General features: G+C 47.3%; 1 protein-coding gene across 1 annotated transcript; it reads right to left on the minus strand.

Moving 5' to 3' along the window:
* Positions 1 to 14934: 14934 nt before the first annotated feature.
* STC2 (stanniocalcin 2) lies at positions 14935 to 27399 on the minus strand. Its single transcript, XM_048320182.1, has 4 exons — positions 27058 to 27399; positions 24774 to 24916; positions 22126 to 22337; positions 14935 to 18614 (listed from the first exon to the last, which is right to left on the minus strand). Exons 1-4 carry the CDS (start codon positions 27206 to 27208, stop codon positions 18227 to 18229), a joined length of 894 nt encoding a protein of 297 aa, XP_048176139.1. The 5' UTR covers positions 27209 to 27399; the 3' UTR covers positions 14935 to 18226.
* Positions 27400 to 70828: the final 43429 nt, after the last annotated feature.

The raw sequence follows: 70828 nt of genomic DNA on the forward strand, positions 1-70828 counted from the left end.
CTGCTTTGGGACACCCCATCCTTGGAGTGGCTTCACTTTTATCAGTCGTGGTGGGACATTTTTCTGCTGGGAAAGGCTGTCCTTGGGAACAGAAGCTGCTACCTCATCAGAAAGCTGTGAGGTGGGCCCTCACTTGATTAACTCAGACTTGATGTGAGCGCGGGGGCAATTCCACGACCAAAACACCAACGCATCCTGTCAAACCCATCCCTTTCTCCTTCCTGCCATCCAAGGCTCGAGATAAGCAGCAGTGAGATGTCTGTCTGGCTGATGGAACCAGCAGTTTCTGGTTTAATCCATGCTGGGCTACAGCACAAGTGTCTACCAAGGATCACAGAGTATTATGTTTTATACAATACTTGCTGGTGGGTAAATTTAGAGTTGACAAGTCCCTTCCACAATTGGAGGACTCAAGGACAGTCCTATCAGGTGGCAACTGGCTGGGGGAGTATTTATAATCCATTTGCTGACTGGAATTAATATGAATCTGTCATCCCTTGTGCCACTTGGGAAACCACGTAAGGGAGGGCTGATGGTGCCAATAGCTGTGGGAGATCTTTTCTGGCAATAGCTGGACGTGTTTTTCCCAACTGATTTCAGAAAAAGTTGTCACTGAGATAAAGCACTGTCTGGATCCTCTGTTTTCTGAGCCCTGCAGACTTGGGGAAACGGGACATTTGACACGGGCGGTAGATTGTGGTGTGGGGGCAGCCAAGGCACAGCTGGCGTGTCCGAGGAGCTGACAGCTGTCTGGGGAGCAAACTCAGAGCTTCTGTCAGTGCAGAGCAGCATCTCCTGCTCCTGGCTGAGTTCAGCAGGTAATGCTCCCTGTTATCTGTGCCCACATACAGGGAACTGGGACTTCCTCTGTTCCAATCAGGTGAAACACAGCCTGGGCAGCTTCTTCCAAGGAAGGGACATCCTTGGCTCCTTTCTTTTCAGCTGGAGCTACACATTCCCCCAGTTTCCCTTACCTGTTTGATATGAATGCCTTGATAGAGTTCCTTACCTCGACCATTTGATTTTTGTGTGTGTTAAAAACAGCTGTGAGCGTTATCCACGGGAATTCCCTACAACGCTGTGCTCCTACAAACACCCAAGTGCTTCTGTTCAGCAGCCGCTGCTGGGCTGGAGCTGCGGCTCCTTGGGAGCAGTGGAAGCTCTGTATCGAGGTCTCCTGACAAAGAACATCCTTTGGCTTTGCAGCTGGGGGAGCCTGGGTTAATGTTTGTGCTCCAACATCCCCAGCACTCGTCCTCCTCTGATGGAAAAGCTGTTCCAGGATGTGGAGCAAATCCCAGCCTGATGTACCTGCGGGTGGTGCTTAGACCTTCTACGTTAGTAGGTGTAAGAAATGACAATAAGAGTTGGGACTGTTATAGCTGAAAGGAATTTTATAAAGTAATAATTTCTCACGGGTTTTGATGTTTATTTTTGCACTTCATTGTATTCACAAAGGCAGAGAGACTCCCTCCTTCTTTTCCTCTACTCAGACACAAACCTCCTTTCCTTGGAAGTGTGGTTTAGCCACATTTTATCTCCGAGCAATAAAAGCCAATTTATTTTTAATCCATTGATAACACACTCCAAGACCAGCCACCCAAATTTTGGACATGGAAAGAGGAGACCTTTAAGAAAAAAGTTTTATTCAGTGAGAGTTTCCTGGAGACTTTTCTGAGGAATAACAGGAGGCTGGTGGCATTCCCTAGGGATCTGTGTGGTGTCCTCTGCCTGATCCTCTGGTGACCCTGGAGAGCCCAGCTCCCCCTCCTCGTGCTGATGCTCTCCCCAGGCCGTGGCTGTGCAGCTCCTTGCCCATCCCAGATGGACACAGCCAGGTTTCAGAGCTCAGTCACGAGGGACATTTGGAAAAAAGATCAGAAATCTGGCCTGAAGTTTCCAAGCAGAGAATTAGGTTTCATTTCCTATTTTCTGCCCTCAGACTGGGCGGAACTGGGACTGGAGGCAGGGCAGGTCACTGGAGGAGCCCTTTTGTTCCCCTGCCTGTGTCTCCAAGGCTCTGTGTGTGCACTGGTGCCTGAGCTCAGGCACTACAGCTTAGTTCTTAAAAGTTTCAGATGTCTCTTCTAAAATGAACGCAGGCAGAATTGTTCTTCCTTTAGGATAGTCTTTCTAGACTCCCACACCCTCCTGAAATGGGAAGTTTTGCCCCTGGGACCTCTTAGCTTCTTGCAGAGAGGTTTTACTCCGTTTTTAAAGAAAATTTAATTGACTGTGATTGTGCCTGCTATATCTGAGGAGTATCTTGCATCTTACAGTTCCAAATGGAAATTCCTAGGAGTTTTAAATGAGACTTCAGACAGGTTTGATGTGCTCAGGGCAGGTTAAATAACTGGGGATAATATCCAGAATTTACCATTTGGCCTGAGACTGCAGGGAAAGGGATGCAAATCTCTCTAGTTTGGCACATTACATGCACAGAGAGAAAATTGTGCTGTAACCCACAGCTTGCTTCACACCAGATCTTTTCCCTGTCTGAATCTGAATCCAAGCCCACGCACATTTCAGATGAGAACTATATTCTGCATCCCTAAATCACACGAACTGCTGGAAGCTGGCACAGGTTTGTCCCCAAACAGAAACCAGAGAAAAGGCTTCCTTCCAGAAAATCTGTTGCCAGATGGTCATTTTGAGCAGAAGGAAAAGAAGAAAATGTTAAATACTGCTCTGCTTTGAAGAGTGGTTTCGTAAATGCAGCTTCATGCACAGTGATGTTATTGACTGCTCTTCCCAAAGTAGTGTCAAAAGGTGGATGTGTGTAAATTATCTAAGTGTCTGTTCCCTGAAATTCATGGAAAAGACAAATTTAAAACTTGGGACTCTTAAATTCTTTTGTATTGCATCTCCTTTTTATTCTTTTCCTCTGCACAAACCCCATTTCCGTGCACCACTCGCTACTGACCATTTCATAGGCCCTGCTGTTCATCTTGGCTTTTTTCCAAGTATTTATTTCTCCTGGTGTTTTTTTCCTGGCATCACAGACAGGTCTGTAATTGCCTGGTTGCTCTCGTTCCCGGCTTTGGAGGACAGACACTGCCTTTGCCCTTTGCCTGCCTGCTGTATCTCACCTGTCCCTCACAAGTTCACTAATGGCCGAGATAACCAGCTCCATGAGTATCCAAGGATAAAATTCCTCTGGGACAGCTGATTAGGAAATATCCCTCTCTCCAGCTGGTTCTGTCCCCACTCAGAATTGAACTGTCCCTGCTGTTGTGGTCACTGTCGATGCTTTAGGTGAGGAGAGGAGCCAAGGCAGGGATTGTTTGTTCCCCTGTGTTTGTTCCCCTGCAGCTGCTGATCCTCTTCCCTGCTCTTTGCAAGGCTGGGAGCAAAGAGGGATTAAACCACCTTCAGAGGAGCCAGATGGAAAATCAGCAGTGTTCAAATACTGATTAATCAGATTTTATAAAAACAATCAAGCTGTTTTTCCCTGTGTCTGAGCCCCGTTACCCCTGTGAGGGAGGGTTCTGAGCAGGGCCCAGGCTCGGCTCTGTGGGGCCCAGCAATGGCACCAGAGGGACGGGCAGAGACTGATCCCAGGGAGTTCCACCTGGATATGAGGAAAAAGCCTTTTCCTGTGCAGCGAATGAGCCATGAACAGAGCCCAGAGAGGCTGTGGAGTCTCGTCCCTGGGGATATTTCAGAGCTGCCTGCACACATCCTGTGCCCTGTGCTCTGGGATGGCCCTGCTGGAGCAGGGAGGTGGCACCAGTGACCCACTGTGGTCCCTGCCAGCCTGACCCATCCTGGGATTTTGGGATCCCTGCGGCTGCAGCAGCTGCGATGCTTCCCCAGCCCCTTTCTCTTTCCATGAGCAGCGCAAGGTTGCCTTCAAGTGAAAGCAGAAAGGAACTGCAGGGAGGGAGGGATGAGGACTGTGGATATCTGCAATGACTGAAGCAGGTCTGCGAGCTGCGCTCTCAGCTGCAGCTCTGGAGCTCGGAGGACAAGAGAGTTTGTGAATAAAAAAGACACAGGAACAAAACCCCACCCCAAGAATTTGATAAAATGTCCATAGCTTTGGTAATCCCGACCAGAATCCGTGGCCTGCACAGCTCCTGAGTTCAGAGAATTTATACCTCTTTCCCACTGCTGCACAGAGATCCCTGAGCTGTGGCTTTGTGGGAAAAGTTGGTGCTGCCAAAAGGAGTCGAAGCTTTGGCTTTGAGGGTCAATACTTGACATGGTGGCTGTTCACAGCCTCCTCTGTTTTTTCTTTAGTAGAAATAAGTTTTGTGTGTACCCACTCTGCCTGACACCAAGGGGCAGATTCTCCCTGAGTGTGCAGAAGGACAAGCTTTATCCCTCCCAGCAACCTGTTCTGCTCTTCTTTTAATGGAGAATTAAAAAACCTGATGTCTTACTGACAGGTAATTTTAGTCCATTTGGCTTTTTTTTCTCCTAAAAAAAAATGCAACTAACTTCAGAACCAATGGCCTGAGTGTAACACTGCTGAAAACAGCCTTCTTAAATTTTATTTTCTTTTACTAGAATAGCTCTTGAAATAATATCTCAGAGTTTACTTATCGTTAATATCAAGTTTCAGAGCTCATTGTCCATTTTTTGGAGGTTCTAAATTAATACTATTCCTATTTTAAGTCCTTGCACCTCCTCTGCTGTTACTCTCAGAGTTATACAGGAAATCTGGATACTGACAGGAGAAAGCCAAGCTCCTCTCCAGAAATGATGAGCCCTAACTAGGACTGTCATCAAACAAATTGAAAACCTGCAGCAAACACCTCCAGGTGCTCTGTGCCCTCTCCCCATCCTTGTTGCTTTAAGCAGTTGGGAGGTAGAAGAGTGTGAAGGGTCTTTTGTCCCTCCTGTTGCTCTAAATCCCCGTGGGAGAGAGTGTGGGAATTCTGGGAGCGGGGAACAACATGTTAGAGGTTATTGGGGCCATATTTGACTTTTTAGGCTCTGGACAGGTCACATTTGTTTCCTTCCTGTCGTGGCTGTGCAGGGGAGGTTGGTGGCTGCTGGAGGGCTGCGCTGGGAACAAACTCAAGAAGAGAATTTAGCAGATAATTTGGCTTTAGCTGGGTGCAAAACAGCCTAATGCTGTTTTTCCGTAGGTGGAAAAGGGGCTGTGAGGGCAGAGGAGTTTAACAGTAAAATACCGAATCCCACAAACTATTCCCGAGGTCGGTTGTGCTGGGGTTTTTCTGGGATGCCAGATGCCGTAACTCCCCTTCCCTGAGCCAAACCTTCCATCCGTCGCTGTTTTGCTCCTGGCTGTAAGCGCAGGTCCTTCGGGTCCCCCCCTCCGCGCTGCTGCCTGCCAGGAAGGTGTTTTCCTCCCTCTTGCTGAAGATGGTGCTGCAGAATAGGGAATTGTGGCTCTGGGAGAGGCGTGTGGGTGGGCACTGCTGTGGGGGACAGGACCTCCCCTCCCAAACCTGTCCCCATGGCTCTGAGGGGTGCGGGAGCTGCTGGCAGCACGGGGGGACCCCCTGGCGAACCCCGGGAGAGCTGAGGGTTGGATCTGTCCTTCCTTCCCAGGGAAATCTGACTCAGTGGTGATGCTTCCACCTCCTGCTCCACACATGTGGGGCTGTCAGGGCACAATGGGTGCAAATCCCTTCCCCACCTTTGCCGTGTTGCTGTGCCTTTTCTGCACCGAGCGCAGGAGTGAAGGCAGCTTTGGTTTGAGCGTGGGGCTGCTCCACATCCAAGGGATTCACTGGCATTATCACGCTTTAAATCAAGATATTCGCGTTTTGAATCCCAGTCCTGTCCCAGACTGATGTGGGATGCAGTTATTTCCTTGCAGGAATCCTGGTTCACAGTTTGCAGTCAGATTTCCTGGCTGATGTGCTCTAGGGAATCTCGTGGCAGCAGTTTAGGATGTGACTGCCCCCAGATCCCCCCGCCTTGTGTTCTTTGGGACAGGACAAGCTGCACTTGCAGGTCTCCAGTCTGAAAACTTGTGGGGTTTTTTTGTGGGGGACAAGCTGACCTTTGCCAATGGCTTCAGCTGATGTACCAAACTCCTCCCGAGAGGGAAGCGTGGGTCCCACGGGGCAGGTTTTGCTTCAGGAGTGGTGACCCTCAGCAAAATCCTGTAGGGATCCTAACCTGGCCTGCTCTGTCTGACCAGAGAATGTCAGTCTGAGCCCTAAATACAGCCCTTGCACTGCATTTGTTCTGGGTTTTCCATACCTGTACACATTTACTTTGTTCTACTTATCAAGTGTTTATTCAGATTTTTAGGAGGATGATTTATTCCATAAGAAAATGATGCGTGGCATTTTTTTTGTTTGTTTGTTTTCCATTTATTTATTTTATTTTTTTTGGCAAGACTTGGTTTTCTTTTGTGATTTATCACGAGATTTATCAGGGCTGAAATGGGAATTCAGAAAAGAAGTCATGAGAAGGAATTATTATCTAAATTAAACTGTCTGATGTGTCAACTACAGATAAAAAATAAAGTGTATAAAGGCCTGTTCTGTGTATAAAGCTGTCTTGTTGAGGTTATTTTTAAGTAGGGAGTGAAATGAAGTATTTTTGCTGGTCAAGGTCTTCACAGTTTTAGTAACAGCAGAATATATTTTGGACTTTTTCATGGCTAGAAATGGAAAATAAACTTTCCTGCTTTTCGATTCATTAATTAACACCTGAATGATAATGTACCCCAATCAAACCAATTGAATAAATCAGAATGGACAATTCTGATTGGTTTTTTCCCTACTTGGAGTAAAAGTTACTTTCCTCAAAACTTGAGTTTTTTGGCTTGTTCAAGTCATGGTCTGTGGCTTCCACCATTTCAGCAGTTTGACTTCCCTTTATAACATTGTCATCATGTATAATTTGTGCAATTTTCCTCTGTAGTGCAAAGGATTGCAAGAGATGATGGTATAATTTTGATTCTATTTCTGATATAATTTTAAATTCAAGTAGGCGAAATGAAAAAAACCCCAACATTTAATAATTCAATGTACATCTCCACCAAGAGCCCCCACTGGCTGCCTGTGGATAACCCAGCAGGTATTTTCAGGCTGGCACCAGTTTTGTTGGCATTGACGTTGGCTGGGGAGGATTTCTGATTTTCTACCCTCACCCTCGTGGCATTTATTCCTGAAGCACACAGCTCTAAAAGTTGTAGTGAGGGGTTTGGACTTTTTCCATCTGAGCCTAAAGGATTCTGCTTCCAAATACTTCTGGAGGTGTTTTCCCAGTGCCCAGGGCTGCAGCCTGGCATGAGGAGACCTGGAGCACCAGGCACTGCTCTGTGTTAATTTTGCAAATTCAGGAGTCCTGCTTGAAACCACCAATCTCCAGGAGGTCCTGGGCCATACCTGGAGCCCTAGGTGGGTGTCTTGGAAAACAAAACACATATCAGCTGGCTCCTGACACCTGTATTTTGGCAACAAACCCCTTCCATCCCTCGCTAGGCTTGTGCTACATGGTTTTGGGCAAGTCACTTCTCACTGCTCCTTTCATCCTCGTTTCCAGCGTCACCTCCTTGGCCCAGGGAGTCTTGTACCGTGTATTTACCTGGCTGTGAGGAGGAAGACCAAGGGTAATAATCATGTGGGCCAGACCCACCTGCCAGCTGCAGCAGGTCTGACAGGTCCAGCTGGCCAAGCACGGGCTCAGCACGTTCCCTCCTGGTGTGTGCCGGGCACAGCTCGGGCACCATGCGGGGCAATGCCCACAGCTCCTTCCTGCTTGAAGCTGGGGCCGCCCAAAATCTGGAAATTGGGTAGGACAAGGGATCAGAAAATTGGTGGATGGGTGCAGGAATAGCAGGATGTGGTGGTAGTGGACACAAAGTTATCAGTGTCCTGGCTTTCCCTTCTGCTCTTCCAAGCTGGACTTGGCTCTTGGGGCAGTTTTTAGGGACCAGAGCATCCTCCCCTCTGCACCATGCTGTGTGCACAGGCTAAGCCTCATTAGCAGCTCGTTATTAATCAGTGGAGAGGTAATGTCTCCGGAGTAATTCCTTTACTCCCTGTGCCTTCCACATAATCCCGGTCCCTCCTTGCAGAGGATGGATGTCCTCAGGGAAGGGTCGAGCTGAGTTTGCCTCTTGAAATACACCCACAGTGAGCAATTTCTGCCGTCAGCTCCACTCTCTTGAAACCCCTGTAAGAGGCAATTGTGGAGCAGCTGAGAGTCCCCATTTGCCTTTTCATCTTTCCATATCTTCTCTGTTCCTCCCCTTTCTGTCTTGTCTGTTCTTACACTTTCCTTTCCACTTGCTCCTTTCCTCTGCCTTCCTTTCTTCCTCATTTTTTCCTCTCTCCTTTCTACCCCCTTCTCTTCCTCTCTCTCTCACTGCTGGATATTCTGAGCAGTGACAGCAGCTGCTGGGAGCTGGAATCCAGGGAGATAACAGCACTGCCATGAGAATCAGCCTGCTCAGCTACAATTAGCCCTGCTGGTATCTTTCACCTGGGCAGAGCTGCCTTATCATCACCACTTCTTGGAAAATGAAGGGTCACAGATACCGATCGCAGATAGCACGACTCTGGCATTTCCCTCTGGTTTTCACGTTGCTGGAATCCCTTTCTGGCTCCCTTCTCCCCACAATTAGCTTTGCATCCCTCTGGTTCAGCTGTGCTGCTGTCAGATGGAAAGCAGGCACCGAAGCTTCCCAGCGCTGCACGGCTGGAACAGAGACCCCGGGAAAGTTCACCTGGTGTGGGTGACACCACATCCAGGAAATCCTGTAAGGTCCTGGAGTTCAAAGCCAGAAATAAAATAACACATCAGTGCTCTGGGGCCCCCTTCTGCTAAATCGTTGCCCTGTCTTTGGAAACTATTGAAGGGCACGAGGCAGAAGCAGCTGGGGTTGTTCCTGTGGGGTTGATCCAATCCCACCCTGCTCCTGGCTGATTGTGCAGTTCCTCATGAGGGATGTGGAGATGTGGGCAAATGCTCCCACAGTTTTTTTCCCTACCCTGGATGGGCTTTAGCGTCTGTTTCTAAAGCCTGAAGACAGTGGGGTTGTCCTTCCTGGCCCATGTTTTGGTGGCAATTTCACCTATTTGATAAAGAGAATCCAGAGCCAGCTTTGTGCTTTTGTGCTGTTGTTTTGTGGGTTGTAAGATTGCAATCAGAATAATTTTTGATTTATCCCAATAGCAGACTGGGGGCACCACCCCTCCTGTGACATCAGTGTGGCCTTGCCAGTGCCACAGGAGAGTCCCTGGGTCTGGCCCTGCTGTTTTTCTGCCAGAGGAGTAAACTGTGACTGTGGGGGTGTGTGTCCTCCAGCATATGAGAGCAGGGGTTGTGCAAGCCTCACTACGGATGCAGCTGCACCTGTGGCACTGCAGTGGCAGCCAGGGCCTCGTGCAGGGTTGGGGCATCTCCTGGACTGAGCTGACCAGAGCCTTTCATGTGCCGTCCCTCCAGCGACCTGTGCGTCACCGCAGTGTTACTGCTTCAGCTGCCAGGCACACGCCGTGCCTGCTCCAGAGAGCCACCGCCCTGGAAAAGCCCTGGAAAAGCCCTCCTTTTTCTGCTGGTGTGGCTCCAAAGCGAGCCCTCAGTGGCAGCACCTGGTTTTGTGGCCCCTGAAAAGTTTTCAGTTCGCTCATTTTCTCGTCCCAGAGAGAATTGCTAAGATTGGAGGATACTCGTGGTTTTCTTACGAAGATAAGGATGGGTGTTGCACTGGGGACTTTGTTTTTCCTATAAAGTCAGGGCTTCCCATTTCATCCTCTGCCCTCTCTGTCCTGCCTGTGCCTCGTGCTGGTAGACAACACGATCCTCCTGTGAGCTGCCCACAACCCTTTGTCCTGACAGAAGAAAACATAGGTGGATCGCCAGCGGAATGTGAATCCAATAAATTGCAACATTTGGATGTTTATCTGACCTTTGGTGTTTACAAGGCTGGCAGGCCGTGGCACGAGAGAGGGTTTGACCAACTTGCTCGTCAGTTGGACTGAAATGCTGTTCTTGTCTCTGGTCAGTCTGTCAATGCCCTAAGAACAGCTTGTTCCAAGCTCCTAAATGAGTTTATTGCTGAAATGGCATCATCACGTGTTCTCACTACCGTCCCTGCTCCTTTCTCACTCCACCCTTTCAGGTTTTTGATTTCCATGCTGTTGCTCAGAATAATTGCTATCTTTTCCCCCAAAATGGTATCATCCTGCTACCATTTTCCTTGGAGGAGTACAGCTGTCTTTTCTCCTTTGAAGAGAGGACCTGACCTTTTTTCCAGGCTGTGCTAAAGCTGTGATATGTGACCAGCAGAAGGAAAGTGTACGATGGCCAGAATCAAGCAATAGGGTACATAATGTCATAAACCCTAGGAAACTTTACTGTAGATTTTTAAGAGCAGTTTTCAAGCCTTATCTTTGTCGTACTTAAAGCGTTGTACAGTTCTGGATTCTGTGGAAAGGCACTATGGATTTCCTGCTTTTCCATGGTTTGCAAATGGGCTGTGCTTAGTGAGTGCTGCATGACAAGCCCGTGCCTCAGATCAGGCATTTCTGAATGTGGGAAGTTTGAGAACAGATTATTTTCAGCCTCATCTGTTTGCTGGTTTTGACAAGACTGTCCCTGATAAGCCTATGGAGTCAGGAAACCTCCAGTGATTAGGCAAAAGCCTAATCCTAATGTCCCGCTATTATCAATAAGATGTTTTATCAGAGGTTTTGATGACCCCAAGATTGGGCCTTTAAATATTATCCCATTCTCCTTCCCCAGCCCTGGGTGGTTGGATGTGGCCAGCTTTCCCCAGTCCATGTCCCACACAGAGCCACAGAACACATCTCCTTTTCCAGGAATCTGCAGAGTCGGCTGCTGCTGCCATGGGCTGCCGGGACCCTCAGGAGCCCTTCCTTGCTGCAGAGCATTTCCAGCCTCCCTGGGCATCCTCTGCCCCCTCTAAGCCATCCTGGCTGCTTTAAATCTCTCTTTCTGTACAGGCTAAAACGCTTTTAATGAGCTTCTGCAGACTCATCATCAGTTAGTGGGCAGCTTTTGGGTCAGCAAGTGTAGGTGGGAGAAAACCACGTAATTCCTGTCGCTGCTGTTGCAAAGCATCTTGTACAGGGAGTTAATGCTGAGTGCCCAGGCAGGCACTATTTCATTTTCTGCATGGGGAGACAAAGGGCAATGTTTCCTTCTGTCAGTGGAATCTTTTTTTGGCCACGGTTCTCTCCTGTGATACACGGATCAGTAGCTCCAAGGTTGGGGCTTGCTGACAGCCAGGAGCTACTGCAATCATAAATAATAATAATATTTTACAGAAGGCTTCAAGCATGTGCACTGCATCCCTCTGCAAACTGATTTTGTAGTGACTTGGTTTCATGTCAGTTTAGCAAAATGCTGAATGTGCATAGTTCCTCTTCATTTTATCTTAAAATAGGACATCTAAATAAGGAGCTCTGTAGGCCTTTCCCAGTCTCTCCTGGCTGTCAGCTTTCACTGAGCTTCCCCACACCTCCCACTGCATTTTTCTCCAGGGTAGGAAGAGACTCTGCAATGTAAGTGGGATTATTCATGGGTGACAAATGTAGCCCGGTGTGACTGTGGGATATAGAGAAGCAGCTACAAACTGCAGAAAATTTGAGAAATGGAAGCGTGGTTTTTGAAGGGATTTCGTGCCGTAACGGCTCAGATAGCAGAGGGCTGATCCTGTGCTGTGTTAAAATGCAGCCTGCTTTTAGCTTTTCCATGACCTGCTGTTTCCAGTGACACCGGGGAAGCTGGTGCTGCCTGTGCCACGGGGGCACTTTGTTCCTGCACTGTGTCAGCCAAGCCAGCCCTGGTTTCAACCCTGCTGAGGTTCCTCTTGCAGAACCACGTCAGGGCTGGTGTCTGTGGTGTCACCAGAGCCGCTGAGATGCATGGCAGAGTATCCAGCACTTCCCCTGGGGCACTTTCTTCCAGCAGCATACCTTAAAAAAGCCTCCATCCACACGGAGAACCTCACAGCAGACTCTCCAAAGAATGACTTCTTACTTGAAAAGAATTTCTAAATAAACTCCAAGCCACGTTTTTATAGGGAAGGATGGTATTTGCAGAAAAGGTCAAGGCTGTAACAGGCAGTATTCTTGGAGATAGGAATTCTCAGCCCCTGCAGCTTCCCATAATTTGACATGTCTTTCAACTCTCGAGTCCCCATTTCACATTCGCAATCAAGAAAGGTTTTCCTTTCAAAATGCAATGCTCCACTGCCTGGCAGGTTCTTCCCATACAGAAAACGTACAGGAGCAAAAATGGTTAGGATTTCACTAATTACAAGGTTATGCTTGGCCCCAACCCTGTGCCAGGACCTGTTGGTGCTGGTGCTGCAGGAAAGACCTGGGAAAGGCTTTGGGAGGCATCGGTGGAACTCCTGCCTCTGGGGGTCTCCAGCTGCCCCCCCTGGCATCCTCTCTCCACAATTCAGTTTTGGCTGGGCACAGAGCAGCTGCCCAGGGTGGCTCAGGCTTTGCTCAAGGCTGGAGATGTGCTGAACTTGTCCCTGGGGGAACAGGCAGCAATTTGTGCCTCGAGCAGGTGTGAGAGAAGCCTTTCCTGCGAGAGTCTCCGAGGGAAGCATGGAAACACGAACATAACTAGCAGTGAAAACTGAGTGGGATTTGTGTTTCTGGTGAGATGTCAGGAAATAGCTTTAAAAATGCTCTGCTGAGAGGCTTCCCAGCAGGCTTTTAACTATTCCCTCACCTGGGAAGATCGCTGGGATGAATTCCTCAGGCGTGACGCAGCATGGAGCTGCTCTGGAGCTGCCTTGGCTCTCCTGGCATCTCCAGGCAAGGGAGGAGAGCGAAGGGCAGTACCTGGGAACCTGGGAAGAGCAGGCAGGAGCGCTGGCAGCAGCTCTGACTCAGCTCACCGTGTGGGCTGACATATGTAAATTGCCATATACATTTGTAAATGTTTTGGTATGCCTGAGCAAGCCAGTATCTGGGATTAATTTTGTTCTTTTGGGAGGCAAGACAGGGAGCCCGTGAAGAGGATAAGTCCAAGTGGACCACAAGCATGAACCCTGGTGGGGTTTGTTCAGCTGGCTGAGACCTGTGTGTGGATGTGCATTTGCAGTTTGAATTTTCTGGATTTGGTTTCCCTCGCCTCACTTGTAAAGTGACTCGGAGGAGCAAATTGAACTAAGATCACTCCAGCCTTGAAGCAGCCTTGCATGCTGGTATCAAACATATTTTAGTGGGTTGTGCAATGCAGAATCCTTGCTCTGCAGTCTGTTTTAGTGTTTCTTTTTCTCCCTGTGCTTCTGCACTTTTTAATGTCAGCACTCTGTGACTGACTGTGCTATTTTGTGAGACGTGATGCCCTAAGGGCAGCTGGGGGTCATTTCTCCATCACTAACGTTTGCCACTTTTGGCTACAGAATGCAGGCTCACCGTTTTACACGTTAGGAGATGAAAAATAACTTTTTTGGTTGAAATTGTGGGGAGGATGGTAGAGGCAGAATGCAGCTACCTCAGCTGCACCACAGCCATGGTGAGGAGCAGCTCCTGCAAAAAAAAATGCACTGGGTTGTGAATGCCAGTGAAGGGTCCAGCACAAGTTATTCCTTGGCTGTAGCCTGAGTGCAGGTTGGTCTGAGCTCACATCCCACCACACTCTGTGACAGCTCTGCAGGCAGGATGCACTCTCCTGTTGGTGTTTGACAGTCCATGACAGGATTATAAAGAGCTGCTGCACCTACAGGCAAAGAAATGCTACAGGTCCTACATTGCTGCAAATCATATTCAGGCTAGTGAAGCCCATCTCGTCCAAAGGCTTCAACTGGATTAGTTATTTTTAAACCCCACAGAAGGAGTGTTAAAAATGTGCTTTTTCATGCAAGCAGCCTTAAAAAAAAAAAAAAAAAAAAAAATCCGTGCTTTATGTTCTGAGGTGATTTTTCATAAGTTCCCCATCCCTTTGCTGCCTACACCCCGACACTGTATGAAAATGACTTTGGAGACAACACAAAGGGCTGTTTCTGCAGCTTGCTTTTTGTAAACCTTGGGATTTTGCTTTTCTCCTTTGCTGAAACTCCAGTAAACATCTAAGATTTTGGTATCTGATTTAAGAGAGAATTACAGCTCCTATGATATCCCTGTACAGAGCCATGGGCTGGTACTTATTGATTATGAATAGCTGGCAGTGGGGGGTGAAAATGGATGTCCTCTGGTTTTAAGGTAAAATCTTGAAGGGATAACTCTTGCTGTGTCACATGAACTGAGGCTCTCATACATGCAGGACAAATCTTTATCAGCACTTGCAGCTTGTAGAAAGGGTTGCTGCTGTATTTGTTGATGGGTCTGGCTGGAATCCAGCGCTTGGGGCTTTGGGGGCTGCCAACACCTTGCCCACAGGCAGGTGCTGTGGTCAGCCACAGATCCCCTCCCTGGCTCCTACAGGATGCACTTATGGATGCTGGGCTGTGCCTAAAGCCAGCCTGGCTGAGCGCAGTGTGCCAGCTCCCGAGGGGCTTTGGAATCCAGGATCGTCAGGGCAGCGAGGAGAAACCCCAGCAGCTGCATCCTCTGCTCCTTCCCTAGCCTGAACCTGCTGGTTTAAAGCCATGAGGTGGCTCTGACAAGCTGCAGGGATCCCAGTCCATGGCTCCTGCTAAGGGAAAACCTCTCGAAGGAGCTTTGTCTGAGCTTGAGAAGGGCACGAGCTTCTGCTCCCTGTTTTTCGCCCTCGAGCTGGTTCTGCATCTCCCTTTCTGCCTCAAACCCAGCCTCCAGGTCCCACATCAGCAGCCAGCGAGGTCTCCCTCTCCTGGGGAATGACACTCCAGGGCTGAGGTCTGCGCCCTGCTCTAGAAGAAGGGTTGGCTCTGTCCCCATGTCCTGTCCCTGCCCGGCTGTGGGGGACGAGCAGACAAATCACCTCTGCCCCCCTTGGCTGCAGCTGCTGGCTCAGCTTCAGAGGGCTTTTCCTACCCCCTTATCTCCCAGCAGCTGAAATTCCAGCTAAACAAAACCCAGCCACAGACTTATTCAAAACATTTATTAGTGTTTAAGGAAAATAATAGTGTGTGAAAGGTACAGAGCTTTGTCTAAAGCCATATGCATTTTCTTTATTTACAAGCTTATTTGGCTGCAAACTCTACACGAGATAAAACCAGTATGTTTTTCTCCCAGAGATTCGGAATTAAGGACAGTTTGTCTTTTATTTATTTCTTCCTTTTATTTTTTTTTTCCTCCTTTTAGTTCAGCACTGTAAGTTAGGACAGCATTTTCCAGGGTTTACTGCTATCTTTTTTCCTGTAGGCGTTTTGCTTCTCTCGCAGTATTTTCACTCCAGAACAAGGCTCATTCCAGATGCAAAGCATAAAGGAAACATTCATACCTTGGCTTTTAAGCTAAACCTCCTTCATGAACAGCAAGTTCATAAGGAATGTTAATTAAAGCATCATACAGTATCTAAATGGACTTTTTTTTTTTTCTCTCCTTTTTTGTTTTATAAAGAATTAAGGCTATGTAGATGTCACAATAAAATAATCTCAGGTAAAACGCACCCTTATCTGTTAGATATGAAAGAAAGGTTTAACAATAAATAAATGATTTATGCTGTCAATAACATTATGGAACTGTATAAAACTATATTTACGCAGCTTTAAACATAAAAAAACCCATACTAGTGGCATGAATATATACAACACAGGTCATGACATACGTTTAAATTATCATAGCCAGCAGTGTTCTTTTTTTAAACGGGGACACTATAATAAATAGAAATGTAAAATATTTACAATAATAGCATATGTGGAATCAGTAGATGAACACATAAAATCTTCACACACAGAGGAAAAAAAAAAAATGATGCCTTATACAAAAAATCCCTCCCACCCACAGCTTGTCCACCCCCCCTCCCCAATTTTCATTGACTAAACAAGGGGAATACACAATTTTCCCCACAGAACCAAAGAATACAAATAAAACTGTATGCATGCTGAGGTGATATGTTGACTGAGACATTCAAAGATGTAGATCTCTGTTTGGTTCCCATTGATGAATCAAGACCTCTAATGACAGAGGGATCTTATTTTAGTTCAATGCAAGAACATTGGTAGCAAGTTGTTGTTTCTGGTTTGTGTTTGCTTTTTTTTTTTTTTTTTTTTTTTTTTTTTTTTTTTTTTTTTTAAATTTTTTATTGTTTGTTTTTGTGCTAAAATGCTTGGATTGTCTTTTTGGTTTGAGCTTGTTCTTCGTGGTGGTTCTGTGCCACCAAGGGGGAGAGGACACTTGCAGGGAACCCACGGAGGCACACACCAGAAGCCTTCTTAGGGTACCACCAGCAGGTTTTTGGAGCAGAGGAGGTGGCCAAGAGAGTCAGACCCAAACCAAGCTGCTGTGGGACAGCCTGGGTGCCCCAGGGCTGGCAGAGCTGTCACCAGCCCCATGGGGCAGATGCCACACTCACTGCACCATCTCCATGGTCTTTGCTGCTACAGCACCTGGCCTGGTCCCAGCTCTTCCCACTGAAACCAAACGAAAATGTCATGACAGAACTCAGCTAAAATCAGGTGGGATCAAGGCCATGTCTTTAAGCAAAGACCTGGTGATCACGGAGACACCTTTGCAACTCAACTGTCCCCTCTTGCCTCCTACGTGGCTGCTATTTAAAGCAGTGCCTCCAAGTTCTGCGGGTGGATCCCTGCATTAAACCCTGACTGGAGCTATTAGGAGCCGTGCTCACTTAGCAGGAACTGAAATCCGAGTTGGAAATTGTAGCCAAATTCCAACACCCTCTCCTGTTTATGCAGCTCCTTCCCACCATGCAGCAAGACGTACGTTAGTTCACTGGGTACGTTCTGTCTCTGCTGAACCTCCTTCCTGCCCCCACAGCTTTCCTCCCAAACTTTCTAAATGAGAAGGCTCTAATCCCTGGTGTGATTTCCACTTTCTAAGAAAAACTCCCTTTTTTCTCTAGAGGAAGCTGAGAGCTCACCCTCCTGTCCCTGTGGGTGCTGTAGCCTCCACTTCCAGTACAATATCTGGGAATAAAGGATTGCAGAGCTGCAACCTGAGAATTACAATTGCATAGGGGGTAGGAGAGATATGGCCAAACAACCTCGTTCACACTTGAAACTGCTTAAAGACAATAAGCTCTTGACACTCTTCACCTTTACTAACTCGCTCTGTGGAGATTGGTCGTCGTCACCTGCACAAGAATTAAAAAACCCAAGTCAATCCCCTCTCCTTGTCTTTGGCATTTGGATAAACCAAGCTATAGGCAGGTTAGAGTGGGGCTCCACATCCCAGCAAACCACACCACACCTGCTAAGGAGAGACAGGCTTCTGATGGGCCTTCAGTGCAGCCCTAATAACTAAATATATGGGGATATATAGGGTCCTTTGCTGTCTGAGCCCACACCTGCCCCTTTAGGCTTGGGCTGTAAGGGTGGAAGACCTGTATCGCTGAGGGGGCAGATGGAAGCAGAGAATATGCACAGGGTTTTCAGAGGTCCACGAGAATACTTCTGGGGGTCCTTCACCCTGTGCAAGTCTTAACAGTCACGTTGCCTTGTCTGGAAGCTGATTACCTGCCTGGGAAGTGACTGGATATGGTTCTGTGATCAGCAAGTGTCAAGTGATGCAGTGGTTAAAAAACTAACAGGGGGCACTTAAAACCAGGCAGCGTCACCCAGGTGGGAACAATGGCTCAGAAGTTACTTCAGAGAAAGTGGTGGAGCTCCAGACCACACGGTTCCTGTGCCAGAGACGGGGCAGCTACTTCATTAGAGAGCTTCACATAGAGAGCCCTGAGCTCTGGCGTTCCCAGCCACAGGCAGAAACCAAATCCCCCTGGAATTTAGCCATCTGCTGTAAGGCTGTGCCCTAAACCTTTGGAGGTGCTAAGCCACAAGCAGCCACATGCAGTCTGGCAGAGCCCGCTTGGAACCTTCTCCCCTGCCAAGGAGACCAAGGGAAAAAAACAAAACAAAACAAACCCCAAAACCAAACCCCAAACCCAACCCAACAACCCCCAAACAAGATCCTAAATTTCAGATGATGTCCGTTTCATAAAAAAGGGGGAAAGAATTTAGCTGGAGACATTTTGCCACCCGAGTGTCGAGTTTGCTGGATCGATAACCCATTGCCACTGCTCTCCCTTTGCTACTATATACACACTGATGCCGAGGTCCATAGATATCTTGCAATGCCCTGTGCTTGACCTCTGAATGGGAAATGCTTTGGAATGTCCATAGACGGGAGGATGGAACTCAAGGGAGGAGGTTTCTGGGGGAGGGCGGGGGGGAAGGGGGAGCTGGTGCCTTTTTTCACCTCCGGATGTCAGAGAAGTCGGACAGTTCGTCTGCCCGGTCCAGGATCCCGTGGGCCCCTTTGGGACTGTGGCCCCCAGCTTTGACCCGGGCGTTGGAGTGGCCCTTGGTACCTCTCTCTCCCTTGGCTGCTCGTGAGCTCTCCCTGTGCTCGGGCTCGGCGTGGGCCACCATGTCCCCACGGCCAGCACCGGCCCTGCTGCCTTCCCCCGCCTTCTTCTCGGCTCCCAGGACGGCGTCTCCGTGCACGGCCGAGGTGCAGAAGCTCAGGATGGAGCAGAGACTTCCCCAGTTCTGTTCACACTGGGCCTGGACGCTCCTCGTTATTGCCTTTTTCACCTCCTCGCCACAGGTGAGCAGGATGTTCACTAGGTCAACGTAAGGCCTGGAGGTAAAGGGAACAGTGAGAGGAGAGTCAAAAACCATCCAAGGGAATCAGTGAAGAATCTGCCTCAGCCTCCCTGGGCACAGCAAATCCAGTGGTGTGAGCCCCTGGCACCCCCTGACTCAGCAGCAATTCTGCACCATGTCAGTTATGTAAAATCCCATCTTCTGATCAGCTATTTCGCTGCAGGAAATGCACAGTGGCATCCTGTCAAAGCCTCTCTGGATTCATCGTGCTTGCTCTCCCCCTGGAGATAGTCTGGGACAACTGGTATGTTCACCAGAGGAACAGATGAGGTCTTGCTTGGCAAGTGAAAGAGCCATCTCACAATTTCTGTCTCCAACTCTTTCCATACCCTTCCATCTTTAATACTCAGGACACTTGCTTCTGTCCAGAGCCATCAGCTTCACCAAACAGGCTCTGGGTGAATGGTAGGTACAGAGCCTTCGCCAGCCACCAGTCTGCAAGAGGGAGGCATTTTCTCACCTCTACAAAAGCAATAAATACTCAGCTAGAGATTCTCTGGCTTTCCTCATCATTTCTGGAGCACTGGGTGTTGATCTCCATCACAGGCAAGATCCTATCTGGACTCAGGATCTGCCTGAACAGAGCTCAGACACATGGAATCCACTTCGGTGGCACTTTTTCTTCCCACACCAAGTTTTATTTCTTCATTTCCTTACAGAGCTTTCAGCATCTTTTCCCAGTCAAACAAGGCCTCGAAATATGCCCTGGCTCAATCCCCTCTGTGCTTCCCACCTACCCCTGAGTGTCCCCAAGGCACCAGCAGCTCGAGCACGGCACTTGGGCTTCTCAGGCACAGGTCACCGAGTGCAGCAATTTTAAAATAGTTGTGGTCACAAGTTTTGTGGGTCAATATTGATGTTGTCTATTGACACAACTGCTCAGCTGCTTGCAGGCCCAGAAGGACGTGCTTAAAAATCTTCCACAGCAGGAACCATCCACAGCACAAGTGGAAAAGTGCCCGGGGGGTCAGCAGTCATGGCTGTGTGGGGTGGGTGGTGGGGATGGACCTCCTGGGCACCCCATCCACCAGCTCTGGTGGCTGTGGACAAGCTTAAATCTCTTCTTATTAACTTAAGTCAGAAGAAATGAGGAAAAGCAACAGATTATGAACAGTGCCTGACTTTACCCAACTGCTTAAACTCATTTTGAATCGCTAATCTTGGAGAGCCACCTATTCCCCTATCTCAAAGTATCAACAATCCATAGTTGGATTGTTCCTGCTGCTCAAAAAAAAAAAAAAAAAACCAACAAAAAAGTTACTTGGAATGCAGCAGGGACCAATCTGCCAAGGCCTGTCACCACTTCCACCATAGCAAATCAGCCTGACCCCCACAGCTGACTCAGGAGGAGGCTTTGCCGCCTGACCGTGTTCCGAACACTCATCGGGAGAGAACAGTCAGAACAAAACAGAGAACAAGCCTGAGAGCTGCCACTTGCTTCTCTGCTCTTAGGTTTTTGTTCTAAATGTAAAGTAGGAGATAAGAGAGAGCTGAGCACGTTGCATACAAAGTGGTCCAGCAAAAGGGTATAAAACGCCCCCCCCCCCCCCCCCCCCCCAAAGAAATGAGTTCTTAAAATTGGGCAAAACCTTTGCAGAAATCTTTGTAAGAAAAAAGGTTGCTGGTATGACTAAAAAGTGGCTCAGCTGCCAAATATTTCAGGTATTCAGAGCCTGCCAGAGCCCTGTGCATTAATACCAGCCCATTTCTCCTTGCCTGTTTTACTTTCTGCATTTCAGCTGGCCTGACCAGAGTACCTGAACTGAGCACAAGGCTGCAAGTCAGCAGACGTGATTTTATTTCCAGCTCTGCCACACTTGCCTATTGATCTCGAACAAGTTCCTTAGTTCAAGAGCTTCAGAGATGGCCTCTAAATTTAGGGGAGGGGAGGAGGCTGGCTGGTTCTATTTGGGGAGTCCCGCATAGGAGAGCCGAGCTCCCACTCTGGGAGATGCTGGAGCGTAGGAAGCGCTAAATGAGATCATGCAAATTATAGGTGTTCAGCTGAATGACCCTCTCTTCTCAACCAACAACCCCCAGTTCAGTTCCCCAGAAATAAGCAGCTGCTTCTGAGCATTCCTGCTTGAGCCCGTTCATAAAATAAGGGATAACTCATTCCTCTTTGGACAGGTTTTTGGCTCACACAGTTCTTTTCATCCCCAATGATGGGGGGGGGGGTTAATTGGTGCCAAGTACCCAATTTATAGCTGCTGACACAGCCCAGGCAGTGCCCAGAGAGGTGCTGCTGGGCAGGATGGAGCCTTGCTGCCCTTCTCCCCCAGCCGGCAGGATGCTGCCCATGGCCCTGGGCACAGCAGCTCTGCCCCCAGCCATGCCTTTGATCCCAGCCTCAGGAATGTCCAGGGAAAGGGCCTTGCTTTCAGGCCACCATGTCCAGCTTGAACAAACCACAGCATAGGATTTATGTGACTAAACTGGCACTGAAGCATCTCTCTGTGACTGCAGCTGAAGTATTGGGGGGGGGGGGGGGGGGTTGGTTTTCAGCACTAAGGCAATCAGAGCACAGCTCCTTTGGATAGTGAGGAAAATAAATGCAAGGCTAAAATTCCCAAAGAAGTGATTCTGTAAAAAAATTTGTCTGTCATGACTGCTGGGATTTGGAGTTTCTGTGCTAATATCAAGGCACAGAGGTGTGGTAGGAAGATGCTCTAAGGTTAAGCCTGATGCCAGGCTTTGGCTCAGCCTTCTTGTTTCAGGAGTGAGACGTTCACCTGCAAGAAAAACAGGCTCTGATTTTTGCATCTGTGCACAAAGAGTCAGTACAAACAGCTTGTGCTTGGTTTGTTGCTGTCATGTAGCAGCTTTGATCAATTCCAAGTAGGATTTGTGCCTGCCATTCCTTGGAGGACAGCTGTGCTCCCAGTCAGGGGAATGAAGTCCTCAAAAATCTGACTTGTGCCTTCATTTTGTACAACCCCATGTTTTATTAAAAAGCATCTGAGATTAATAAAGAGTAAGATGAATGGGAGATTACCTGGGGGACTGCAGCTCTTTCAGGGACAATTAACTACAAGACATTTCAAAGTATGTATTTAAAGAAGAAATTATCATCTTGCTGACAACTTTGCATAAACCTTCTTTCCCCTTCTCTAGCTGTCACCTCTAACAGGATACTGGGGCCAAAATGATGCCTTTGAGCTCAGAAAGCAAAAAAACCATTGAGAGATGCCTGTGGAAGTGGCAGACACTGAGGGAGTATTTGCCAGAGCACCAAGGGGACTGGCAGATCCAACTTCAACCCATTTCACCTCCTTCCACACATCTCACCCTTTGTACATCTCACCCTTTGTACACAAACTTCAAGGGGCCCTGCAAAGAAAGCTTTACCTTGGTGTTGTACATGAGAAAACAAGAGGTGCTTAAGGCCAGAAGGAGGTGAAACAGCTCTTGGGCAGATGCACAGCCCACTGGCACTCCTGGAAGGAGCTCCCACGCTCTGACTGCACCAGCACGGAGGCACTTACTCATGCTGCAGCAGGTCTTTGAAGTGAATCATCTCCACAATGACCTGGACGTTCTCCTTGGCAGCAGAGCAGAGGTCATGCTTCAGGTAGCACTCCCGCTGTAACTGGAACACCATCTCTTTAATGGCAGGGCACTTACGGCTGATGCAGCTGAATTTATGCCTCAAGGCATGAGCCTTACACTTCAGAGCATCTTTAATGAAGGATTTTCCCTGAGAAGGAAAGAAATGGAGTAGGTCTGTATTTTTGTCCATTAAGCACAGCAGCTGATTTATGCCCAGCCAGCTGCTTCTCTGCAGGACAATGTCAAGGGTTATTACAGTGCTAAGGGTATCACTTAATGGCTTTCCCCTTCTTCTCTGTTTCTCTGCCCTTAAAGACCATGCCACGTTACCCAGCTTTGCTATCCCAGTAGACCTGAAACACCCAGAGCTTCCTCACTGGTACTTTGAGGTTTCCTCTGCCCCAACAGCTGAACGCCCAACGAGGGAAAGAGCAAAAGTGAGCACCTTGAAGTAATTCAGTGCTGGAGTTACTGGGTTAATTTGCTTCCAGGGTGGCAGAACAACAGGTTCACACAAAGGAAGGGCATCCTCCCGTGGCTGAGCTCCTCAGGACCACAAGCAGGTACCCATTCAGTAACTGTAGGGTTTATTTTTTTCACTTTAAAAGTAGTTTACAAACTCAGAGACACGATCTATATGCACCTGCCCTATTCCCCATCCATCAGTATTTTCTTCCTCAGAGAGGGACTCAAATCAGCATTAATAATAATAATCATAATCTTACAGCGTCTTCATGCCTGTTGCAAGAAATTCTAAGTAAGATTAGGAAAATCAAATCAAGAAGCTAAAAAATAAGGTGGAGGAAAGCTGTTTTAGCAGCATCTCTTTAACCACTGTTTGGGATTCCTTCACTCAGTTGCTTGGTGGGCATCAAACCCATCCCTTCCTTTCCTCTTTTATCGGATTCTGGAGCTGCAGCTCTGCTCAGACTCCCTTTACTTTGCTGAGCAATAGGCCCATGGAAGCTCCCTGCACTGCCTCCACCTTTTCATCAGCCTCAGATTCTTCTACACAGGTGCTCCACAAAGACCAAATCCTTGCTCCCCTTTATCCCAAGGGTGCACAGGCCCAGCTCCACTGACACTAAATGAGATTCACCCAGACCTGCAAGCAGATGTTGTCCCCAAATTGTTTCAAGCCAGAAATGTTTCGTGCTGATCAAAGAGCTGCTTCAGTCGTCATCCCTATTTCCCAAACTAAAGGCACTCTCTTGCCCTTCCCTTCAGGAACAAACAAAACACAGCACAGTAGGCAAACAGGGATGAAAAAGAGAATTCTTATATAAACCCAAACTGACAAATTCTCAGGTTTCAGAGCAGAGAAGAGAAAATGGCCAATGTTAGTCTTGTCATTTAATGCAGCTTGAAATCACTGGAGATGATACAGAGAGGAGCTGTGAAAAGCCATGTCACAGCAGAGGCTGAAGTCACCTTCATGTTAAACAAAGCTCCAGGGGTTTCAATCTTTGCCTGGACGTGAAACAGGCTGGATTTGATGAGCTGTATCTGGGGATCTGGCACCCATGGCTACTCTCAGCCTCCACAAGCACCATTCCCTGCCTTCCCAACTTTCCTTCTCTACTTCTTTGGTCAACTCTCTTCGCAGGCAGAAATATTGCGCAAAAATAAACGAGTGTTTTCTGGAAGCCACTTGGAAATGAAGTCGAAGGTTTTCAGATACCCACAAAAGCAGCGAGTCCCATTTTAATGAGTAACCAGGCCCTTCCTACATCCTTGAGCGTTTGAACCTAAAGCTCCAGCCCTTCAAAAGTGCTCCCTACTGGGCAGTCCCACCACCCCTCATGGGACAGGCTGGATCCTGAGGGCAGCTCTACTTTGTGCCACGCTTTTGGCAGTGCCATGTAGCTGGTGCTTTCAGTCAAGTTATTCTGTAAACTGCCTGGTCAAGCCAAATGCCGCTGGCCCGTCAGAATGTTCCCTTCCCTCCACACTGAAATGGGAGAGGAGGTTTACAAGACATAATAACAGGATGTCTCAATGATGCATAAATGGTCTGGGGAGAAAATGAAGGAGACAAACTTAATAGCACATACCATGGAAGTAACGTATTTTAACTTCAGTGCTCGAACCGAGGCTTGTTTGAGTACAGCAGCTTTAGGGGGTTGTGTGGGCTGGTTGAGTGCAAGTCTTGAGGGCCAACTTTAGTAAACTGCCTGTTGGGAAATCCTGAGATAATTCTAAATGAATTGGGAGCCCAAGCTGCATCTCAGAGCCGGCTTTGAACAAACATGGTGTAGAGGCTTCAGCCACCCAGTGTTTCTTAAAACCATGTTTGGCTCCATGAAGTGCTCTGCTGGAGTTATCCTGGGTACAGTAGGTGGAAGGGATCCAGGGAGCTGCAGCCTGTCTCCTGGGACAGGTTGCACACCGCTGCTTTATTACTGCCCTGAGGTCCTGATTCTGGACCTTCCAACAGAAAAATTCCTCCTAGTGAATTAGTAAATCACAGCTAAAGTAGACTCGCTCTGGGAATTTTTTTGTGCAAAGAGGTGTTAAGGAACTGCAGTACGTGCCATGTGTGTGTCAGAAGCAAGCAGACAGGTAGGACATTTCCCCGTGTTACCTGGGCATCGAATTTTCCAGCGTTGTGCAGGAATGTCATGCAGATCTCGTGTAAGCCTCGGATCTCGCAAGAATTGTTCTCAAAGCATTCAAACACTCCGCATCCCACATCGCCAGCATTTACCAGGCAGTGCTGGATTTCAGCTAAAACGAGCATTGGTTAGAGTTAATTTGAAGAACTCTTCATGGAAAAACTGGTGGTGGGTAGGGGGGAGAGAGTTGTTTTGCTACCAGCATCAGTTTGAGAGAAAAATGCGTGACAATGGTTAATTGTACCCGCAGCGTGCCCGTTTTTTGCAGGAATTAGGCCAAAACTTGGGTGTATTACGTTATGAAAGTGATATCCAAGAAGTAAATGCCAAATCCACTATGCTTACGTCAAGCTATTTCACTTGAGAACTGTCTCATGCTCTTGAATTCCTCAGGAGCAAAGGACAGGCATGAGTTTTGCTCTCTGGCTTGTGCAAAGCCCCCCCAGAAAATTCAAGTGCTAAAACGAGAAGCCCAGGACCCAGCCAGCCGAAATTTTTCATTTTTGGTACTTTGAGCAAGTTTCTGGCCATTCAGCACAATGTTTTTTACAGACCACCGGGTTTTGCCTGTCAGGATGTCTGTCAAGTTAATGGTAAAACTCCCACTGATACATAAAGTCCTTTGCACCAAGTGTTGGACAAAAATGCAACTGTGTGCTCAGCTATGCACAAATCAATAGATTTATATTTACATATGTAGTACATAAAAGAGATGTACTGGAGCTAGCTGTTGCACATGTGTTTATTCTGCTCTTTCAGATGTTATGTAATACTGCAAAAAATGCTGTCTAATACTCACTTTCAAAAAAAAAAACAACCCAAAAAAACCGAAAAAACAACCCCACCAACCCAAAAATCTAATTCTTAACATGACAGCATCTGGTCCTTTAAAAAAAAATGGATGTAGTAGTACTGCCAGAGGGAAGGTGGTTGCTGAAAAAGCCTGGGGATAAAGTTAAACAGGGGCAGCTTTTAGACCAGAACTGAGGATGCTAAGAATTCCTGTACTCTGTGCCCTGTGGTACCTTTAATTAAAGTTCGCCCTTGGGAGCCAGCCTAATCCCCCTCGAACCGCAGCGTGTTTCAGCCATCCCCAGCCTCCCCCTCTGCCATGCGGTCCATTTGCAAGTCTTTACAGCAACTTTCGGTCTAATTTCCACCCGCTGCAAGGCACAGAGAGGAGCCGCGGATGTAAATGCGGAGCCTGCCGGAGTTCTCACGACCCCCCCATCAGCTCAAACCCAAATCACTGCCGCCGCACTTTTTTTTCCCCCTTCTACCCGCCCTGAAAGCGCATCTGGGGGTGGCACAGGGGAGCCCCGGGGTGGGATCCAGGGATTGTCTGAGCCACAGGCGGAAAGCTGCGCAAACACACCCGCACGGGGGGGGGGGGAGAAAAGGGGCACTGGAGCCCTTTGTGGAGCGCTGCGGAGCGCGGAGCCGGGCGCTTTCGGGGCCGGGAGCGCGGCTGTGGTGCTTGTGTTGGCATCCGGATGCAAACCCTTTGCCGGATCACATGTCCTGGCTCCAGCGTGCTGAGAACTGCACAGTGCCGTGATTCACATGTGGCAGTCCCTAATGGGCATTCGTGCATTCCTGCTCGTGTGTGTTTAAACACGTCTCGCAGCACGGAGAGTGTTAAAAAAAAAAAAAAAGAAAAAAAGGGAAAAGGGAGAAAAGGAGGAGGGGGGGGATGAAGGAGGGGGGGAAGGGAAGCGTCTGGATCCCGCGCTCTCTCTTTGCACGGCTGGGAAGCGATCCAGCGAAGTGCACGCCCCAGCTCTCTCTTCCTAGGCAGATAATACCCGGGGGAGGGAGCGCGGGGGGCGGGAGAGGAGGAGAGAAACCCCCGGCCCGTTGCATCATTGCACGGCTCCCTCCGGAGGGGGCAGAGCACCGGTCATCCCTCGGCCCTCCCGGCTGCCCCCGGCCCTCGACCCGGTTCCAAGCGCTGCGCCGAGAAACTTTCTCCTCCCCGGGCTCGCAGCATCTCCGCGGGGCTCCGGCCACCCCGGGGCCGCGGCGAGCCCGGCGTGGGGCCGCGGCTGTGCACGGGCAACACGTGCTTGGCAGAGCCGGGCTTTAAAGGTAATTAGCAGCGAGCTCCGATTTCCTGCGATGATTTACGCCTGGCAGTCGGACACCGAAATAAAACGCCTGTCATAACTCAACGCGGCTGCAGCAGCAGAAGCAGTAGCAGCAGCGAGGGGAGGGGGTACACGCAGAGGCCAGCCCGGTGCCCCCCCGCCGTACCTGTGTTCTGCAGGGACAGGCGCCCCTTCTGCTGCGGGGTCCTGTCCTGCGGCCCCTCCGGCGGGTGCGTGGCCTCAGTGCCCGCGGCCGCCCGGGCGCTGGCCAGCAGCAGGGCCAGGGCCACCAGCTTTCCGCCGAGCTCCGCGCACATGGTCGCGCCTTCCCCCCGCCGCCGCCGCCGCCGCGTCCTCCCCCGCGGGGTGCCGCACCCGGGCCCAGCGCGCTGCTCGCCGCGGCCCCGCGAACCGCATGTGCCCGGCGCGGCGGCGAGCGCGGAGTGGCGGCGGCGGTGCCGGAGGGAGCCTCAAATATCCCCGCCGAGCCCCGGTGTCACTCGCATGAGGGAGCCGAGCAGGTGTCGCTCCGCGCCGCGGCCAATGGCAGCCGCCGCCCCGCTCCGCCCGCCCGCCGGGGGCCGGCCCTGCCCCGCCGGCAGGTTGCAGCCGCCCGCCCCCCGCCCCGCCCGCGCCGCGCCGGGGGATGGGGGTGCGGGGGGCAGCGGGCACCCGCCGGGGCGGGGGGGGGGAGAGATAGGGAAAAAAAAATTGTGTTAAAAAAAGAGGTGAAAAAGCGGGATTTTGACACGCTTTGGAGGGAGGAGGCAGAGAGCGGGCGGTCCCCCCACCCCCTCCGCGGGCAACTTCGGGGTGCTCCAGCCGCTGCTGGCCTTGTGCGGGGAGCAGCGGGGTGCCCGTGCCGGGAGCCGGCTGCCAGTGCCGGCCGTCCTGCGGCACTGCCGCCTCATGGCAAGACTTGATCTAAAAGAAAAAAAAAAAAAAAAAATCCGTCTCCGAAGCAGCTATTGCAATGACTTTCTTGGAAACCCTCCACTCCCTCTTTTTTTTTCCCCCACCCTGGGATTTTGTACCATTTGCTGCGAGGGGATTTGGGCCAAATACATCACTTGAGAGGGGGGAGAGTGATACCCTGGGTGCAGAGCCGGATGGGCGAACAGGGACGGGCGCTGCTTTCCCGGGGGGAGAACCCCCCTAGACCTCCGCCACCGTGGGAAGAGCATCACCCTTGCAACCCCCCCAGCCAGCTCTGGCTGCTGCCTTTTGTCCGGTAGCTGAAGCGGGGTGGGGGGGACACACACACACACAACCCAGGACGACGTAGGAAAATCCGTAGCAGGTGATGAGAAGTGCCGCGCTGGCTGGGGAGGGGCGAGCGTGTCTCCCCTTGCCCTGCCGTAATGCACATCAGATGTTTCATCAGACCCCGCAGGCCCCATGCGGTCCTGCGCCCCCCTCCCTTGCAGCCCCCGAGCCCCCGGCAGTGCCGGGACGCGCTGTGCCGTGCCGGGGGCGGGGGTCCCGCCGGGGGGGGCGCAGCCAGGAATGTCTCCAGCTGCTGCTGCCGCCCGCTTCCTCACAGCTGTCAAAATGCACTTGAGGAAATCCACTCACACCTCCCCGAGCAAGGGTCTCCTCGGCGGGACGTGACACCGCGCCGCAGGACCATGGCTCCACGGCTACGCACCAGCAGGCACGTCCTGACACCCCCTCGCAGCCCCCAGCCAGCCCCGCTCGCCTCGGCCTTCCCTGGTTTTGTCTCAGGCCCGCGGGTTTGTGTGCTGGGGCTGAGCCGTGAGAAGTTTTATTCGATTTTTTTTTTTTTTTTTTTATCCTTCCGGAGGGTTTGACATCGCAACGTCTTTTTAAGGTTGAAATTCTTAACGGTGGTGCCAAGCTCGTGTGGAAATTCCCTTTTATCAGCATGCTGCTGCCTTCGGAACTGCAACTTGCAGCTTTCCTCTAAGGAGTTGGCTGTGCCAGCGCAGATGTCTGCAAAGCCCCCGTGCCCCTGGGATGGGCTCTGCCCTTTCTGACAGCAGGGCTGTTAAAGGAATAGGTTTTTCTTCTTCATTCAAGGTTAACCTCACCCGGAGTGCCTGGCCCTTCTTTTGTCCTTGTGCTCTTACTATTTATACTGCTGAAGAGTTTTGCTATTTAATTACCTTTGCTAGGTCTAACTTAGTTCGAGTGTTCAAAGAGCAGGGGCTGAATGAGCTGAACTCGGGCAGGAGAATTTAGGGGATGGCAGTTTTTCTCTGTTGTAGGAGGTGACAGCCAGTGCACTGCTCCTAAACAGCGAGTTTGTATTATATATAAAATATTTTTTTTCCTGGTGCCTCACAAATGACGCTTTCTCCTAATGCCTTTTCCCTGCTGCTTTCGGTCTGATGCCCTCCTGCAGCCATTCCTCATCAATCTTTCTGCCTCTTTTTAAAGTTAAAATTTTTGGATGGGTTTTGCCCTTTTGACTTTTGAATTCTGTGCACTCTCCATCCTCCAGACCCCAAGTTCCTTCCTCTGGTTGATTTCTGTAGTCAGGTCTCATAACTTCTTAGACTGTGTCCTTCGAACCCTGCAGCCCTGGCTGCCCTGGTGGGCTGCTCCTCCCTTTCAGCCCATATTGTATTAATCGCTCCAATCAAGGTTATTTTAACATCTTTTCCTTACCAAAACCGTGCCTAAAATAGCCCCTCCTCGTGTCACTTTGGGGAAGAAATCTGCCGGCTGTCAGCACGTTGAGCATTTCCCATCTCCTCCTGCTCAGCACGCAGAGCTGGGCGGCGGGTGGCACTCAGAGCTGCGGGATTTTTTCCCTGCTTTCCTTTCTCGAGGTCACTCCTCAGGGTGCTCCTGGGATTAGAGGACCTGGTCCCATCTCCAGCCCTTCCTTAGGCAGGCAGGGAGCTGTGGCTGCACTTTAAAGGTGAGTGCTGTGAGGGAGAGCGCGCGTGATCCACAAGTCATGCTCCAGCAAATCTGGCGTCTCTTGGAGCGTGGTGTAACTCGCTCCCTGGCAGCATGATCAACTGCCAGTCGGAGCGCCAGGTAATTTTATAGAATACTTACCAATTCCAGTGATTTAGGGGCTGGTTTCCAGGATGCTTGGGATGCCTGGATCCCAAAGGCACTGAGCCTGCAGCTTTGCTCCATCTTGCGTGGCCACAGGAGCCTGACCGCAGGATGGTTGTGAGGTGTTTGAGGACGTATTTGAGCAGTAACACTCAGGAGAGGATCATGACTCCCTCCAGAAGTTCTGAACACCTGTTGGCTTTCAGAAATACTCTCTGAGCTCCCTTCACTTAACATACACTTTTAAGAGTGTTTCATAATTCGATTAAGGCTTCATACGATCAAGCAGTGGCACGAGCATTTTGCAACTGCCTTGAAATGGGAAGCATTTAATTGTTTGGCGTCTTTAGGGAGATGAGCTGCCCTCATGACTATTAAGAGGGCTGTGTCCCTGCAAGGCTGTTGCAGGCAGATGAAGGCTAAGGAATGCTGTGCAAGAGGCTACAGCATACGGGGAGAGAGCGAGCACACCCAGTTCTGAAGGACGGAGAGGCCGATGACTTCAAAAAGGAAGAGGATGCTGTGGGGAAGGTGTGCCAAGGTCTGGATTCTGGGTTTTCTATCTGTGACTAAACACATTTCACAGCAGAGGTAGAGTAAGCTGTGCTCTGCAGCCCCAGCAGCGCAGTGGGATTTCATCAGACTTGAGGAAATAAGCAAGACAGGGGAATTTAGTGTTGCCTCTTCTCCTGGGTAATTTTCCCACCTCGGGGCTTAGTGCAAGGTGCTGACTTGCAAATGACACATCATTACGAAGCCAGCCCAGAGCTGCAAAGCCCTGCTGGGAAAGTGGTCAGGAGAGCGGAGGAAGCTGCCTCTTGGACTTGGTTCCTCCTGGTGTGGGACCTGCTCTGGGAACATGTTGATTTAATTCCCACAAGTTGGTTCTCGGATGGTGCGAATAAAGCTGCTGACAGTGACTGAAATGGGATTCGACACTGGAGAACCTGTTAGGCTCAGTAAATGTAGGTCTGTTGGGAGGCTTCAAAGGGTTGTATTTTAAGCCACTTTTCCCCTCTCATCATCAATTTTGAACTTCTGGTAACTAGTTTTTATGAGGAACGAGCAGAAGTTGACAATAAAGTCACAGAAAATGAAATGCATGAAAAGTCAGAGCTAATTATATTAAAAATGATACAGACCACCTCTTCGTGGTTGCTTGTGTAAAAATCATGTCTTTGAGAAATGTTCTCAATGAGTAATGCACCAGGTTTAAAGCTGATCTGGCTTCTTTGATAAAATATGAACTATTGGAAAGATTTATAAGAGTCAGAAATGCTGCCGAATATTTCAGTATTTAGAGCAGCAGGAAACCACTCTGAGATATTTTTAAAACAGGTATTTACTCAAGTAATTGGTTACTTTTAATGTGGAATAAGAAAACCTGGTGCAGCTATATTGGACTTGACATAAAAGACAGGTATGTAATTTGTGAGCAAAACAGGGTGGAATGTACACATTGTACCTGGGGAGGTATTTCAAGAAAGACAACTCCTTGAGACGAAAAGCCAAAGCAACCGACACGCCGGGTAGCATGCCAGGATTGCTTATTCCTCAGTTAATCAGCTGTGTAATGAGTGTCCAGAAACAATCCCTTCTGCCCAGGTAGTTTAAATTTCAAACCTCGTCAGCTTTGTGGCCGTCATAAAATGGATTACATGGAAGTTGGACGAAAAACACATGTTTCTGAGAACGTTTTGGTTCAAATAATAATAATTAAAAAAAAATGCGGCAATGCCTGTGCCAACAATTTACTACAGAATATCTGAACCAGATGCTGTTAAACTATAATTCCAAACAATTTGCCAGGATTATGTATTTACTTTATTCTTTAAGTCAAACTAAAGATATGCCTGTTTTCTATTACTGGTGGATATAAACAAAAATGTGATGTGATTATGGCTCATATAAGGCAGATAATGCCCAACAGTCAGGATTTCTGGGACTACTGCACAAGCTAAAGAAAAACTGGAAGTTCTGTTGGTAATTATGTGTGACAGGGTCATCAAAATGGGGCTGTTCAGATTGAGACATATCAGACTGCAGTCTGCTTAGTCACCACAGAAGAGCTTTGGCCAAAACTCATCCATTTCTCCCTTTTTCTCACGGTAGTACATTTTTTTTCCACCCTGAGAGAACAGGGAAGAGATCTGTAAGACGTGGAGAGTTACATTCTTAGCTAAAATAATCCATGGAAGGGACTCCTGGTAGGAGATACTTGTAGGCAATCTCCAGTTTGCCAGTTCTCATCCAGACGAGCTGCTCTGTGATGGTTGAAATGACAGACCCTGATGTCAGAATCAGCATCTTGCAAGGATAGAGTGAGTTTTAGCAGGAGTTTTCATGACATTGCATGTCATTCAGGTTATGAAGGCTTCTAGCTGGCACTCCCGCAAGCTGAAACAATCTTTACCTACTGTCAAGAGGCTCTTAGAAAACCTCAAATAATTTCCTCGAGTGAAGTGGCTACCTCAGGCAGCTGCAGCCTGACACAGAGAAGTGCTGGACATCCTGTAACACCCGTATTCTCAGGTTGGCTCCGAATTAGCAGGGAGAAAAATAGATCAGAACAAAATGGGGTTTCAAGAAGCAGCTTTGATTCAGAGAAATGTTCAGCGAGGTCACCAAAACCGAATCCCCCTGAGTGCTGTAAAGAAAAGAAGGATCTGCAAAAGATTTGCAGTGGAGTCTCTGGTTTCTTCCAGACCACAGCCTGCTGGGACACAGCTCTGGCTCCCAACCTGGGGCTGCAGTGTGGGATCCTGCTTGGAGGAGCATGGAGACTCCTCACAGCTCTTCTGCAGAAATTCTGTTTGGGTTTGGGAGAGAGCAAAAAAGAGTTCTCTGGGTCCCACACCTGAGGGCCACGTGGTACATAAAGCATCCTCTTTGTTTCATGTGATTCGAGGTTAACACGGGCTCAGTTACGGGCAGGGTCAAATCCAGAGGTGAGCTGGGTTCCACCTGTAACACAGGATGGTTTTGAGATTTTGAACCCACCAAATCCTGAAACAGTAGCTACAGGGGAAATGAGAATTACCACTATGACATTGATGCCAAAGCCCAGTGCAAATGATTTCATCAAGTGTCCCAGCTGACATGTTTATCAGACACACCCAGTTTTTGTGTGTTTACAGTGCAGTTACGTGAGGCAGAAGTTAAAGATGGGCAAGGGTTGCTAGTCCCTTCTCCTTTGCAGTGCCAGATCCTCCCAGTGTTCTGGTTCCTCCATTCCTCCTCCTCCTCACCTCCTGAAGGAGCCACAAGTGATACTTGCAGTCAAAGCGGATGCTGACAACAGAAAAAAACCCTACCTTGGCATTCCTGGCCTTCCAATTCACACGAAGCCTACCAGCTTGTGGCCAGACCAAAAGAAAAACGCTCCAGCCCGTTGTGGTAGGACTATCAGAAACCCAGGTCAGGTAACGGGACTGTAATTCCATGGGGCTCGCCAAGAAGGAAACGTGCCAATGTAATTAGAATGGTAATTATAGCACCGGAGTCACCGCCCACAGAGCGCGACTGCACGGAGCAGCGATTCCACAATCAGAGTACAAACAATGCAACGCTCTGGACCTGCCCTGCCTTCCAGTCCTGGCTCTCAGCTGGATTGACCTGGGATCCACAGTGGATCTGCTTCTCCTGGGAATGGCCGTGCAGAAGCCAACAGCCAGTGATGAAATTAAGGGTCAGTTTTTGTTTTCATGTTGAACCCAACAAATTCAGTGCAGGGCTGCAGGGCTGCTAAGTGCAGTGAGAGAGAAAATCATCTCTGCAGTCCTACCTTGGGCTCTCACTGGGCTTCCATACCCACATTTCACTTTTTATGTATAGATGGTCTTACCAGTGCTTTGGGACTTCTCAGTTGGATCAGACAAGAATTAACCCAGAGGTCCAGCTGTTCCTATGGCCTGGTAGGACGTCTCTTTTCACTCCTATGGGATCTGGGCAGATGCTCTGACACACAGCACAGCCTGCTAACCAGGTTGGCTAAGAGGTATTGCATCCGTGACCTACATGACACAGTTTATGCGTTTGTATGCTTCCTGCGGAATAATGAGTACTGTGAGTTGAAATTCACATTAAAAAACAACATGCTTTTAAGTAAATAGTTACTCGTCAATTTATCACTAAAAAGACTCTCCAAATCTTAACAGCCAGACTTTGAAAAATCAGGGCTCAGTGTGGTGAGCAGAGTCACGGAGCCATGGCCCTGTTCCAGCTACCAATACTGGAACAGGCAACTTTAAAAATACAAATTAAGGTCCTGCTGCTGTCATGGAACCTACTGGGACCACCTGGATGCAGGAACCTGCCTGAACCTCTCTTTTTTCAGGGCTAATGCTGATACCTGCTTTCAAATTAATGTAGTTCTTAACCCATCACAAACTTGCAGTAACTTTGCCACCACGATGTTCCTCTCGCCTGCATCTCCCCTATCTGTGATTATTTAACATGTTTTTACGAGGAGTAGTTAAGATTACATTCTGCTTGTGGTGGAAGCCTTTTGTTTTGTGGGGCTGTGGGGACGGGAGCCCTGTCCTGGTGTTTGTACCTTGCCATGTGCTCGCTCTGGGGAAGCTGTGCCCGGCGTATCCACAAATGTTCCCTCCTGCTTCCAGCGGGATCCCACGCCAAGAAAAACACATTCCTTGAAGAGATAGGTAATTGCTTGAGACTTTGTCTAATGTTAGAGCAGGACCAATAGACTATTTGAAGCAGTTTAGTATTCATAATAATACGTGGTTCAGAGCTGACTAAAAGGCTATAATTCTTTTGAGGGGTTCCTGTGACATCATAAACCACCAGAGCTTAGCCAGTCAGCAGAAAGCAAAGACTGGATTATAGCTGGGCTCTTCAGCATGGGGCCGTACATGGCAGTTTCTCATGTCTGCAAAGGGATTATTTCAGAAGGTTTTTTCCTCCTTATTCCAGATGACTTTATAACCCAAAATGGAAGAATTGCTGGATGCTGTTTTCTGTGCGAAAACCCCTCAGAGTTAATATTCGCTATTTTCTCTGTCCTGGTGTAATCAGATTTTAATCTGGAAACGTGTCCAGGAGTGCAATTCAATCTTTTCACCCTCTAAATAAGCTGTGGTGCTGCAGTGCAGCTCTAACAGCACATCTGGCTGGTGCACGTATAGCCCCTCATGAAATTGCTCTCCCATCTCCCCAAGAGTTTTACCTGTCCATGTACCAATCCTGGGCCCTGTATTTACTGAAATATATTCTGGATATGAGTTTAGTGGGTCCTTTCCTGGAGCTATTTCAGCTACACCCGTTTTCATGGTCAGTAGTGGGTTCCATGTGCCAAGCATGCCTTGATTTTTGGTTGATGTCATATTGCATTTAGAAGTAGCTGGGGACCGTTTCAAAATAGAGATCTGTTTACATAAATATTTATATGTAATTTTCTGATAGCCTCGGGAAACCAAGTCAGTGAGGAAATAAATAGGCATGGAAAAAATCATGAGGGCATTGTTTATGAATATAGACAGATGATAATAACAAGCAGAACAAATTCATCGGAGAGGGAGAACTGACATGATGGATGCTAGCTTTAACACCAAGTACTAAACTTTCTGTACATCTTGTTTCAGAATTTCTATTTCTTGAAAATCCGCAGGAATAAATTAGTGTGTGGGTGAGAGGTTCAGACAGAACTGACTTGAGGGTGGAATGTGCAGAACAAGACCACAGACAGGGTGTCCATGGTGTTCTGCTGCCTCCCGGGACTCCTCTCTGCCTTTTCCAGTCTCTGTGTTGAGTCAACTGTCTGTTCTGGTAACTGGTGGTTCTTTGGCCAAGGTAAAAACTGCCCGTGCTTTTGTGTCTTCTGGGTGCTTTGCTGGGTGCCCTGGGAGCCTCTGCTGAGGTTCTTCTGTGCCTGTAATATCCCCAGCAGGAAGGTTGGGGTGGCTCTCCCCAGTGGCCTGTGTCACACGAGGTGTTTCATCCCAGGTGGAAAACAGGCTCGGATGTGGAGCAGACCCTGCTCCGAGGGGAGGGGAACACAGGTCCCTGTGGTGAGTGGCTGGTGACAGGGCTCCGTGTCAACCTGTGTCACCCTTGGGTGATGGAGAATGGGCACAGCAGGCTCGACTGCCAAAATCTTTTGGGGAAACTTTTCAGGGCACAGACTTGAGCCCAGTACAAACTGCACTGAGGCCAACCTCAGCTTGGATGGCACCGGGCTTGGGTTGCCAGGAGGGTTTTCAATAATAACAGCAGCCGTCCGAAGCAGTGACACAGTAATACTCATTTATATGATTTATGGGAACACTGTACGTAATGATTCCAGCATATACAAGCAGGACTGAACTCCTTTTTAGCCTCCTGAATAGAGGCAGTTGTGTAATACCCACAGGAGCTTAGTACTTGAAGGAATATCCGGCACTGCCTGTGGCTGGAGGAGCTGTTTACATCCATCATTTCAGCTGACCCCATTAGGAGTTTTTGAAAGCAGCAAAAGAAATTTCCCTGCTGTTGGACCTAGGAGAGCAGGTAGCCTGCTATCTTCCTGAGATTTCCATGTTCTTCTGCCCACTTGTGTGGCGTGGTCAGTCAGGGGGATGCAGTTTGTGTTTGGGTCTGGATTATCAGTGAGCATAGAGCTGGTATTGTCTTTGCTGGGCCCATCGTTGTGGGCAGACTGGCTGACTACAGTGGCTTGAGTCCTGAGATCATACCAGCAATTCTTCTTCCACAGCCAGTCTCCCATTATAGGCTGCTGGAACACACTGGGGTATTTCCAAGTTCTTTTTTTGAGTCTGTCTAGCAGGGTTATGGAGTTCCCTCAGCGTTTGCCTCTCTTTCAGTGAACATCTCTGGCAGGTTTAATGTACTAAGCAGGACCAAATCTTTGGGTTTGTATTTGCTAAGAAGTAGGCTGTTTAATTCCCTCATTGCTGGGTAGGATTTGTTAGGTATGGAAAGCTTGGGGTACCCCTTGCAGAGCCCTCCTGACACAGGGAACCCTCGGAGGAGTGTGGATACATATCTGTGTCCACACACATTCCTCCCTGTGTGCCTGGAAAGCAGAGCTCAGCACAGATGTCCTCAGCTGGCTAAAGAGCACTGAGGAGAAATTCAAAGTGCCCTTGTGACAGTGATTCACAAGAACAAGTCCAGGGAATATTCTGTCTGTCAACAGACTTAAAAAGAGAGCAGGATCTGGGTTGGTGATTCGAGATCAGCTTCGTTTTGCAGTCCTTTGAATTCAGATACATGAGAAAGGATTGTTTTAGGCAATTTTGATTGAATGTTCTTTTTTCCAGCCAAAGGTCCCTGTTAATTGGCTAACATAAGAGTTCTGTGCCTCTTCTGTGAAGTTTTGAACAAACCTGTACAATTTTTTTGGAGCCTACAAATAACTCTTGTGCCAAATTGTCTCCTGAAACAATCAGATGATTAAATCTCCTGCCAGGAGGCTATGATTTCTCTCAAATTGATGTCTAGTCTCTGCAAATTTCATCTTTTGTCTCATTAAAATTATTTGGAGTCTGTTATTCTCCTACCAAAAGTTCACTCTGTGTTTTAAGGGCAGAAATAACATAACCTGTGTGAGGATGTTTTCATTTCTCAAACCTTGGGTTAGGCTGTGTGTCATTCTCTGACGTATCTCTTGAACATTTATGGCTTTGCATGACGTTCAGTAAAGCAGGTTATCACTGTTTTCCTTTGATACTTGGGTGCTGTTTTAGTCTGATGGCACCATATTTAAACTATGAACATATTTCACTTTGTGTCCTATCCTGAGCGTCTGCTGCAGGGGTAAAAGTGGATTTATTTGTGAATGAAGGCTTCAACAGACAATCATTGTGCCCAAATGTCTCTTGGCACCTCGTTCTGCTGCAGTTGGGTCTGCTGAGGGCAGTTCAGGCAGTTCAGAGCTGCCTCTGGCTGTGCTCCAGAATGTGATTTTCTCTTTCCTCGCCATCTGACCAGCACGATGATGACAGAGCTTCTGGAGGGCTCACTCTGGTTTTAGTGCAGCCTCATTTTGGATGAGGGCTGGCTCCCAAATTCTTCACTTCTGGAGAAATAACTGGCCTTTCATGAGAGCCACATTACACCTTTCTCTTCCTTCTGCTGCTACATCTGCCAGCCTTTACCTCACCGAGCTGTTTCAGAGCCAGCCTCTTCTCCTGTGACACCAGGCACGCTGACCTCTGTCCCTGTGGTCTGACTTTCCACCAGACACTACCTGATTATGTCATTTTTTCTGCAGAACATGGTCTTTGGACCAGCATGAACTGGTCCAGCAGGAGCAGCTGATTCCCACCAGTCTGTAGAAATGGCACAAACATGTGGAGGATCATGAATGGGTTCCATGAACTGGACTCACCACAGTTTTTCTCAGAGTCCACATGAGGAGCAATTCATCTTTGTCACCCTGGAGGGACAGTGAGGAAACCATGAGTTGCTCCCAGAGTCAGCATTGTTCTTACTCCCACTCACTGGAAATGTCCAGTTAACAGAGAGATGAACCCCCTCCAAACCAGCTCCTTTCTCAGTTAATTTAACTACAGTCCACCATGGTAAAACAACAGGTAGCTGAGGTGAAAGGTCACTCAGAGCCCCACAGCCCTGCACACAGCAGTCATTTTATTGCCATATCTGTATGATTTATTATTATACAGACATGAGCTTGACTAAGAGCTGGATTTCTCCTGATGTGGCTGATAATTATAGTTTGTTTAGTTCTTGCAGTTCCCATGTACTTGAGCCGTGCACGTTTTCCATGGGGCAGAGTTATTCCTTATCAGCAGTGTGGTTTCCAGGCTGTCACTGTCCTACCTTTGATGGCAGCTGAGTGGCCAGGGTTTTGCCTGGGCCTTGGGGACAGTTGGGGATGGGGGCTCTGCTGCTTCAGCAACTTCTGGTATCCCCAGTGTGGTTTTCCTACACTTGGGCAATCCTGTCACTGGTGACCTTTGCCTCTGCACTGCCTAGAAATGGCATCTGGCCTCAAACCCCTGTGGGAAACACAAGGTCTTCTCTGAGCTATGGGACACCCACCACAAGCTCGCACTTGGGCCTCCTCCAGTTTTCAGCCAGCTCACTCACAATCCTTTTTGGAAGGGCTTTATCCTACAGAGAGGGTAGGAATGGAAATTGCACACAGATGGGAGCTAACAGCTGGTGCTTTAACAAGACCCCTCTTTCTGCTTCCCTGGGGGAGTCTGGCTGATTTACGTTCATTCCCTACCTTCATTTTCTGCACCAATGTCGATTTTGGAGTTCCTTTGGTCAGTTGTTTGTGGCCTGACTTTGCACAGAAGCTTTTTTAGTGGAGCCCTGCTATGAACAGGCATCTTTTCCGATATGAGTTTTGCATTCTGCTCAGTGCAAGCTGCTTCCCAAACCCATTGCTGGGCTGAAGTGCTCAGCTAGGCCATCCCAAACCAGTCTCCTCACTGCATGTTATGTGCCAGGTCCATCTCCTCCCTCTGTCTGGCCTTTCCAGCAGTTTTCATTGTAGCTGTCTGCAAAACTCCAGTCTGTGAAGGCAACAGGAAAAAATAAATAGAGGAAAAGAAATTTTACTAATAGCCAACGCTAAGGCATTTTGGTCTAAAGACCTAAACTCCTTCATGTTTATTCAATGAATATTGCAGTGGCTTCTCGACAGGCCTCCAGTCCACACAGCCCCCATCTGCTGTGCTTTTTCAGACTTCAGTTCATCTGCTCCCTCCTGCACGTCTTCAGCAGTGGAATAACTTTTTCCTAGCTGAAAGCCTTTGCCAGCTGTGCTAGCACTTGCTTATAAACTTGCTTACAGAGATTTCACAATTCCAGCAGGCAGGACTTTACTCTTAGCCCCTGCTTAAAGTGCAGGCTGAAATCCCAAACTTGGCCCTTTCTGAGAAGTCATTTCTTTCCCTCTGCAGTCACACTGCAGGGAATGCTCATTCCCCAGTTCCTCATGTAAACCAGGGCAGTCTTCTATGAATTGCAGCTAAAAACCAAAAAGTAGACTGTGTGCTTTGCAGTGAAATAAAAATAAGTTTCTCACAACACTTTTCCACCTTATTTAAAGAGAGTAATTTTGTAGTGATTTAAAGTTTGGGGTTGAGTGTATTATGTTGGGCAAAGTTTGATAATAGGTGCTGGTGTTATTCAGCTGATCCTGACTGATCATCACCCCAGAGTAGACATTTACTTGCTTATCATGGTTTTCAAACATTTTGCTTTGAAGGCTCTGAGACAAGAAACTGGCAAAGTCCTTCAGGTAGTGCTTGCACAGGCTGGGTTTGTCTTCCCAGGGCAACCCTGAATCACAGAACGGGTTGGGCTGTAAGGGACCTTAAAGATCACCCAGTGCCACCCCCTGCCATGGGCAGGGACACCTTCCACTGTCCCAGGTTGCTCCAAGCCCCGTCCAACCTGGCCTTGGACACTGCCAGGGATCCAGGGGCAGCCACAGCTTCTCTGGGCACCCTATGCCAGGACCTCCCCACGCTCACAGGGAAGAATTTCTTCCTAAGATCCAATCTAACCTTGCTTTTTGTCAGTTTGAAGCCATTCCCCCTTGTCCTGTCGCTCCATCCCTTGTAAAGAGTCTCTCCATCTTTCCTGTGGGCTCTCTTCAGGTACTGGAAGGTCACCCCAAAGCTTCCCTTCTCCAGGCTGAACAATCCCAAACCTGTCAGCCTTTCTTCACAGGAGATCACTGAAGTGCTGTTAAAGAGCTGCCTCGGGCCCAAACGGAGAACTCTGTCAGGAGCAGATGCAGCACAGCCACCATCTGCCGAGGAGAGCGTGCTGGAGGGAGGCAGCACATCCCTGCTCCCCCCCGCTGCTCGGACAGTCCCCCAAGCCCAGCCAGTGCAGGAGAGGACGTGCCACAGCCTCCCTGGGAGCAGGGCTGGCTCTGGAGCAGCATCTGTGAGAGCAGCTCATTGTGCTGCACAAACTCAGCTGCCCACCTGCTGCTCCACCTGCACGGCTCCCGCCTCTGCCAAGCGCTGGGGCGGGGGATGCAGAGCAAGAACCTCCCTGCGGGGCAGCCCTGTCCCTGCAGCTTCTGCAGATGTGCTAAACCGTGAAATCACGGAGAGCAGTAGATTTGGGGGGGTTAGGGATGGGGAAGGATAGAGAGGGAGAGAGGCTTCATTCAGTTCTCTGCAACACCTATTTTGTGTTCTGTCTCTGCCACTCCAGCCTTGGGCTGATGTTTTTCCAGATTGAAGGGAAAATGTACAGGTTTGCTTCTGCTCTTACAGCCCTGAGTGTACAAAAATGGAAAATTATCTTCGATTCAGACTCCTGCTTTTTTTTTTTTTCTGTGAGCTTATTTCCAGGATCAGGTTCTCTTGCCCACTCATTCATTTGGATCTTCAACCCAGCAGGAATCAGTGCCCTAATGATTAATATCAAATCTTTCCCTCTCTCTCGTTACTTTTTAGCTTTTTATTTTAAGCTGAGAGTTCTGGTTTTTCTGTGCACTATTTGCACAAGGATTTTGTTGTTTTAAGCTTGATTTTCCAGGCGAGATAGTGTTTATTGCTGTGTTGGTGTTGTGACTGTAAAGGAACAGTACGTTTTCATCCCTGGTGTTCCTTCCCTGAGCAGATCAATCCCAGTGAGGTCTTACTCAGCAAAATTATGGGAGTTTTACTAAACATTTGCTCAGAAAATACATTCTGTGGTTAGATACACTGGATATGACCGCACTTCAACAGCACGGTCAGAGCTGACCTGGGATTTAGGGTTGTGGGGTTGATGTAGAGCAAAGGCTTCTTGCTGCTTTATTTTCAAAAGCTGGATAAAGTACAGGGGTAAAAATAAAATCATGCTTAAAAATATATGAAATTTAAGAAGAAAAGGCAAAAGTTATTCAGATTTCAATTCTGTGAAGCTCGACGGTGTCCTTTTGAGCACCCAATGGCAAAGAAACAAACCCCTGTGATTCTCAGGCTGTTTAAAAGAGCAGGAGACAGAGAGCCAGTCCTTCCTGAGGCTCTGCCAAAGCCTCAAGTGGAGGCAGACGCTGATGTCAGAAAGCTGCTGGGATTGTCTTGTTTGCTACGTGATTGACAATCCCTGTGACACCATCCCTGTGCCCAGCACCGCTCTGTTGGAGTTTTCCACTGGCTTTGGTGAGAACTGGCTGAAGTCCTGCATTTGTCTGATGTGTTAATGTGTTAACTGTGTCAAAAACTTTGTGACACCCTTGCCTATTGTGCAGCTGATGATCTATGGGATGATAACTGTATCTGAGGAGGACAGACGACCACAGGAATTTCTCTCGGTGTCTGTTGCATTGTTATTAAAGACAGAACTATCTGTGGCCCTGACAGTGCAATTGCATTATAACAACAGTAGATTTTCCAGGGAGTTAAATTTTGGATTGCCACTTAATCACCAAACCAATGAAGTGCTGTTTGACTGAATGGAGAACATTTTGCCTTTGACTGCGTGGTTATTATTTTTAAGTGCCACACAATTTGCTGTTATTATTTTCGGTGGAGAATGAAAAACAAGTCCCTGGTTTGAGTCCAAGCTTTAGATAAAGACCATCGCAACAGAAACTGAGGGAGGAAAGCCCAACATATCCTCTCTGACATTCCTGTCATCAAGGGGTTTGTTGTTAACGGTTGTGTGTGTGTAACTGGATGGCTTAAACATTTAATTTGCATTATAATATTTAATGAATATTATCTAGAAGTGGAATCTCTGTGTTTTCAACAGCTGCACTCCCTAAAAACCCTTGTAGCAACCACGGCTGAACCCCAAGGTCCTTTCCTGACTCTGCCTCCTGATCACACCAAGCTCCAGTGGATTTAAGTGGGAGTTTTGCTTGAGGAAAAGGGTGAAACCTGGGATTCAGAGCAGGATGTTCTGTGAAAGGACATTCACCCATAACCTATATTGCCTAGACTTGGCAGTATTTTTTTATCTTGTATATCTGACACTCTCACTGCTTACGTAAGAAAATAGTTTGTACTGTCAACAGCTCTGTTTAACCTTTAATAATAAAATTAGTAACTCAAACCAAGAGGCCCAAGTCCTGAGGCCCATATTTGGGTAAAGTTTCCACTGAAGCCAATGGTAGTTTTGCCAGGGACAGGTCTGGAAAAGCCCTGAATTTTGAACTCACAATCTACCCCAGCAAGCTTTTTTCGGTAGCCTCTGTTTCTGCTCTCCAAAGAGCAACTGGGACTACAGTGGCAGGGAGAGGAAACGTTAGAGGAACCTTCCTGTACTTTCCATTTAATGACTTTATTGGACGAGACATCTGATGATACCAGGTTTTTCTAATTCCCATTTTTATAAGCGATCTAATGCGCGGAAACGTCAGTTCTGGGCATATGTTCCTGTCCCTGGAGTCTTGTTCAGACATTAGAGGAACATTTTCTGACTCAAAAGATAAACACTTCTGCTCGAGTTCAGGGACGGAAATTGTTTTCATCGCAGCAGGTGTTGCCCATTAGTTCTACTAGAACTGAAACCCTAAGCTGGGCTTTAAGGGAGATGCATAATCGAGCTCTTACATCATTGTGAGATGTACCGTACTTGAACCTTTTGCTTGCTGAGACTGTATTTCCTCCAAGAAACATCCTGTTTTGCAATCCCCCAAATTCCCCATGTGCCATACAGCATTAGGGATTTCATCACCTCCTGGGCACACAGGCTGTGCTTTCTGCACAAGACCCGTAGGGAGGGAGAGACAGAGAGCCAGACAAGTCAGAGGTTTCCATATTTCCTGATGGGACCATGTGATCCATGAAAGATGGCTTTATTTTCACTCCCCCCTCCTTCACTTCACGCTGTTTCCATTCTAGACCTGCTGGAGGCTGCTGATTGCATCATGTCAAGGAAAGGATCGTGCTCTCCTCAGTCCTGCTCAGTTGTTCCAGGTCCCATCTTGCTTTTAATGACCTTGGCTGATTTATTTCTGCCCTTCACTGTGTCATGTTTGAGATCACGATATATTTCTTAGCAGTTTTTCATTTCACGCTGTCATTGTAAATCTTCGTTTATAACTTCAGGACCTAATTTGATTCATCTAAATCCACTGGGGATTGTTACTCTGGGTTTAAACAGAGGTTTGCCAGACCTCAGCAGGCTCTGACTTCCCTGAGTGGCTCCATCTGGGCACCCACCTGTGCTGGCAGGTCCTGAGCTGTGCTTAAGCTCAGCCCCTGGGGGTGTGGGGCTGTTGTGCTGAGCCCCATGTCTGGACCTTTGGGCTTGGTTTGGATTTCTCTGGAGTGAGGCTGACCCAGTAGCTGTGGCTACTGGACCTGCTGACCTCTTGCCCAGGTATTGGGGGCTGTATCTCTTTAGCTGGGGATGCTGCCCGGCTCTCATCCTTGGCCTGCTTGCCTGTCCCTTGCAAAGCATGTTTCCATGGTTGTGGGAAGCAGGGTCTGGCCTTCAGTGGCTGCAAACCCTTTCAAGAGTGTTTGCCCTAAGGACTACTCACTTGTTATATTTTGCACGGAGATGTGAGACCTGTGTTACAGCTCTGCTGCCCTTTCACAGGTTGTGCCCTGACTGCAGTGCTCATTGTTGAACAAAAATGTTCCACTTTTCTAATTACTTTTCAATTATATTGGCCTGTCTAATACACAGAGAGAAATGGGCTGGAGGGTTTTTTTTCCCCTAAGCAATTTTGTTTGCTTGTGTTTGGTCTTTTCCATATAACAAAAGAAGGGTATAATTATAGAATCATGAATGTTGGAAAAGACCTCCAATATCATCGAGTCCAGCCTGTGCCCCATCCCCACCCTGTCCCCAGCCCAGAGCACTGAGTGCCACCTCCAGCCCTTCCTTGGGCACCTCCAGGGATGGGCACTCCAAACCTCCCTGGGCAGCCCCTGCCAAGGCCTGAGCACCCTTTCCACGGGGAAATTCCTGCTGCTGTCCACCCTGAGCCTGCCCTGGCCCAGCCTGAGGCCGTTCCCTCTCCTCCTGTCCCTGTTCCCTGCCAGCAGAGCCCGACCCCCCCGGCTGCCCCCTCCTGTCAGGGACTTGTGCAGAGCCACAAGGTCCCCCCTGAGCCTCCTTTGCTCCAGGCTGAGCCCCTTTCCCAGCTCCCTCAGCCGCTCCTGGGGCTCCAGCCCCTTCCCAGCTCCCTTCCCTGCCCTGGCCACACTCCAGCCCCTCAGTGTCCCCCTGAACTGAAGGTCCCTGAACTGGACACAGCACTCGAGGCCTCAGCAGTGCCCAGCACAGGGGACAGTCACTGCCCTGCTCCTGCTGCCACACTATTTTTGGGACAGAACGATATTGAGAGCCACTGATTCCCTGGGTTATCACTGCTTGGCCACCTATAAAAATGTAGTTAAAATGGCCCTGACTCCGTAGAGCACAAAGCAGTGCTTGACAGAAAAGATTATCCCAGGAGTTTCCTGCGGAAGCTCATCCGGGCTGGAATCAGCTCTCAGAGCTAAAATGCCTTAGGATCTAGCAGAGGTGTGGAGGGTAGAGAGGAGCAAAGGAGGGAAGATCTCGACATGCCCATCCTAAAAGGGCGTCCCCTCAGTGCTCCAGCAGCTGTCCCGTGCCGCAGGATGGATCCAGCCCGGGAGCAGCTGGAGCCCGGAGCAGCACTTTTCCCTCATCCCACTAGAGGGTGGGTGCTGGTTGGACAAGCCAGGCTTGGGCTGGAGCTCTGCCCGCTTGGCAAGGGCGCAGCGGGAGCGAAGCATTAATTTATCACCTAACGAGGGTGGCGGGGCTGCCAGGACTGGCAGTTGGTACCTCACAAAATACTCAGCTTGGGGATGGATGCAGGAGTTTTCCTTCTCTGCTTCAGGCTCTGGCATCAGGAGATGCTCGGAGTATTAATAATATATAAATTGAGAGAGCCAAATGTTGGGGGTTTTTTTTTAACTATTTTTAGTGGCTTAAACCAAATGTGTCTATACTTCGTTTCTAAATTAGTTTGGGAGTATTTCATGTTGGCATGTTCTACCAGGCACAGCATTTCAAAAGTACTTGTTTCAGAAATGGAAAAAAAGAAAAGAAATAGATCAGATCATATTTTCTTTGGGGTTAATATTTGCAAAATCAGGTTTTTTGTGACAAAAAGACATACAAATAAAGCAGTCCCCTGATCACACCCTCCACTTTGGAAATGAAGCCTGGTTTGTGGTTTATAACAAATCTCAGTTTAGAAAGGATATGTATAGCCCTCAATACCATCTCATCAACTTCCCTGAACTCCACTTCAGGTACAAGATATTATTTCAGGTGTTTTAATTTTTTCACCTGATCTATTTGTTTGCCTTGTGGGAACTGAGAATGCAATCTCTGTTCAGGATTGAGCCAAATAATGTTGTAGCTGAACTGTATAAATCACGTCCAAGACAAGATAGAACAAATGTAGAAAAGAATAAAAGTTTATAAAGTTTGGAGGGAGAGAATTTATCTACGAAGAAATTGAATGGGCCAACATGAATTTGGTGTTGAGTAGGCAAGGAAAGAGATTAGAGCCCTGATAAACAGGGTAAGGTTAAAAAAATAATCCTCTGCAACTGCTTCTGTGAGAAAAGATATTAATTTAGGTAAGAACAATATTTTTGACACAAAACTGAATTAATTTCTGAAGTCAAAGACTTGATCTTAAGAAGAGGATGTTCAGTTCTATTAATCAAGCTAAAATAAAGAGAGAAGAGGAAAGGAGAGTCCTCTGACTTGGACATATGTTGCTTTATGACAGCTCCTGCCAGTCTTTCCTCTCTGGGATAACATATTGCACACTTGTATGGAAAAGGGGGAGTTTTTCCCTGGGTCAAGGGCAAAGTATTGCACAACCAGCCCAGGTGCCTCGCAGGCATCATGAATCCATCTTTAATCTCCCATTCCAACATCAGTGTTGGCCTCTGCTGGAGACAGGGGGAAGATGGATCACTGAGTCTGTTCTGGCGTGATAGTTCCTATGTTTTGTTCCATAGAAAGGGCTGTGATCAACAAAAGCACTGCCAGCGTAGGTCACTTGCCAGTTTATGAGCAATGGGATTGTTCCGCTGGTTTGTGCAGCCCCGGTTGTTTTTGCTGTTATTGAAATGTGACGTTGGCTGACAGCTCTGTGGGATCTCACATATGGAGGCTCTGCTCTGCAGGGATGGGAGAAACTGGACAAATTGTAGAGGGTTTTCACATATGGGGCCAATTCATGCCTGATGAACCCCTGTGGAAGCTGTTGGCGCTGCACCAGCCGAGAGGCTGACCCGTCAGATCCACTGATTCATTGTGGTGCTGCTGTCATGATTAAAACACTCGAAATTTTCCCCCTAATGGGGGACCACGCTGAGTTTCAGCATGTCCTGCTCTGCTGCCCGCCTGTTTCTGTTGTTGTTACATCTTCTGGGGTTGTTTGTGTTTGTTTAAAAGGAGCGCAGTGAACTAAGCTGGTGGTTGAAGCGGCAAATGTGGCTTAGTGGGATTATAAAGACATTTGACGTTCTTTGCCACCTTCTTAAATGTGTGACGTGAGTGGGTATGAGAACAGGCAGTGTGGATAAAGAGGAATCAGATGACAGAAATGAGACCAGAGTGGTAGAAAGCAGAGGAGATGGGAAAACCACTGGGATTTATTTGTTCAAGGATGGTCCCAATCCATCCTGCGTCCAAGTGGCTGAGAAGAAGGGATATGTGTGTCTGGAGAAGGTGGTACCCTAAGAAGATGATCAGGGATGGAAGGGAAAGGAACACAGAGGGATTTGTGGAACTGGAACAAGAATCCCCAGATGTTTCAGCTGGGTAAAAAGATCTGTATGTGAGCAAGGGCGAGGGAAGCTTTCCCAGTGTGCTGGGCACGATTAAATGCGGCCTGGTGGATTTGATGGCCTGTGTTTGCAGCGTGTTAGAAGAGCTGATGAGGGCCTGGATGCAAAGATACAACTGTTGGGCTGTTTTTACAACAATTTATGGCCATGGTTTAGAAGGCAAGGGAGAGAAGATGTCAGGATGAGTGATTTAGTAAAACCAAGCTCAAGTCTTTTGTTACACACAGGCTCTCAGGGCATAATGTGTGGCTTGCTTCCACTGCTTGCAGTGTGCCGTGGAGGAGGGGACTGGAAGAGGAAAAGTAAAACTCCATGAAAATTCAAGTGTGAAGCTTGAAAAGAGTAGCAGGGCCATAGGCCCTCAATGAGAAAGCAGAGGCGTTGCATCTGAATAACGTAAGATGCTCCAGAATGGGCTGAAAGGGTGAATAATAATCTAATAACTGAAAAAAGAATTGTGTGGGTTATTTTTATTTTTAAGAGAGCTGGTAGTAATCCTAATTCCAACTAGGAATACCAGAGGAGGCAGCCTGGGAAGGGATGTGGGCAGCGGAAGGAGAGTGGCTCAGGGTGGTGGACAGAACTGGAGAAACCTTCCTTTGAAGGCAGTGAGGGCCTGCAGAATAATGAGTCCCACCCCTCCTTTCACTGTGTTTATGTACCTGTCCTGGCTGGTTTGTGTGCTGCAAACTTTGGGTGGTGGGAGCCACAGATTACAAAAAGGGATGAGGAATTAATTGTGGGCCCTGGGCTGTGACTGTCCCTAAGGTGCCACCATCTAGTGCTTGCCCTGGAGCTTCTCCAAACCTTTTCTAACTGGACAGGGACAAACATGAAGATGTGTAAGCAGATCACATCATCTGTCCAAGCTGTAAGAGAACTCATTCTTTTGTGCTTAGATTTTAGCAAATTGGAGTCAATAGCAGCTGCTCTCTCCCCAGGCTTAAGATCACATGTAAATTTGGAATCAGAGAATCCCAGAATGGTTTGGGCTGGAAGGAACCTTTAAGAAAACTTGGTTCCCATGGGCAATGACACCTCCCACTATCCCAGGTTGCTCCAAGCCCCATCCAACCTTGTTTGAGGCAGAAGCTGGTGAGGTTTTAGCTTGGAATCCAAAAAAGGGACATGAGGGTGAGCCAGGGATGACACTGAAGTGGTGTTTGTCCAGTTTGTAGATGCACCATGAGAGAAGTGAAGAGTCAGGAGGGCAGATAGGTGGGCATCTGGAGGACACAGTGGTGAGATGGAGGTCAAAGGAAGATGCAGAGATGAAAAGAGGCTAAAATTGAGGGTGAGGTTTAAAGTCAAAGGTTGTGGTCACTGTTAGAAGTTGAAGGTGATGGCTATTGAGCTGTTCAGTATCAACACCTTCCCCTCTTGAGTTCTCCTCACTCTTTTATGGTTTTTTTAATGTGGTTCAGAGTCTTAGACCCTGTTTCACACCCCTTCCACTGAGCACAGCCTTTCCCAGGCAAGCAGGGATGGGAATTACTTGGACTGGAGCACTCCAGCCCCCAAACAAGCAGAAAATGCACCTCCCTACCAGCCCTACCAGTGCTGCTCCAAAGGTCAGAATTATTCCTATAAAACCACTGATGTTACACTTAGGGATGGATTTTGCCACTGTATTTGAGGCTATGTGCAAGCTGGGCATCTTAAAAACTAGTGTTAAAATAAAAATGTGTTGTTGCCTTCCCCATCTTGCTTGTGTAATCTGCCTGCAGAATGTCTGAGCCATCTTTTCTCAATCTGGAGGTAGTTTTGGTTTCACGGAGATGGTTTTTGACGGGCCATCTCCGTCAGCCACTCTGTTTTGGAGCTGTAAAAATAAGAAAAATAATAATTTTGCTCCCTGAAAGCCAAATCATCAAACCACAATACAGATCTGACAGCTGTCCAGGCAACTGAAAACAATCAGTCATAAAATGCCTTTAAATCAGCAAATAGAGAACCAAAGAAATATCCAGTGAGATTAATCACTGTCAGTTGTTCCAAGATTCTATAACAAAGGGGCAGGAGGAGGAATTAGTCTTGCAGACTTTATACCCCCCTTTTTTTCTTTCTTTTTTTTTTTTTTCAAAGCAAAACAGTTATCCAAGTCAGTAAAAATGAGGTAATTATATTGCAAAATTCTTTGGATGAGAACGAGACTTAATTCTAAAATCTGAAGCTCTGTTTACCCACAGCAGAAAATTGCTGGAAATCGGGTGAATAGCAGCTTGCATGTTTATTTTTCCTAGAAGAAAACAATTGACTCTTCAGAATTCGTTTGGAAGTGACTGAAAACAGATGGCAGTGGAGATGATTTGCTACCCAGAAGCATCAGGGTGGTTATGGATTCCTGGGGGCTCCTGCCTTGTTTGTCTGCCTTGGGCTTAAACAAATACAAACTGCACTGGGAAGCAAAAGGAGCTTTTCAGGAGTTCTCAATCACTGGTCCCTCGTACTGAGAGAATGGGAATGCAGCTTTGTTCTTCCTTCTGCTGGGATCATTAGTTACTTTGGTGTGTGCTAGGGGCTAGGCAGAGCTGGCACTACCTTCCCCAAATCCTGAAAAATTCACATTTTTATTCTACGCCCGGGGAAAAAAGGTGTGCAGAATTTCCAGACAGAAGCCTGACAGAGGGAGGTCCCCTCAGTGGTGTTTGAGGGGTTGATGTTCCCGGTGACTCTCTAGCAGAGTTAATTTGTCCTTCAGTAACTCCAGGTGTTTGTGATTGTAATTCAGGACTCTACCAATAATGGAAAAAGATCTCCCTCTGTTGTGTGTGCAGAAGCTCTGAGTGGATGTCCCAGTGGTTTTGGGGATCCCCTGTGCAATGGGGGGAAATAAGGAAGATGTTATGGAGGTTGGTTTTCTTTATCAGGATGAAGCTGGGTTATTCAGTGTTTGAATAAATCACCTTTTCCTCTGATGCTTTTTCAGTGTTAATACATCAAGGATTTGCACTCTCTTTCCAAGCCAACAAGTAAAGGCATTAAATGGTAATTATGCTGTGTTTCCTCTAGCCAGAACACCCAAACCAGGCTTACTATTTTCCTATTAGCCACTGAGAACAGAGATATAATTACCCTTTTTCTATATCCTATATATATACACTGTACAAGACATGGATTTCCATGTATTTTATGCATTAGTCTTCATAATTTCTGTGTGAGTTGCTGCCTGGTTTTTACTGTTGTGCCAATAGCATTGACAGAACCAGGTACTGCTTCAATTAACTGTGCAGCCTGAGGACACCCATGGCAATACTTTGACTGATCCAGAGGAGTATTTAAGCAAATGTTTAATGATTTCAGATTGTCTGGGTTAGCAGTGTCCTGTGTTTAAAGGTGAGCTCTTAGATCCCTGCTTTGGTGGATCAGGGAGCAGGCGCACATTTTCACAGCGCTTTTTTATTTTTACAAATTTAAGCGATGCTGTGGGGAGATTCCAGAGGAAACTCCCATTTTCAGGTCAGACCTGTAGCGTTGCAAACTGCCTGGGGTCTGAAGGTGGAGCTGTCCCTTTTTTGTCACTCTTTTCATCCTTGGTTTCAAAGATGAGGATGGCCCAGGTTGGCTGCCCGTGCTGCAGCCTCTGGGGCGGCTCAGGCTTTCAAGGTTTGCTGATACAAGGTTAATTAGTGTAAAGTTTGACCCCTTGCCCCCCACTTTCTCTGAAGTCACAGCTAAGCCCTTGTGCCTTTTTATTTACCTTGCATCTTATCTCTTTTTGTTCTCCTCTCCCCAGGAGCCCAGTTCTCTCCTCGTGGCTTGAGTCTCTCACCCTTTTTCCTTCTCCTGTTGTCACGCTGAGCCTCTGGAGTTCTTTTTGCTGAAGAAAGGCCGGAGTGAAAAGTCCCCACAGCCCAGCTCTCGCATAATCTGATCTGAGCTTAATCCAATTTGTCTTGGCAGGGAGTTTTATGGCTGGGATGGGCAGCCTCAGAAAGCAAACCTGTGCTGGCTGCACCGTGACATTCTCCTGCCTTGTTGCATCGCAGCTGGCTCGGTCCTGGCCAAGGAGGTGTTGTGGGTTAAGGTTTATAAGTGAACTAAAAGTGGATGGATGGAGAAAGAGCCTTGCATCAGTCTTCAGCAGAGGAAGAAGCTGGGACTGGGCAGTTAAAAGCAGTTCAGTGTGTGACTTCAAGGGCACGGAGGGAGAGTGGCTGGTTCCTGTGCAAGTCATTGGCCTTGGAGGCTTCTTCTCAGCTCCACTCTTGCTAGAACCATCTCTGAGGGTTATCCTGTGGCCCCTGAATGAGCTGGCTGCTTCTCCCTGCCCTCCTCCGAGGGGCTGGAGGGATGTGACCGGTGGTGGCATCAGCTGGAAGCGCTGATGGGTTGCTGAGATGGATTGATGGAAAAACCTTTCTACAGAGCATTTTAATAAATCAGCCACTGAAGCAGCTCTTGGTTACTGCCATCCACGTTTCTCCCCTCACACTCAGTGACGAGGATGAGCAGAGCAATCAGACGAGGTTTTTATGGTGGATGGGATGGGTCTGTCCCCACAGTCATAGCAAAGCTCCTTCAAGGAGTACCAGCACTCCTTTACCATTCCCAGGAGGACTCCGAAGGATACTCTTCTTCACTGTGCTCATTTCAGGCTTTCGGGAATTTTGGTGGGAGCAGAGACTGAGGAGGTAGAGGAGGTGATATAAAACTGCTGCTTCTTGGTAGTGCCAGAAACAACAGCTTTTTCCAAGACTTTTGACCCTCTAGAGAGCTTAAACTTGTGGTGATGGTGGAAATGTGTGTCCATAATGCAGTTGGGGCCCATCTCTGAACAAAGAGTTCTTCAGGGGCTTGCTAATTTAGCACGTGGCCAGAGTGCTTTGGATGTGAGGAGTATTTTACCCATGTTTACAAAGGCATGAAATAGTGTTCCTTGTGTTAATGGTCCGTTTAATAAAGGCCTTCCAGCCAGGCCATTTCAAGGCATTAATTGAACTTCTTGGGTGCTCAAGGCCATTAACCTTTGATTTTAGCCCACACCAGAGGCAAACTAATCACTCCAAGTTCTCCCCAGCCTTATTGCTTAAGCACGGTGCAGGAATGTGGTACACGGCGGATAAATCATTCACCACGATATCATCAGGGCTGCTGGGCTGCCGTCTAATTCTGCTGGGGTACAGAATGTTACAAACCATGGCAATTAGCATTTGCAGGCACTGGGAAACCTGCTTGAGTGATATACATGAGTTTAAACAAAAAAAGAAAAAAAGGGAGGAGGGAGAACAAGAGAAGTAGGGAGCTGAATGTTGGCAGGGAACTGCAGCCTTCCCCCAGGCAGGTGCCTTACCTCTGTGGTAGTTTGCTCTTATCTCTGCTGATCTGGACCATCTGCCAGGTCTTTTCCACCCCTGTGCTGGAGGCAGGGTTTGTTTGTGCCATAATGATGCCTTATAACAGAGAGTGCTGGGATGTAGCTGTGCACATATCCAGAAAATCCAAAAGGATCCAGAAAAAACACTGGAGACAGTTTAGAGCTCTGTATTAGAAAGTTTATTTTCTCTTATGCTTTCCTTGCTGTCTGGGGTAGTTCTCTGGGGGATTTGAATATTTTTAGCAGTGAGTTTAAGCTGCAAATCAAAGTTGGTTGGCTGGCTCAGACCAAAGCTGACAGTCCTTCCCGAGGTAAAACTCACCCTGGCTCTTCTGGGACTTGTCTGAGGTGACAGTGTTCAAGATTTCCTTGCTGGAGCTTTCTGGACTTGTTGTAATGAGCAGTCTGTGAGAACACCAAGAAAACAAATAAAAAATTACATTGACAACTCATTCTTCCCACAGAGTTCAACCAACCAAACAAGAAGACCCTCCCAAACCTTGTTTTCCCATTCTTGTTGGTCTCCTAATTGCTTTTCAAAGAGGGGGGCTTCCTCTCCTTCCTATCTGGCTCCTCTAGGCACGTCCTTTTCTTTGGCTCTCCTGCTGGCTGAGTGCTGAGCTATCTGCTCATCTGAACCAGCAGGAGCTGTTTGGAGCTTCTCAAACCTCCAGTGTTGGTTGCATCCCAACACAGTTTTGGTCTTCCAGTGCTGAAACACAAGCAGAGACTATTCTGAGGAGGAAAGGGCTCTGCTGTCCAAAGCCAGTGGCTGGGACAAGCCCTCAGCATCGATCCCTGCTGATTCCAAGAAGCAGCTTTGGACTATTCTTGTGTGAAAAGCTGTCTCTACTGCCCTGGGGCTGGCAGGGATCTGGAGGGGGCTACACGTGTGGTTGCCCCGAATTACCAGTCCTAGTTCCCAGTGAGAGGGACTTTGGTCCCTAGGACAATAAGAGCAGGATATTCTGTGTGTCCATGTCATTGTGACCTTGGGGCAATAGGACTGGAGGGTGGAGTTCCCAAATTTTGTGGCAAGTGGCTCCAGTCATGAAGGAATCCAAAACCCTCCAGTGTACTCATGAGCAAAATGAGGAGGAATGTGTAGCTACTGGCTTGGTTCTAGGACACTGCAGTCCCTAAGTCTAGCCTAAACTCATTGCCAGAGCAATGAAAGAGCAGGGATGAGTTTGAGGGAGCGCAAAAGAACATGAGCTCACCCTGGAGGTCTTAAGCTGCCAAGGTTTTCCTGAAAAGGGAGCCGACTCCATGCAGACAGAATACAAGGACTCAAATGTCCCCAATAGGAAAGTTTCTATTAAAAAACCCAAATCCAGACATGTGCTTTTTTATTAATGAGAAAATTCTTCTGTTGTTTATGAGATCAACCCTTTAAGGGGGGCAATGGGAGGAGAAGAAGAAAAGAAGCTGTTTGTTAGCAAAATGAAATCCAGACAAATATTCATAGCTCCTTTCAAGTGGCTTGTTCTGACATGAGTCGACTATCCTTAATACCTTCCCTTTAGCACCATTAAGCATCTCACTGGCACTCAGAACAAATTTATGAATGTCTTATAAAAGTCAACAAGCCGCAGGAAAAAAATAAATAAAAAAGAGCCTTATGCAAACAGTGCTTCATTGCAAGAACTCAAACAAAGAAGGTCACATTCATCATTTGCTCCCGGAGAGGGAAAGCCAAGAAGACGGATGGATGATGACACAAGACCTGGCTGAGTTTAAATCCCCACCTAACAGGAGTTTCTGGAGGTGCTGCCGGGGTGGCCACACTCTTTGCAGGCTGCTCTGCTGCCACATCTCACGCGTTCTGGTGATTGCTGCTCTCCGTCAGAGCTCTTGTGTGGCCGCTGGAGTCTGACCTGCAAAGTCACTTGAGGAGCTGAATTCCTGTCCAGTGGAGTGTGCTGGGCAATAAAATTAGGTGGAGGTAACTTATATGGTTGGAGCCTGTCCATCAGATAGAGGGAAGGGTATCAGCGTGGGGGAATTGAGGGTAAATCAGGTAGTCAAATGTGACTTTACTTGAGTGTGACCTAAAGGAACATTCCTACTCGATTAGGATATAATGTTAATTCTCTCAGCAACTTTCAAGGGTTGATATAAAAAGTTGTGGTAGTTGTAGGTGCTGGTTCCCTGTTGTATTCAAGCACTGTGATACACTAAATGGCAACTAATTATTAGGAGCTTGGTGCAGTTAATGAGTCTTTTTATCAATTCTAGAAAGCTCTGAAGCCAGAAGTGTGATTTCACCATGGAAAGGCCATTCTTTCAGTGACACAGTGAAAAAGGGAGGACACCTGCATGGCGGTCCTTAGAGGTTAAAGCTGAGCTGAACAGGGGCTGTAGGAGGAAGAAGGTTTGATTCAGAGCATTCCCAGTCATCCACTGTACTGGGGAGACCTTTGGGACTGGGTTCAGGTATGGGGCACGGGGCTAAGCCTGGCTTTAGGGAAATGTTAAACCAGTGAAGAGATGAGGGCTGTGGAAGGAATATGCCTTGTTGGATGAGTGATGGGGAAAAAGTTTAGTCTGCACAGAGGATTGATAATCCTGGGTTAAACCTAGGAGTGGAGGGGTTTTTTGTAGATAGCTGGGGTTTTGGCTAAGCAGTCATTCCAATGAGAAAACTCCTTTCTTGTGGCACCTGTGCAGTTTCTGATGAATCCATGAATTGTTCTTTCAGCTCTCAAACCTGCACTCTATTTTCCCTTTCCCTAGCTTTGGGAAATCTGATCAGATTTGGAACAGAGGGGGTTTGTATTCTTGTCATGATGAGGAAGCACATGTGTACACACAGGTCCCACCCCGACACAAACGCAGCAAACACAGAGCTGCACTTCACTGAAATCAGTCGTGTCCCAGCAGGTGATCAGTGCCACAGAAGGGAGCTCACCCCTTTAGCCTCCAGAGCTGTGAAATTCTTTGGATTCTGGATAAATGCAGATCACAGTGTGCACTAAGTTACTCCTGCTATTGCTCGCCTGTCTTTGCTGTCATGCAAGGGATGCTGAGAAACTCTGCTCCTAAATACAGGCTGGAAAGTCACTGCTTCTTGAAAGGGTTTAGTGCTGCCTCCACGTCAAAAACCTCAATGGGAGTGGGGCACAATTTGCTTGTGTGTGTTCTGGTTTATGCAGGGTGATAACCCAGTGGAAAGGAAGCTGTTGCAGGACATTTGTCATTTTTACCTGTTAACTCATTTTCCAGCAAAACTGGAAGGTCTATGCCTGTGGAAGAGCCTGCAAGTTCATGGGAAGGGGAGTGGGAAAAGCAACCCCCAAACTTTTCATCATCCACACAGGAAAGAACTAAAAGAACAAAAAAATCGAGTGAGGGAGGATGAAAGAGCCTCATGGTTTTGAACAGGTTTTTTTAGGGTTAAAGTCTGCCTGCTGCAGAGTTAGACTTTCTCCTGCTCTGAAACCATGCAAAAGTTAAACAGTTCAAGAGTATTTGCTGCTGTAAATTGTTATCCAGAACCCCAGTGCGTTTGGTTGCCTGGGCTTTATCTCACATGTGTCTTTTCCTTCAATATTTAAGGTAATTTCCCACTTTGTGGCATGACACAAACCAGTAACAAACCCCTCAATAGTTTCTTTAACCACTTGTTTTCTTTCAAACATTTTGTCTTGCTGAATTATTGAATTGAAAGCTGGAATGACCTTGATGTAAACAAATACTTTTGAACTTGTGTGAGGATCAAAGACAAAAGAATGTGAAACGGAGGCTGGAATCTGGAAATGAGCCACGTGAGGTTGGCATCAGTCTTCCATCTTTTTTTCATTCATTTTTGTGATATGGAGCCCAGAGTAAATTTTCTCTGTTCAAAAGTGAAGGAAAGTGACTTTCAGGCAGCAGCACAATGGTTGCAACACTGGCATTTATAAAAATTAATCTTCTTTGTTTCCTGCTTTAGCATGATCGTTATCAATGTAAATCATAAATGATGTGGATTAAAGCCTCTGTTGTTTTCTGATGGTTCTTTTGCTTGGATTCTCTGACTGGAGTGGAATTTTAGCTGGAAAAAGTAGCAGATAGCACTTAAGTGCAGGTTAAGGTCTTTGAGAAAGTGTAATTTTTCTGTAGAAGTTCCCTCTGATCTCTTTAAGAAATGAAGGAAATGGGAGGTCAACATCACTAGGCTGTGTTTATGACTTTTTAAATTTTTTTTTCTACTATTACCAACTTTGAAACAAATGGATCAGCTGTTTGTCATTTCTAAAGGAAGCAGCCAAAACTGCATTTAATAGTAAAGTTAGAACTTTGCTGCACTGCTCAGAAGAAATGAGGGGTGAGCTGTGCTGGCAGGAGCAGTTCTGCTTCACAGTTTTTCTGACTGCTGGCACTGGAATTGAGAGAAGGTTTTGTCATCTATTAAAACTGACATTTAGCTTTGCTTAAGGTGACTTAAAAGTCTAAAAACAAATGCTCTGGAAATTTCATGTGCTGCTGTGTGAACTGCAGAGAAATAGAAGCTCTTCTCAGAAGCAGCCTCTGATTTTTGTGAGGCTCCCCTTTGAAATGCTTGATCTTAAGTCCTTGAGCTGAGCTTGGGAGCATCTGCAGCTTTCCTTGGCTTTAGCTGGAAAAGAAAGGCGATTATCTGTGCAAAGCAGGCCTACTTTCTCCCTTAGGTTGGACACTGGGGACAAGAAAACATTTCAGCACCTGTCTGACACTTGCTCATCTTATGGGGGCACTCAGGGCTGAAATAACCCAATTTCCCAGCTCTCCTATATTTTGTCTCATAGCCTGCTCTTCACTGCTGGTAGGTGGGAGGAACAGAAGGCTCTCTGGGGTCGAGGGTGGTTTTCTCTTTAAAAAGTTCCCCATATCCCCCTTGATGTTGAAATTGATAAAATCCCCACTGTAGCTGTCACATCTCCTTTATACTTTTCTTATGTTTCCTGTGAGTAACTGTCTATAAATGTTAAATATCTCAGAAGTTGATTTTCCAGGCTGTAGTGGCAATAAGCAGTAGATAATTTTGTATGGAAACCTGATTCTCCAGAAGCTGTAAGTTCCTAACAGTAACAAACAAAAATTTGCCTTTTTTTTTTTTTTTTTCCAGCCACACAATCTTTAAAATATTAACAGGGTTTTTAAAATTTTATTTGTACTACTAGTCATTTTTCCAGCTGTTGAGCTGATCAATACTTTCATTTTTCTTCGCTCCCAGCCCATCAGACATTTTATTTTAGTTTTTAACAAGAAGGAAGCTGCGTTGACCTCTTGGTCTTGTTCCTAAAAATATATTTCTGAGTGCAATTAAAGGAGTCTTGTCACCAGTTCCTGGATTGCACAGAAGTCCTCTCTGATACTGCAGGGCAACATTTTGCAGGCATAAATATGGGAAAGAGACTGCTGCCATTGTGACACAGCACCGAAATACTTCATATTTATTTGTACATGCCAGCCCAGTTCTGACATCAGTGGCACCAGTGTAGATCTAAATCTTCTTGGGACATTGCAGCCCTGCACTGTGGCGTAACACTGGGACAAAAAAACTCCCAGTAACTTTCCACTTGCCTCATGGAGAGACCCTCTGCTCACAAAAAAACCAACCCTCTTCCTTGGCAAAGTGGGGGTCTATCAGTGTTTCTTTTACTTTTGTTGGGAAAGCTGATGGTAGTGGGTTGGGTGGAGTTCAAATATGGGAAAATGATATTCCCAGGGCTCTCCAACTTGTGTTAGACCCACTGCAAAGGGCAACTTCGCTCTCCATACTTTTTGAGGGATACAGGGTGAGACAGGGAAGATTCCTGAGCATCCTTCTGCTGCAGAAAGATGCCTGGGGCTGGAGTGTGGGGAAAAACCCGGAGACTGGCCAGGAGCATGGTGCAGGGGAATTGAGCATTGCCTGTGCTTCAAGAGCACCAAATCCTATGGAACTGAGCATGCATGTGCCTTTTGGAGCAGCCACTGAGACCTTGGTGTTGCCAGAGGGGTTAGAGGCGAGATGGAGAAGGGAGGGAAGACTCGAGGTGGTGGCTGAGCACAGACATTGCCTCATGTTCTCCAGAGCTTGGCTGCAGCTCCTGCAGCTCTGACACTCCTGTCATCTGCTTGGGGTCATTTGACAGATCTGTCCTGATGTGTATAAAAAACTCAGCAAAAAGGATAAATTCAATCACTCCTAAGAGCTCAGCATCAGCCACAGCTGAGAAGATCACCAGGGGCAGATGAGGAAACCAATGTCTGCACTGCTGCTGGTAATTTTGGTCCTCTCTGGTTTATAAAAGGAGGTGCAGCGGGGAAGTTGCACAATCTGGGAACTTGAATGGAAAATGAAGAGGATTCACAGAATCAGATAATTCTCCTGAGGGAAAAATAAACTCCCAAGGAAGTGAGTGGCTGGGTATTTTGAGCACAGAGTTTGCCAGCAAATGAGCATCTCCCAGACCTGGCTGTGTGTGGCCCTTTGCTGTGCTGTGCAGCTCAGGGTTTAGAACATCTGTCACTCATGGCCAGGGGGGTTTGTGGAGTGGAACAATGTGCCTTTATCCCTTCCCTGAGTGAAGCTGGGTTTGGTGGGTTGTACTGATGATTCCTGTCTTGGTCTCAGCCTTTCTGCTAATAAAGTGCCTTTTAGCTGGTGTGAGGGGATGAAGCAAAGCACTGAGTCAAACAGAGCCAAGTGACACAAGCCCCAGTGCCACCCAGTCCTGCCTGGTGCCCTTCAGCTCCTGGTTATTGCACAGCAGGTTTAAAAATAAGCTGTCTTTCACTGATCTGTGTCTGGGTTACCTTTCTCCTTCCATCTCCATTCAGCTGGCAGTGGGTTCTCAGGCAGCTTTCCCACATTCCTTGGAGGAGGCTGTTCTTCACACCTGCTGATGTTAAATGCTTTGGGACAACGGTTCTGCAGATTGTCACTGTCCTCTAAAGACTGGTGTGGGATGGGATCCTGCTCTCCTCTCTTTAGTTGTTCTAAAGACTGGGCTTTTTGCTTGGACTGGTGCCCGAGCATTTTTACAAGTCCAGACTTTCACTCTGCCCTTGAGAGCTGCTAGGGTTTTTTCTCAGAATTTTGTTTATGTTTGCCTCTACCTGGCCTGGCTTTTGGGGGAGAGAAGTGCACAAAAAAGCGCTAAATTATCTTGATATATATGATAATTAGTTATTATTTGTAAATGAAAAATCAGGCTCTCACTTTGGCCTAATGTCCATCAACTTCCAAACGTCCCTTCAGGAGGGAATGTGTTACTATTTATTTCTCATCAGATTTTTGTTGTCTTCCCCTTTTACCTTAAGTGCCAGAATTAAAATATTTTATATTATGCAGCTGGAGAGAGAATTTGTTGTGCTCAGTGTCCTGTTGAGGAGTGGCATAACAGATAATAGGCACAGTTATCCGTGCAGTTGCACTGCACACAGGGCAAACACAATTTTACAAACTGATAAAATTATTGCTGCTACACCAAATTTGTATTTCATATATTACTTGAAAAATGCAGTTTATTCCTATTTGAGATGGAGTTCAGCTGATTCGTTTTCTGTGTTGGTGTCCTTTGAACACTCGAGGCTTGCAGGTGAAGGAGGATAAGCACAGGAATAATTTGCATCCTGTTTTTGTAGACTCATTCCAGCATCTTTGTGCACCTGGTTCTGAGACGAGTTTTGGGGTGGCACAGTGTAAATTGGGAATCTGTGATGAACCCAAAAGGAAACTTCACAGGAGGAAAATGAGCAACAAAAACTTTCTCCTGATTTTTTTTTTTTTTGAATGTTTAGGGCCCATTCAAGGCACAAGGAGTGGATGAATTATGCCTCTGCTGAGTCCCCAAAATGTAGCAAAAGCAGTTTATATGGAAGCTAAGGTAACTTAGATTTCCATAACTAAAACCATTTACTGTGAATTTCCCAATGTGAGAAATGAAAGGATGAGTGAGGACACAGGCAAAGGAGCCACATTACTTCTGCTTTAAAAAATAGTACAAATTAAAGCAGTTTGAGCCCTGTCTCTTTCTTTACCATTCCATATTTTTCTGCTGTGCTGGTTCTCATGGCAATGGAGCAATTCCAGCCACATGCCCATCACTTTCCTGCTAACTCTGCCTGTTTAAGATCCTGGTGCTGAGAATTTGGCTACTGGGGAATATCAGCTCAATGGGTTTCTGCAGCTTTGTCAAAATGAGGATGTTGTCCACAACACCAGTGGAACTGGGCAGAACTGGTCACAGTGGTTTTGGAGAAAGGGATTTCTCCCATTTCTCCAACAATTTCCTCGCTTTGCCTGTGTGAAGTTTTCTAAACCTTCACAATGACTGTGACCATAGATTGGGGAATTCAAGAAGAGTTTTTGCAGTGAATTGCAATCTTTAGTGCTTGAGTCTGTGGGAAGGAGCACCGAGCTGTGCTGTGTCATCCCAGCAGAACTCCTGCAGCTCGGGTCTGATTTGAGTCACAGCAGCCGTGTGAGGAGAAATCCATAACACAGCAAGAATACAGGGATATTTCCCTTGATTATGCCTTTCCAGTCTGCAGCTGAGAAACTTTTTGAACCAGAGACTTGCTCCTCTTTTTCCCTCTGAGATCAGTGGCAGCTGTGGGCACTCAGTAATCTCTGAAGCCCAGACTACTATATTTAAGTGCCTAAATATAGACATCGAGGCCTAGGACCCCATGGGTACCATTGAAGTGGACTGGAAACTTCCCATTTGCCTTTCTGGGGATTGGATTAGGCCCTATTTCAGGTAACCAGCTTGGAAAAAAAAAAAAAAAAAAGTAGAATTGGATTGAGTGGCTTGTGCAAGTTGGTTGAACAAATGGGACAAATGGCTGGCAAGGCTCGGGAGCTCTGGATGCCATTCCTGTGCTCCCACTGCCAAATTCAATCCGCTCTTGTATAGAAAGATCTTGTGCTGGTGACTCTGTTGTAGAGGTGGAAAGGCATCTTAATTGCATCTTCTCAGGGAACAGAGCTGCAGGGGCATTTCGTGCTGCTCTTTACAGCAGTGTCTGGAGAGCAGCAGCTCACAGGATGCTGTAGCCTGACTTCTGCCTGGTTAACAAAGTGATTGAGCCACAACCTCCATCTGTTGGTCCAGAAAGTATTCACTCTTTTCAGTCCTTCTGCACACCCTGAAGTGCACACGTGTATCTGGTTGCATAATTTAGTACCTCTGTTTCAAACAAAGGCATTTAGGGAGGGGGAAGGCAGGGAATCAGGATTTGCCGTAATGGTAAGTGGGTATAATTTGGGCATTTCTCGTGTTCGGGCTTCAGCTTCTAAACTGGTGGCAGGGAGATGAGCCAGCCTGGCAGGGAGCTGTGCCTCAAGCATGTCCCAAGGCCAGATCCCTCTCCCTTTGAAGGCAGGGAGAGTTAAACCATTGACTTCACTGCAGTTGGGTTAAGCCTGTAAATAGTTCCTAACACTTGCATATTATTAGTTGCTCTCATGGCCAGATCTAAGCATGCTTGATCTCTGGAGGAATTTGACTTTGCATACACCCAGACATTCCTCATTTCTCATTAGCTGGGTAAACACATGGGCAGAGAAGTTGGGTTTGTCCTCTCAACACAGTTCACCTTCCTGAGAGGGTGATGACCAGCCTTGTGGAAACTGTGTGAAACACAACGTTTCTGGAAAGAAATCCAAAGTTTGTCTCACAATGAGCTGTGGCTGTGACAGCTGAGCAGGGGAGGCTCAGGCCGTGCATAGGTTGAAGTCTTTTGTGATGTGGGGCCTTTGGCATGTGCTCTGCATGTCACAGAAGATAGGGACAGCAAGTGGGTGGTTCAACAGCTGGGATGGGAATCCAGGGGAATGGCAGGGCGCTGTCATCTGATGGCTGTAGCAAAGGGCATGGGAGGGAGAGGCTTTGGAATACTGTCTGTAATTGTGATTTGCTTTTTAGTGTATTAAACTTGCGAAGAGCTATAGAATGGTTTGGGTTGGAAGAGACCTTAAATTTCACCCAGTTCCAACCTCTGCCATGGGCAGGGACACCTCCCACTAGACCAGGGTGCTCCAAGCCTTGTTCAGCCTGGCCTTAAACATTTTCAGGCAACCTGTGCCAGGGCCTCACCACCCTCACAGGGAACAATTTCTTCCTAATATTTAACCTATTTTCCCCCCTCTGTCAGTGTGAACCCATTCCCCTTGTCCTGTCACTCCAGTTCCTGATGGAGTTCCTTCTCCAGCTTCCTTGCAGTCCCTTCAGACACTGGAAGGGGCTGTGAGGCCTCAACACAACCTTCTCTTCTCCAGGCTGAACCCCAGCTTTGTCAGCCTCTCTTCCTAAACTCCATCTCTTGCTTTTCTTCATCTTCCACTCCCCAGTCCAATTTTATGCTTGTCCTTTCCCAATCACGCACCAAGAGACTTCCCTATGGATTTATCAGGAGGAAAAACTATCAGCAGGTGCATTGGCACCTCACACAAGTGGGTGGGCTGCAGTGGCAGTGCTGGAGTAGCAGCCAAAAGGTGGGAGGCTGGATCCACACAGAAGGAGACTCTCAGGGTCTGAGCTGCCTGGGCTCTCCCTTCCTCAGTCGTCACAGGAATGATCACAGGACTTTGGGACAGGGTGATCCAGCTGGTCCTGAGGCTGGAGATGGCTCAGTGCACTGGAACAGCCACCCTGCTGTGACAGGACGGGGGCATGGCTTAGATAAGGCTGGACACCTTCTTACTGCTGCTGAGAGTGCTTCAAGTTGGGTTTTATTACTCATTGAGTGCCTTTTGGGTTTTATTACTCATTTGATCCTCATTTCAACAAGGCCAAGCTGCTGTGTCTCAGTCAATGCAATGCACTTGTGGTTCGTGTTCCTCTCCTAAGAGCTGAATGAGTTGCATCTTGCCTGATATCTCTGGGCAAATTCCACGCAGAAGGCATTGGGCAGCCACACGCAGGGCCAGAATTTGCTTGAAAACACCAGGGGTTGGTTTTTCCCCCAATGCTCTGCATGCTAATGCAAAACACAAAGCAATCCATTTTCATCTGCAGTTTCCCAGAACAAGGGTTTGGACCTGGACGTGTGGGCATGACATGAGTCTAAAATTAGACTTACCTAACCTTCAATTAAGCTCGATATCTAAGCATCCATGGGAATGATCCCCAGGCCTGGAGTTATTGCCTGCTGAGAGCTGGGCTGTTTCCCTGTCTGAGGGTAGTGCTGTATTGTTCTCTGAAGGGCTGTGTGAGTCACATCTTATATGAGTTGTTTTATCACTGTAATTAGTCTCCATATTGAGGGGGGAAAAAAAATAAGAAGGGTATACAAAAGGATAGAGGCAAAACATATTAGGAGCCCCTGTAAAATCGTGAAGCCCTCCATATGATTTTTTTTTAGTTGACAAATAAAACATTTCTAACTCCTTTCATTCAGTCTTCCACAGAAATGTCTGTCCCATATGTCAGTGGTGTAATCTACATAATGAACAAAGCTTCACAGATGGACTGGCTGATGCAAGGGACATTCTTTAATATTGACAATTACTGAGCTTTTGCTCCCTATGTTGCATAACTTTAGAAAAGTGCTGTAGTTCAGGGAGGTGAGGTTTTGTTCCAGAATAATCAGTGGCACAAAGTAGCTGGAGGAAAAGGCAGACATTAAAAAGAGAGGCCCCCAACCAAAACCCTTTTTAGAATGTGTGGGCCCTTTGAAAAACAAATAAACAAACAAACCCCACTCTGATTTCATGCTTTACTTTTTGACCAATGTGCTCAAGTTAATGGGTGTTTTCTCCCCACAGTTTATGCAATGATACAGCTCTTCTCACTGTCTTGGAACTTGTTTGTGCCCTTGGCTTCCCAAGTTTTTAAAACTTGTTTTAGGTTTTATTACAAATGCTTTTTTTAAACTAAAGGCCTTTTAGGAATGCAGGAAAATATTTGTTTTGAAGTCCAGCTTTCACCTTCGTTGCTTTCCTTGGCCAAAACTCACCACTTATTCAAATTCACAAAGTTCTAGGACTTCAGATTTTATTTCCGTAACCCTCCTTGGTAGGTTAGAGATCAAATCCCTTCTGGATCCTCTCTCTGTCCTTCTCCGAAGATGCTTGGTGGTGACGTGGTTTTAAACTCTGGTTCAAGCTCCTCTCCCAGTTATTGCTGGACCAGAGAGGTAAAGTCAGAAAGGTTGAATTTACTATGACCATGTGTCCAGGACTTGGAAAAGCTTTGTGGAAAACAAAAGTCTAGTTTGTATGAAAGAGGACATTTTCTTTTGCTGTTTTATTGAGATGGGTCATCCCAGCCAAGAACCTGGAAGACATTAAAGGTGACGTGATTGTCACAAACATTGAGGGTTTCATTTTTTATATTTATTTATATGAACCAGCTACACTTTCAGAGAGTCTGAGGTGGAACTGCAGCCCACAAGGAGGTATGAAGGTGACATTTTGGTTATCCAGGAACAACAGTAGCATGCAAGGGTTCTCAGTTCTACGTGTGTGGGGAGAATATAAAATTTTATGAAGTGATGGTTTCCAATATAACGAAAGATATCTCACTCTTGGCGTGAAACTCAGACATCCACCCATCCAAAGCCTTTGCCTGAGGCCTCCCCAAACTCACACTCTCCTCCTTTGCTCCCCAGAGTTGCCCGATTCCTGGGTCTTCAGCATTTATTCTGTCCCCCAGGGTACATCCAGCTGAAGGTGCGATTGCTCCCCTCGTGTCCCTGTGCCAGCAGAGGTGTGACAGCACTGGCAGCTGTTTGGTGGCCAAATATATTTGCAATATTTGCATGGAGAACGTGTGTTCCCCAAGGGCTGTACCTGTCCTCACGGAGAGGTATTTTTTCTTGGTTTAGATCAGCTTCAAGCTGAAGACTTTCATGAGAGTTCCTCTTCCACCTTTCCTCAGACTGATTTCAGGTGTTGCATGCGATCATCTCTCCCCTCCTGCCCTGCTTGCCTGGGACTGTGACCTCTGAATGCCTCTCTCTCTCTCTTTCAGGCATATTGTCCTGGTATTTTTTGGCCCAGAGCCTGCAGCCTCTGCTTTGCTGGCTGGAACAGCTTCCCAGGGACTCGCAGGCAGCTGGGGGTTGAGCTGGGAATCGAGTCCATGCTCCTTGAATCCCAATGAAATGCTCTGCCTGCTCTTGCTTCCTTCCCTCTTTTAGAGGATCTCCCAGAAGAACAACGTTCTGCTGAAGCTGTAGTTGTGGTTGCCACAAGTGGAATGCATCCATTTATTTTTGGTCGTACTAAGGAGGGCCACTTTTGGAGGTGATGTCTGTCCTCAGCTTCCAGAGTTGCACCTGCCCAATCCCCTCTACTTTGAATTAAATTTGAAGCCAAACTGTGCTCTCAGAATATCTCTATCTATCAATACATTCTGGAGCCTGGATAAATACCTCATCACTGTCAGATGCAATCATGTGCTTCAGGCAGCATTTATGCTTTGATCAATTTGAGTTTCCTTGGGGAAGGGAAGAGAGTGGTCCCATCTCAGATAATCCGTGGCAGGAGGAGGGAAGTGAGCTCCTGAGTTATTATTATTGGCTGGGTGTAACATGATGCAACTGCTGCACAATAGAAGATGTGGTTGCGTTTGTAGACTGAATGATTCCTGGTTGAATTTCCATTCAGTTTTGGCCTTTCCTGCTCATTCATCACTGGTACACAGGCCATAATTTCCTTCAGCATATTTTAATTCCAGGCTAGCAACTGGTTTCCTAAGAGAGGTTAATCTTTGGGATTTTACTGACCTTTCTGGGCTCACTAATACAATAAAACTCAATATCCAGATTATATAAAGTAACTGAAATTTGTTAGAGGATACACATAACATTATATTCTCCTTGACTGGATGAGGGTGTACCATTTCCAAATTAACAAAGATCCTCCATCTGACGATTGAGACTCCACTTGTTCTTTTTTTCAAACCTCCTTCAGAGTAAAGCAACTTCTGTCTTGTGTTTAAATGAAGTTTCCTGTATTTCACTGTGCTCATTGCCCCCCTGTGCATTCCCTGGATAACACTGGGAAGGTTCTGACTTTGTCTTCTTTTCTTTCCCTGTCAGGTATTTATCCACTAAGCTGTATTCCTGCACTTATGCAATTTCCTGAAGACTTCACTGTTCATTTAAAAATAGGATTTTTGCTTTCTCAGTCAGAGGGCCGTTTAGCATTTCTCCTCTAGGCACAGGAACCAGGAGGAATGTGGCATTTGGATTAGAGATGATCTCCAGCCTTGTGCTCTCCCCTGCAGGACACCGCCTCCCGCTCTCCTCTGCGTGGAGATAAGCACATCTATGGTTATCACACCAGAATATTTAGCAAATGGCTTTTATTCTCCTTGGACACGTGTCCCTAGTCCTTGGCACAAGGGGATGTCACCTGGGAGCTCGTGCTGAGACATTGTCTCACCTACCCCTCCTTTTTGTCTTCCCCATCTTTTCTGCCTTATTATAACTCAGCGAGGGACAGAGCAAATGTTGGCTTCCCTGGCTGCTTAGTGCAGTGGCAACTCTTAAAAAAAAAAAAAAAAAAAGAAGTAAAAAAAAAAAAAAAATTAGTCCTAATTAAGGAGTTGTCCTCATGATTTGTGGTTTTGTATACTGGCAAGCAGGCCAAGGCTGTCTGATTTCATTTCTGTAAAAGAATGTAACTCCAGCTCCTTGCCAGTTTATACCATTCCCCATGCCGGGCAGTAGATAATTTCTCATGGTCCCAAAGCTTTCAACAATACTCTATTATGTTTCATGACTCATAAATGGGCTGGTGCCCATGGAAAGCCATGTGGCTCTGTGCAGGCAGCACAGCTCCCCGCAGTAGGTTTGAACTGATTTCATAGCCTCCAGACCTAGCATGGTTTATTATTTTTATGACTTGCTCAATGTTCTCATTATTGCTAAGACCATATTGCATCAGGAATAAAATTCAAGGCCCCGATGCATTTCTGTGCAGAATGAAAAGCACAAAATGTGGAGCTGCCATTGGAGGCAGAGGAAAACAAGACCAAACAACAGGCTGGACTCAGGTCTAACAGCTCCTTGAGATAAGCAGCTCCTATGAACTGGAGGCAGCTGATAGATATGATATTATCTTCTCTGACAGAGCTGTGGGGATTATTCTTGGCTCACCTGTGCACTCAGGGCTCTGCTGATGGATGTTGCCCACCTTCTCCCTGTTAAATCAGAATCAACTGAAGGGTTGGAAAGATAGGATAAATAATCCTGAGCCTGCTCCTGCAACAGAGCTGAATCAAAGCAGCCAACTGTGACTTGCAGAATTCCTTGCTGCTCTCAGCCTGCTGAGTGTGTGCAAACACAAGTGAAGCCACAGTCCAGCCCTCCACACCTGAGTAAAGGTTGGGAGCTTTTAGCCGTGTGTTTATCCTGCTTTAATTAGTGTCCATGGAAAAACTGCTGGCTGGCTTCTGTCCTGGGGATTTTTTAATCCTATTGTGATTTCCTGGGGTTTAGATTTGGCTGGCATGATCTCAGCAGCCTTGTGATATGGGGAGGGCTGTTCCAGAGGGGCTGGGGTGGAACAGGAGCCAAGAGGGGATCAGTGGAGGAGCGCTGAATGGAGTGGTTTTGTCTGCTGTTGTAAAGTTGTTTTGTAATACTCAGATAACTTATTGAAACTGCTGCCAGGTACTCTTGCAAGCATATGACTGTGGAAATAGCTGCTTGAGTAATAAGAACAATAGAATTTGAAAAAAAAAAGATTTATGTTATTATTTTTTAAAAAATTTAGCTTGGGTAATAAAAACAAACAAGTCAGTATTGCTTTATTTGCCTAGTTAGATCTGTTTTCAGATTCTTATATTCTAGGCTAAAACAACATTTAAGTTGTAATAATACAGGCAGAGGGCTTATTTATTTTTTTAAATATAATAATCCCTTCCCTTCACATATTTGTTCAGTTTCTTGTGGAACCATTTATTCAGTCTTTGATATTTGAATTTCTAAAAAATTGCTCTCAGATTTAGCCTCAATGCATAAAGCATTTAAAAATGCACCTTCTCATTGTAGTTGCTCCTTGTTAATACAATTTCCCATTTGCTATTTCTTTCTTCTCATTTAGCCAGTTAGAGAGTTTTTAATGTACATATTTACTTGAGAGGGCTGAATATATTTGGTCTAGTGAAAGAAAAGTATGTTCCATAAACAGATCTGTTCCTTCAGCAGAGCTTCATCTGTTTAGCAATTTTTTTTTTTTTTTGGAAGGAGTCGCAGCAGTAACATTGGGAATGGGCACGGCTGCTTGAAACAATCATTGGGCATTTGTACAGAGAGCAGGGACTGGAGTCAAGGAGCTTTGAGAAGCAAAGCATGTGTGGATCTGCTGTGATGCCTAATGATTCATTTAGTGCGCTGTGCTTAATGATTCTAATGAGCAGATGTGGTAATCCTGCTTCCATCCTCACCACCTTCCTCACCCCTTTTCCCCCCTGAACCAGGCAAGCAAATAAAAACCCAGCAGCAGCCAGGATCCAAGCCGGGCTTAGGCAGGCTTGGCTGGCAGCAGGGACGTGTATTCAGCACCCTGGGCAAGTGCAGAGCCCAGGTGGGATCCAGGTTTCCCACAGCCTGGCCCACGCTTGTGGCTCCCATGGATTTCCCACGAGCTCCAGCAGGGAAAATTCCCCACTGTGGACCCAGCTCAGGGAGTGCAAAGGGAGGATGCAGTGCCCAGCTGTAATTAAAAATGCCTTCCTTTTAGTCCGTGGAGCTGGAGCCAAAGGATCCGTGCTCTGATGCTGAGGGAGGCAGGAGCAGTAATTAATTAGCTGGATGAGCTTTTCCATTGCGCAGAGCCCGGTCCCATGACCCAAGACAGCTTTCATTGTGAGGCAAAGGGAAGATTTATTTATTAAAGCTTAAGGCAAAGGTACGGATAGATAGGTAAAAGTTTTGGAAACAACCTAAAATCCTTGTAGTGTGGAGCAGCCTGGGGAGCTGTTTACCCAATTTTCATGCAGAATGCCCTCCTTCCATCCCACCTCTGACCAACTCCAGACAGCCACCTGCCTAGACATGCTCCTTGGGGATTTTTCCCTCAATTCAAATGCAAATGCTATGCTGATCACTTGCTCCGGAGGTTGGAAGCTGCTCTGGAGCAGTTTCGTGAATGTTTTCCCCAGCAGCAGAGGCAATTTAGTTTTGCCCCCACGTTTGGCCACTTGCTCTTGGCACTGTCCCACGCAGTTCATTGCCCCCCAGTTGTGCTGAGGCAGCTCTTTGTGGAGACATGAAATCATCCAAAATTAAAAAAAAAAAAAACATCAACCTGACTGCTGCTCAAAAGAATTTTCCCTGAGCCAGTTTATCACAGAGCCCCATAACCAGTTGCATCAGCACCTGGAAACAGGAGGTAGATCAAGGTGTAGGGATGGGAACAGGAGACCTGGGTCAGGCAGGGAAGTAGGAACTTCTCAAACTTGATTTTTTTGCTGGAGAAGAGGTTGTATAAATATTTCTCCAGGTTGTGGTTGTACAGTAACAAACCTGTGCATCCAGAGGGAGTAAATTGGTGTAGGTCAGGGTTGGGAATGCAGTTGCTTTTCTGTTGAACACAAGATGCAGAATCCATACAGGATTAAGAAAAAACTGGAGGTGGCACTCAGTGCTCTGGTCTGGTGGCAAGGTGGGGATTGGTCACAGGTTGGACTCGATGATCTTGGAGGTCCTTTCCAACCTCAGTGATCCTGTGACTCTCTGTTTTGCCACTTTATTTCAGATTAATGCTGGTAGCAGGAGGATGGAGAACACTTGACCTGGCAGGAAGTTAGAGTGGTGCAGGTGTTTGCCCTGGCACAAAGCCCGCTGGTACAAAGTTGATGTGTTGAAATGTTTTGAACAAATTGGAGCTGACTTACACCTTTGTGTGTTATCCACGTGGCTGTGGCATT

The sequence above is a fragment of the Corvus hawaiiensis genome, chromosome 15 (assembly GCF_020740725.1).
Source record: "Corvus hawaiiensis isolate bCorHaw1 chromosome 15, bCorHaw1.pri.cur, whole genome shotgun sequence".
In the NCBI taxonomy this organism is placed as follows: Eukaryota; Metazoa; Chordata; class Aves; order Passeriformes; family Corvidae; genus Corvus; species Corvus hawaiiensis.

Coding starts and splice junctions, on each gene's coding strand:
- STC2 (XM_048320182.1), bottom strand. CDS start 27,208: ATGTGCGCGGAGCTCGGCGGAAAGCTGGTGGCCCTGGCCCTGCTGCTG. Junction 24,917..27,057: donor CCTGTCCCTGCAGAACACAG/GTACGGCGGGGG, acceptor TGCTCGTTTTAG/CTGAAATCCAGCACTGCCTG. Junction 18,615..22,125: donor AAAGACCTGCTGCAGCATGA/GTAAGTGCCTCC, acceptor CTTTACCTCCAG/GCCTTACGTTGACCTAGTGA.